Genomic DNA, 72,089 nt, shown 5'->3' with positions numbered 1-72,089 from the left:
GGTGCTCTGAACCCCCTGGTGTTTCAAGGTCTGGGTTCTGGGGTTCTCACTGGGACCTCCAAAAAATGTTGTAAAGTATACACCAGGGTAGTGCACCATGCCCGTCTGTGTTCTCTGCACTACCATACAATCCGTGAGCCGGGAAAAAGGCTGGAGATTGAGACACACAGCGACACAAATCATCCTTGAAACAGGAATGCCCCAAGAATGCCCCCTTATTGTGTACCAGAGCTGCTTATAGAGATCCTTAACTAATAGCCACGCCCCAGCCAAACCCACCAGAAACCACTCTCCTGCCATCAGGAACTTCTGAGAGTCTCGTGCTCAGAGCAGCTGTAGGCTGTCTCAGAGCAGAGGAAAACAAGTTGTTTACAAGAAATTCAGGATCTGGGGGTTCACTGCTCCCAACACACCAGAGAAATCTACTTGATGTTAAAGCCAATTTTTTATTTCTCAGCTGGAAACGATACTGGGGATTCAGGACTCAAGGGCAGTCCTGAGCCCTTCTTAGGGTGGGATTGGAATCATGAAGGCTATTTCCTGGTCTGTCAAACCTCAGTTATCAAGAGCTGTTCGCCAGACGCAGAACCACAGAATCCAAAAAGGCAAGGTTAGTATATTTAGCAACTTTCCAAAAGTTATAAACTGGAAGGTGAAGTATTTGTTCTGTTTGTGGCAGATGTTGGTGCCTAGTATTGGACTTCAAGGCTGAATGTACTATCATCCTCTTCTCAATTGTGCTAGGGTCTCGGGACTTACTAAGGACCCATGACAACAGCAAGTGTTGGTGTTTTTCTCCTGAGCTAGAACAACAGACACATGACTACTCTGGATAAGCAGATAGCCTTCAAGCCGGATAAGCAGATAGCCTTCAAACCAGACTCCCTTTTTCAGAGAATTTTCTAAACCCATCCTTTTCTTTCCCAAACTTTTAAAGGCTGAATTTGAAATGTTGACTCAACAGCATTTTTCCATGTTATCAGAAAGATACAGTTGAGTCCAAGGCTTTCTCTTCTAGTGAGAAAATGGCTGTGAGGTGTGTGAAAAGATTGTTTCTGATCAGGGACTGGTGATGAAAATAGGAACATAACACAGATTTGCTTCGGATGTCCTTGAAGTCATTTATCCGTCTCATGGATTTTGCTGTTATTGAGAAAAAGGCTCAAGAGTGGAGCCAGTATTGAGTCCCTGGGCATCTTGTCAGCCATGGGCCAGGGCTATATGTCTGTGGGCACCTGTTAGCAGTGGGCCCTGGGCTACATGTCTGTGGGCATCTGTCTTGAGTGGGCCCAGAGCTATGTGTCTGTGGGCACCTGTCAGGAGTGGGCCCAGGGCTATGTGTTTTTGGGCACCTGTCAGGAGTGGGCCCAGGGTTATATGTCTGTGGGCACCTGTCAGCAGTGGGCCCAGAGCTATGTGTCTGTGGGAACCAGCCTTGAGTGGCCCCAGGGCTATGTGTCTGTGGGCACCTGTCAGGAGTGAACCCAGAGCTATGTATCTGTAGGAACCTGTCAGGAGTGGGCCCAGAGCTATGTGTCTGTGGGCACCTGTCTGCAGTGGGCCCAGGGCTATGTGTCTGTGGGCACCTGTCTGCAGTGGGCCCAGGGCTATGTGTCTGTGAGCATCTGGGAGCAACTTTGAGCATGGTCTAAAACCTAAGTTGCCACTCTCCCTGTGGAGCCGACCCCCTACCAAACACCTTTACTAATTACAAAGAATGTGCCAAGTTCCAATATATGTCTGAGTCTTTGCTTTGTTTTCCTTGTAAACTGCAAAGTGAATAAAGAAGATAGTCATATATTCCTGTGGGAATCATGTGGAGCCCAACTCTATGCATCGCACTCTCCGGAAAAATACTGTTGTATGTATGATGTCTGATTTCTGCCTCTGAAAATGTAGAAGTGATAAACTGAGGTTTGTCTCATCCACCTCCTGCTGAGTGTGCTCTATCTTATCATCCCATTATCTGGTTAAAAAGAAACCTCTCTTTGTCACCAAAGGAATGAGGAAACCATGGAGAATGGAAGTAATACATTTGGATTTTCTGAAGACTGGAATGCGGAGTTTTATTTTGTTATGGCTTTGAAAGTTTTCCTTTAACAAAGAAAAACAGAGTGCCTCAGAGGGAGCTTGGTGGTCGAGCTAGGGCAACTCACTGACTTTCTAGTGATATGAAAAGATGACGCCTTTGCCTGTCTGTCTAAAGCTTTTGGTGTCTAGACTGCCCTCTTTGACTGAAGTGTATCATTTAAGAACTGTCATTTGCAGTGTGTGTTACGACACCAACCCGGGTCATCACTGGATGTAGCGCAGTACTCAGTGTGTTTATTTTCACTACTATATTTTTCTTGCTATTATTTTTATCTCAAATTGTCTTCCATGATATAATCTGTTATTTTCTCCTGCTTCTCCTTTTTTTTCTTTCTATTTCTCCTTTCTTGGATTTCCTCCTGTAATGAATACGGCAGCTCTCATTGTGGATTGTAGGCTGTTTACTGCTCCCTTTCACTGCAGTGGCTTCAATTTCTACTTTGGAAGAATTTCTCTTCAACATATCTCTGCCTCAGATCTCACTCTGAGTTCCAGACCTTACATCCCAGTGTGCACAGATAGTTCACAGGCACACCCAATTTAGTATTAGCATGCTTGCATATTCCCAGACGCCCTTCATAAGATGCCCCCAATTCTATTCCTGCAAACATTGCATAGCAGTTTGCTTTTCTGAATCTCCACCATCCCAGTACTTGCTTAAACTACAATATTCATCCCAAAATACTGTATTCACTAATTTCCCGAGTTCCCTGGATCAGTTCTCTCTTATCCTGTTTGTGTAGTTTTTACAGAGCACCAGAGTTACTTGTAGAATTGTATATGTTGTCATGCTTCTCCACAGCTAGAGCCCTGAATGGCTGCTGATGGCCTGAAACTGACTCCTTCGTTAGCATCATGTCTTCATAGTCTCTAACTTTGTCTCCCCCTCCTTACTGATTTCACATTTATCTTCTTCCCCTCCCCGCCCCAATCATTGAAGTTTCTGTTGATTTGTTGAGCACTCCATTTCTTCCTTTCCAGGCTTGGGGCTGTAATCTTCTGTCTTGGCCTTTATCACAAATTATGTGATTAATGTTGACTTCTCTGTCAGGACTCAGAACTGTGGACAGTGCTTAGGAAAGTCTGATGCATTGTTCTAAGTCAGCTTACTTGACTCAACACCACCAAGGCCTCTAGTCCCATTTCTGAGACATTTATTAGATTTCATATTATTTCTTTGGAGGTTATATTTTCATACCTTCCTATCGAGATTTAAAGTCAGAAATCAATAGACAAGCAACCACTCTTGTTCATCATTATACACCTAATCACTTGTTTAATAAATTTTCAGAATTTAGTACCTACTGAATGAATGTTTGAAAGAATGAATGACATACTATGAGTCGAAGGAAATGATATGACCAGTATTTAGGAGTTTAATTAGTGTGGCAGACCATAAAGGAAGAGCTGGTGATGGAACTTAAAGAACTGGCATTGGGTATCCCAGCATTTATAAACACAGCTTGGGACTGAGGACAAAACACACTTCTCGTTCTTCTCAGAAAATATGCAGCTTGCTTGATTGCATCCTTCTTTCCTCCCTCCCTCCCTCCCTCCCTCCCTCCCTCCCTCCCTCCCTCCCTTTCTTCCTTCCCTCCCTCCCTTTCTTCCTTCCCTCCTTCCCTTTCTTCCTTCCCTCCCTTCCTCCCTTTCTTCCTTCTTTCCTTCCTCCCTTTCTTCCTTCTTTCCTTCCTTTCTTTTTTAATTCTTTACATATATTACATCTGGACCATGGATTCCCCTCCCTCCAATAGTCCCATCCCTCCCCACCTACCCTCTCCCCCAGAGCCACTCCTTCTCTTTTTCCCTTAAAAGAAAGAGAGCAGGCTCCCAGGGTTATCAACCAGACACGGTGTGGCACAAACCCTCGTATCCAGGCTGGATGAGACAACTCAGTAGGAGAGGAAGCATCCCAAGAACAGGCAGAAGAGTCAGAAACACCTCTTACTCCCGCTGCTGGGAGTCCCACCAGAACATCAAGCTACGAAATCATGATCTATATGCAGAGGACCTAATGCAGACCCACACAACTCCCTAATTGTCGCTTCAGTCTTCATGAGCCCTGCTTAGCTGACTCGGTTGGTCAAATATTCGGGTTTCTAACCCATTTCTTTCCTACAATCTTACTTTTTTCCTGGCATTTTCAGTAACGACTCTTGCAGTAAGAAAGTTAGCAAAATTTCCCCATTAAAATGATTCTTAATAACAAACAACTTTTAAATATACTCCTTTTGTTTTTCCCTCCTCCCTACCCTAGCTCTGCAAACCTATTTAGCTGGCCTGCTATTCATCACTGTTTTCGATTTTTAATTGGTGACATTCATTAAGAAGTTATTGGAGTGTGTTAATCCTGGTCTATTCTTATGTAAATTATTATTTATTACCCACTTTATGTATAATTGGATAAAATATGTGTTCACACTGAAAATTAAAAATTAAGAAAAAGTTCAGTTACTTCTTTGCTAACTTTATAATATGTTTTAATCAACTTAGAGGAATGTTGCATATAACAATGCTTAATAATAAAGTTTTAATTGCTATTCATCATAGTTGTGGGAGCTATAGTTTATTAGATACATGGTTATATTTCTGCATATTTCTAATTAAATCTTTATGAAAACCACGTGAGAAAGACAGGGTAAGAGTTCCAAAAGCACAACAATGTTTTCTGAGTCCAGATGATATTATTTCCTTCAAAATATATCCAATCAGAAGTACTGTCATCACTCTTTAGCATAATTTCATCGAAGATTGTTTATATTCAAATAAGACAATAAACCTATTATGATATAAGTGAATGGGATGGAAAGATCTTAGAATATGGAAGTAAATGTATATTCTGGTGATCATTAATTTTATATTATGTTAGGTATAAAGTGTTTCTTCAAAGCTCTTGTCAGTACAAGGAAGAATGATTCACAAGTCTCATGTGAAAACACTCTGGATATAAGAGATTACTTCTGCAAAGAGAAAATGAGGAAATATCAAAATATTTCCTAATTTTCATTGTATTTCCCCCCTTTAGAAGCAAATGTGGGAGAAACATTAACTTAAGATGGGTACAGGACACTGGGAAAGAAACATTTTGAGTTCGCCTCATTTGCTTCCAGTTTACATTCTTAGAAAAACATCTTACAGAAATGAGAAAGAAACAATAAGAAACGATGATCGAATCCCGGAGCGGAGGCAGACTCCTGCGTCCCGAAATGACTGTGCCATTTAATTTTCAGATGGAAGAATCTGTGGCTTCTCTAAGGGCTGTTGTCTTTTCTCTTTCGCTCTTCTTTTTCTGCCCTTGCTATTTTGTCCTTCATCCTGGTTCATGTTCCTGCGTTGTGTAGCATCTGCCGTTTGCACGCCACCAGCCGTGTCTCATGAAATGATGCTCTCATGACATGCTGCAGCTCCCTCCTCACCCAGCACCCACCACACCTAGACCGTGAGAGGAGAGCTTCATCTCAGACTGGGTGGTACGATGGTCCTTCAGTCTTGAGGTTTCTGTGGAATTATATCATCATCTTATGATTCAGGGAGTTACGTGGCAAACTCTTTTAGGTGCTTTTCTTTCTTTTTCATATTGCTAATATTTAATCACCAGTCAAAAAACAAACAAACAAAAAAATCAGCAAAACGGGACTGCAGGGAAACAGATAGAACCATCCCACACCAGGTTCACGTCCATGGCTTTTTGTTGGAAACATGTTGGGTGAGTTGAACTTTAGAAGGGGTACTTCGTTGAGTCTTGTAAACAAAACCGAGCCAACCTATGATTAGAACAGTGTAGCAGTACTGGGTGTCTGTCATGGTTTTGTCTACCAGGGTGGTACTCTAGCTAGCACAGATACTCTTTGAAGTTGTCTGAAGAGCAGAAATCTCTGATATGGAACTGTAAAGATGATTTGACCTATAGAAATGTTGATGCTAAACCACAGAGTAGCATCTGATCTAAAGGACTCTGTGTAGTGATAGAGGGCAGCTGAGGAATTTTCAGTATCAAGTTTTATATTCCAGTTCAGAGTAAGATAGACAGACAAAAAAGAAAAATCAAAACAAATGAATTGAAAAACATGGAGTGGGGACAAAGATTAAAGTTGAAGGAGCTGTACTATGCTGTCCAGACTCAAGACAATTACTCCCTTAACATTCATCTGCTAAAATATTCTTAACTTTCACAGTCTCCTGAGTGTGGAAGCAATATATGTTTATAAGAATAAATATGTACAAATAAGTATATTTTTATATATTGCTATACATAGTTTCTTGTTTAGTTATTCTTCAAGGCAACGTTGCTTTGTGTGTAGCCTTGACGGTCTTGGAACTCACTCTATGGACCAGGCTGTCCTTGAATTTGCAGAGATCCCCAGCCTCAGCCTCCGGAGTGTTGGGATTAAAGGCGTGTGTCACCACAGCTCAGCCAAATTATGCATATTTAAAATTAAAACATTTATTTCTCTTTTTTTTAATATTTATTTATTATGTATACAATATTCTTTCTGTGTGTATGTCTGAAGGCCAGAAGAGAGCACCAGACCCTATTACAGATGGTTGTGAGCCACCATGTGGTTGCTGGGAATTGAACTCAGGACCTTTGGAAGAGCAGGCAATGCTCTTAACCGCTGAGCCATCTCTCCAGCCCCCCATTTATTTCTCTTTATGTGAATGTATTGCCCAACACTGTTCTTGGAAAAAATTTATATAAAAATACACACCCACATAATCTCATTTCAGTCTTTATAAGGTAGTGGTTAAAGTTCATGTATTTTTAGCAACAGGTTCCTAGAAATTAAGCTTAAATGAGGATTATAATGGTGCCTTTTGGGCACCAACTGGTTTGAACTGGTGAATAAGGCTATTCCTATATCCTATACTAACTGACGAGCTCGTACTAACACGTTCATTCAGTCAGTGTACATTGTACTCTGTAGTCATTTGTCACAGGAAACGCTTGATTTAGAAAACCCTATTCCTTTGTGGGGAAGAGGAAACGGAGGCCGAACAGATGAAAGAGGTCCTGGCTCGATGCCACTCTGCAGCAAGTGGCTGAGCCTGGCTTTCACCTAGATGCTGTACCGCCAGAAGATCGGAACGCGGTGAAGACGCAATTCTGCCGCGACCCTTTCGCTTCTTTCTCTCATGAATAAAATACTTTACAAACTAACTCAGCGGGAAGCCCCCGGATAATCTGATGAGAAGAGCATAGAGAACCTGTAAATCCCGGCAGCAGTCAGGAGGAGGGGAGAAAAAAAGTCTTGCTTTTCAAGCTGAGTATGAAGGGCAGAGGAGCTGGAGAAAGCCCAGCCGATGCACGCTGACGAGGGCTCTGCATTCAGCGGGCACCTAATTTAAGATCCCTGCGTCCCAGCGCTTGGAGACAGGCTAGTAAGGAAAAACTCTTCCAAGATTGGAAGGTGGGATAGTGAACTGAGGATCAAGCCCCCCAAAGTTCTGGTCTGTCTGTCCCCACATTTAGAGGACATTTACATAAAGCCGGTCTCTCCCAAGTCTATATAATATGACCTTTTCTCTATACTGTGTTCACTACTAGAGGCCCAGGTAAGTGAAGGCTTTCCAGTCTTTCTGCGCAAGCTGGCTTCTTATTGCTAATTTTCATCTTTCAGCACAGGGCTCATCCCCTGGCTGATTGGTTAGTGCCAAGTATGCCACACAAAGAGGAGACCCATAGATGCACTGTGTGTTTCACTGAATCTCGGAAGCTTAACTGTATGTTCGAGTTTGCAGGAAACTCGAGGATCAAGCTCCATTCTTTCTGAAAGAGCGGTAACTTGCTTGGATTTTCTTATGCTCTGTCTTTGGTAGACCGTGGTGGTCCTTCAATCCACTTGTATCTGAGTCCACTCAACCTCGCCGTTAACCACAAAGAAAATGGAGTGTGGTGTATCTTTTGTGTTCTCTTTAATTTTTACATTAAATTATAATCGGATATAAATACACTGAAACCTAATTGTCTTAAGTATAGGTAAATGGCTATGAGATTTAATTAAATTCTCATACTTTACTAATTTTTGTCTCTATTATAGATAGTAATTGGAGATTTTTTTTTAGGAATCTTAATGCTTTCACTTTATTTAATTCGTTTAGTTCATAACTTGTGTTTATGTATACCTCTTGCTTTTTTTGTCATAAAGAAAAATAAATATCGTAGTTTCTGACAGTTCACCTTTCTCACTAATAAATATGACAATTCCAAGGTTGTGCCCACAGAGATTTATCCTGACTCTACACTCACAGGTTTCTATGAAGGCTGATTTGTGAGGGTCTTTTTGTACATTCTCGCTCTCTTGTGTTCTTCCTTTGTCCCGCCCTTCTTTTCAGTGACTACCTGGCCAAGTACGATACAATTCACAAAAGGCCATTGCCTCTCTTGGGAGACAAACGCTGTCAGTGCCAGCCTGATGGCTGTGTCGATACTGATTGGTCCAGGAGAAGGGACCACGCAAAGGCCGCTCTATCAGAAGCTGCGGCTGAATGGGGCCTGTGTAATCGGTCAGCAGATGTTACGAGTAAATCATTGAGATGTCTGCTGTCGGCCACCTGAGCTTTTCTCAGTTGCCACCGAGTAACTATAAATTATCAGGAGTGCTGAAAAGTCTGTCAACCATGTCCCGTGCCTGCAGTGACCAGGCTTTCATCTTTCCTTAGATAAACAAAATAAAAATCTATCTTAATGGCTTAGTCGTTTGCAGGCCCTATGCTATTCTTCAGCTTATGAAGTAAATGGAGCCAATCTTGATAGGAAATGAAATTCTGTGCTTGCTAAAAATGTTGCTACCCTTATTCAAAATAATACTTAAATGATTGAAATATTTCTTAAAAAGTCAGATTACTGGCCTAAGATATATATATATATATATATATATATATATATATATACACACACACACACACACACACACACACACACACACACAATTAAAGCATTGCTTATACAAATAAAGTATAACCTATGTTTAGCAATTAAGAGGATACAATTCAGTTTGTTAATGTTGTTCCCTAAGTTTTACTCAACTGTCAAGGGTTTCTTAGGTGGATTTCTACTACACAGCATCAAGAGTGCCCTTCTCCCACATTCTTTAGACTGTCCTGAGTTTGTTTTGAACTTTTACTATCAAGACACAGCTGTGTTTTTACTCATATAAGTCAGCTTAATATATTACAGCCATAAAACACCTCTAATGGATGGAATCTGCTTTCTAAGACATTATCTGCGTGCTCAGCGTTGGACTTTGTTTACCAGGCGTTATGGCTGCCACTCACTCCGGCCCCTCCCCTACTCTCCACCCCCTCTCCTGTCTTAGACCTGTTCTGCTGATATTAGTCTTGAAAGCCCAATAACGATGCTCTGTTTTGGATGCAGGAGGAGAAAGCCGTTTCTGACATTGCATTTATCTAAGATTGGTCTGGTTTCTGTTTAGACTTAGATTTTTCTTGGCTGCCCTCATATTCCCTTCCTCTCTTTAACTTTTTGAAAGTATGAATTAAATATTTCTAACTTCCATTAAACTCTTGTTTTGGATAGTGAGGGCAATTCCAATTTCAATATTCATTACTTTTAGAGTTCCAACGGAATGGTTTCTGTTTTTCACTCAACACCTCCACCCCCTGATTATAGTGTGATCGTTTGCTTCCCTAATTTCTAATCTCAAGTTTGTATGTGTGTGATACACTAAGCAGGTCTGAACATAGAAGGGATCTCATATTACTCTGTGTTTTCTAAAGCGTATGCTAAGGTGTTTCACAAAGATTTTATAATTATCATGGCTATTGTGTTTTGGCACAAAGATTGTTGTGGGGCTGAGCAAAAATAGGCACTTAGAAGAGCCAGTGAGCTGCAAGTAGAAGCATTTTTGCTTTAGGAATTATTGAGAAGTAACTGGAGGTGATGGTCAGAGCTGAGAGCGTCTCAGGTTGTGACCTCAGTTCGTGTCTCAGGCAATGACCATCGAGACACATAGCTGAGATGGAATGGAGAGATCAAGGACAGGAAGAGTTTAAGGACAGGGAAGTCACATAAGCGGAAGGGTGATCCTTTGGGATATTCAGATTATACAGAAACAGAGCACAAGAGCCGTTAGGGCAGGAGTAAAACAGGGCATAGGTGAGCGTCTTTGTAGAATGATTCATGGTTACCAAGAGATACTTTGTTTCTCAGGTTCCAGAAAAGAAGGTTAAATGATTTGGGGTAAAATAAGGTTTGGGTTTTTTTTTTTTTCCCCTTCATTTTGTGTGATTCTAGAGAAATCAGGGAGTGGAGTTTGTGTAAGAAAGAAGAAACGGAAGAGAACAATGAATGTATTCTCACACTGGGTTCAAGAAAGGCAAGCTAATAGTCTGTTATCTGGGTCTGGCCACCAAGAGTCTGGGAAACATGACTCACAGAGCTAAGCTGCTGCGACCCACTGACCTTTGAAATCTGGGTGCAGTCCGTAATGGCCAGCTTTGAAATAAAATGCAGCAGATTTAAAAATGCTTAAATGCCCAGGTTAAAGCATAATAGAACTGGGTGGAATCTTTTAAAGTCACAGCCGATCATATTTTGGCTAGTACGGGATGACAGGAGTCGGAGGAGACCTGGAAAATGAAGGTTTCGGAAATGCAGAAGTTGGAGGAGAGTTTCGGAGACCCCAGAGGCGGAACAGTGGTGAACTCTGGGCGATGGATTGCCCTCGAGATGGGGAGCTGCTCTGTTCACATATCTTTTGGTCTCTCTCTCTCTGGGGACATGTTATTGTTTGCCTAAAACCAAGCTTCTTAATTTTTAAATATGCTTTTCCCCCATGAGAATAGTTTATGCATACGTGTTTCCCTAACTGCCTCCAAGCCCACAGAACTGATCGACTGATACACAATATCAATGTAGTCATAGCCTTGGAAGGCCTCAGGCCATTCTAGTATTTAAGCTTCCTTATTTGCTTTTTTTTGATTTATTATCATTTTTATTCGCATGTATATTTGTGAGTGTGAGTGTATGTGTGTGTGTCCATGAGTGAGTGTGTGTGAGTGTGTATGTGAGATTGTGTGTGTGTGTGTGTGCAGGTACTCATGGATGGCAGAAGGTGTCAGGAATGATCTTACAGGAAGCTGTCAATCATCTGAGAGAGTGCTGAGATCCTAATTCAGGTCCTCTAATAGGGGAGGAAGTTCCCTTAAGCACTGAACCACTTCTCCTATATGTAAATTTGTTTTTGTATGTTTTTTTTAAACTCCACTTTGGAACCAAGTCCACACAAGTACCAGGTATCTAATGACCTCCATTTCTATATGACACATTTCTCTGTCTGGAAATCATTTTATTTCAACTGTATTGCCTTACTCAGGGTAAGCTATTTTCTAACCATGTTTCTTTATACAGAGTGTTCTGGAAATACAGATCCTCATACAAATCCTTGCCTTCAATGTGAGTTTTTTTCTTCCTATATTTAGTAAAGATTTCCCGGCAGAATTTCCAGAGCAATTAATTCCTTATTAGTTGTGCTGATTCATGCCCATTTAAGCCAGCTTCCATTCTTCCTGGGGGGTCCAGGGACATGTTAAATGGTTTGGGATCATCCTGGTCTAATCCTTAGTAGTAAAACATGATCCAGCAACAGCTGGTTAAATGATTCGGCCTCCTGGTACACATTTCAGTTTTTTCTAGGATCATAAATCTGCATCAATTTATAGGAAATGTTCTCTTTTCACCCCAGATGTAGATGGGGGAATAGGATTAAAAAAAGAAACATAAAGGTAAATACAACGATTGCATGTTGTTGGTCCTTTTTTTTTTAATGTATGGACAAATTCCAGAAACAGTGCTATGTTATCCCCTGGTGTAATAAATTAAGGTAGAAACTTTTACCTGAACATTATAAGTGTATGTTTATTTTTATTAAATAAAATGATACTGCGTTACTCAATCTTACAGATTTCTTAGTGTTTGTGTAGGTACATAAATATATCTGGAATGTCCATCAAAGATGTCAAACAATTATTTGAAAATATTTATACAAAGTATTAGTATATGTTACACTTACTAAGTATAAATGCACCTATTTTTATATGTGTGAGAATTTCTAGGCATGTTATATAGGCACATGCATGTTACACACACACACACACACACACACACACACACACACACACGTACATATAGTTTGTATACAGGGGCTTCCATAACACATTACTATAGAATAGGTGGCTGATACAACAGACGTTTAGTATCTCACAATTGTTGTAAAGACGAAGGGGCAGCCAGGCTTGGTAAATAGGCTTAGAACAAATGCAGGCCTGTCATCGCATGAAAGAAAAATGTTTTCTCACTACGTCTTCACTTGGCTTTATCCTTGCATGTTCTCTGTTCTCATAAAGGCATGGCGGGTGACACTTCATATTAGTCGTCCAGACTCAGGGCTTTATCTGAGGAATTTTGAATGCAAAAGTCCCCATAGTGAGTGGTACCATTAGGTAGTGTGGCCTTGTTGGAGTAGCTATGGTGTTGTTGAAGGCACTGTGGCACTGGGGATGGACTTGAGGTCTCCGAAGCCTGAGTTAAGCCCAGTATCTCTTTCTCTTCCCGCTGCCTAAAAATCAAGATGTAGAACTCTTGGCTCCTTCTCCAGTAGCATGTCATTCTGTGGGTCACCATAATTCCTGGCAAGATAATGAACTACACCTCTAAACTGTAAGTCAGCCACAATTAAATGTTTTTTTTATAAGAATTATTGTGGTAATGGTGTCTCTTCACAGCAACAGAAACCCCAACTAAGACATTATCTAATTTTCATTATCTTCTTTAAGGTTATTTTCTTTAAATATCGTCATACTGGGAGTTAATGCTTCAGTGTAAACTCAGGGTAGAACACATGCAGTCCACAATGACTTGTTCATTCATTCACTTGCTCATTGAAAGCTTGGCTGCATAGTTATCTGACTTATTAAGCCTACAAATGGTAGGATGATAATATCATATATAAGACTCATAATATGTTTATTTCTTGGCTATTCATTAAATGTTCATTAGAAAAACTATCTGTTGGAAAGATGAAAGTGGTGATTATTTACTGGAAGTTATGTTATGATTACTCTAATCCTATAAAACACAGCTAATCTTTCCTACGATGCTCAAAGGTGGTAGGAATTAAAGGGGAGTCCAGGGCTAGTGGAACAAGTTCACCAGGAAGGTACACACTGCTTTACTTTGTTGCTGAACATTTGGTTAGAAACATTAGTGAAGACATGCATAATTGTATATTAGGATGCACCTTGAATCTGTTATGACTCTTTTGGTTCTTGGATGTCGTTTTCTTTAAAAAATAAAAATAAATAAAACCCCAAAACAGCACTCTAAAAGTAAATAACTTCTTCTGTCTCATTCTTAAAAAAATCACATAAATGAAACATTCATATGTCAAAATAAAGTGTTAAACGATCTATGCTGAGAATGTATACAGCTGATTCCACTTAAATTAAATCTGAAGTAGCATCAATCCCTCTTCACTCCCAGCTCGGAACACTATTATGTATTGCCTCCAGACTTGTTTATGCAAAATGTCGCCACACTGCACACATTAAATAGCAATTTTCTAGTTTTCCTCTCTCTGACACACTGTAATTCTGTGTTTTGAAGGTCAAGTTTGAGAAATCTTTCTAGTTTTTTAGTGCGATAGGGATATAGTATGGATATGACATGCCATATTGATTTAGTGCGATAGGGACATAGTATGGATATGACATGTCATATCCATTGATTTCTACAATTATTTCATAGTTTTGTCAATCTAAATAATGTCTCAGTAAGTACCGTAACTATTATTGCAGTATGTTTCAGTTCACTGTTGACATTACTGCTGATATGCGCAGGCTTAGGAGTAGAGCTACTACTGTGTTCTACTATGTCATCCTATGTTTAGAAAATTGCATTTTTTTGCCATTGCAGTGCTGGAAGATATATTTGCCAGTAATATATAGCAAACTTACCCATACTCACACCAGCGTTATAAAATAACCAGCATCTTCTCTCTCACTAATGCTGTAGCAGTATTGTTTCAATATTTGTCCTCTACTGCATTAAAAAGAGGTAGCCAGCAATCTGTAACTTCATTTCTATGATTGGCTATTTTCATAGACTTATTATCAATTTATTCTTGGATAGCAAAATTATATGTTAAAAAAACGACTTTCTAATTTAAGTTGTGGCACTTTCTGCATAATAAATGCAAACATTGTCTATGTATGTATCTTCTGTCATCTAGTTAAGCTGTCTATGTGCTATATGCTAGTCTGTCAACTTTTCTGTAGTCATGGATACGCAAGTGTGTGTCTGTCCAGTACTATTTTGATTACAAACACCCAATGGAACTTTAGAAGCTTCTTATTTAATATTCCATTATAAGACAGTTTTTATACTGCTATAATTATTTAGAAATAGTAATCATACCCGGATGATTTAATGAAATAAGCTCATGTGTGTGCTAGCCTCAATTCTCAAGGTAATTATTATAACGTTTCAAGTCTTCTATGGTGCTGATTTACTTAGGATATATAGAAAGTCATACCCTCCTGTATTTGCTATAATGACATTGTGCAAAATCGTGCTTTTTCAAAATAGTTTTGTAAATTGTAGTGTAAATAGTCTTTCTTAGACTAACTTTTTTTTTCCTATTTTGAAAGAAAAATTTCTGCCTAGAAATTTAACTAGATTGGTTTTAACCAAATATCTTCACAACAAATCAACTTTGGTGAGCAAAGACGCAGGATGCTTCTTTCACAGAGGGTAGCTGTCCCGCCAGAGACACACTGCTCTGGTGGGGAATTTGACGATGGCTTTAAAAGCCTTGAAGTTTCCAAAGAAATTTAAACATGATCTTTAATGACACTGAAGTAGATTAGCCCTTGACCTTTCTTTGCCAGTGGTATTTTACTCATCTAGCTTTGACATATGCAACAGAAAATTATGCTCTTCAGATTACTTTGAAACTTCCAATTATGTCAAGTGGCTTGATTTGATTTTTGATTGACTTGTAAGGGCAGAAGCTGATCGCTGGAGGGAGTCACAAAGGCAAATTAGCATTCTTGGGGCGTCTGTGTTATTAGCTGCATGCATACTAGTAGAAAAAAAGAGATATGTAAAAACTAAACATGTATGTAACAAAAATAAAGAAAAAGAGGCTATCAACTTGAGAATGCAGTCCACGGGAGATGTTGGAGGGTGAGTAGTTGTTAGGGACAAGAGATAGGAAATAAAAGGGAAAGTGATGTACTTCTATTAAGTGCATATTAAAGATAGATGTAGAACATATCACAATGGCAAGCAGAAAGAAATAAAACTACCACCACTGAAATACTGTATCTAAAAGCCCTTAGGTTCATATTCATTTATTCTAACATTGTTGAAGAAGGAAAAAGAATATTTTAGAGAAAATGTGCATAAATAGTTTCATATTTTATGCACATTGATATAGGAAAAGATTACAGTCTCTGAGAGTGACTAATTTATATTAAAATATATATTTTGAAGGCACTTACGTCTTGAGTGTAACTCTAAATCCTAACTTCTCAAGATCCTTGTTGTGTAACTGAACCTGGGACTGTGAAAGAATTTGACAGTAGTGAAAGATTTCTGAGCATGCAGTGACCAAAAATCATCTCAGAATCAAATCTGGGGTAATATCAGGTACTCCTGACAATTCATATTGGGTTGGGGACATAAACAAGAGAAAGGAAAGAGGAGAGAAGGAGGGGAAGAGGGAGATGGGGAAGGAGAAAAGGACACACACAGACATACACAGACACACACACACACACAACCAAACTCACTTTCTCACTTTTCCAATAACCTGCCATGATGATAATGTCATTGTTGCTACTGCCGTCGCAACGCTACCCCATGATCTGATTTGTCTTAAGAGCCCCTCAATATTGCTACCTTAGGGATTAAGTTTCTACACCTGAACACTGAGGGAAACATTCAAACCACAGCCAGGTCATAAAACACTAACCCAATAGGCATCTACTAACACTGCTTTCTGTGTTAAAACCAGGGACAGAAACGGTGATGAGTGGACTGCTAATCTCAGAAAACACAAAACATGAGTTCTAGTCTATTTCAAGATGAAAAATCATGTAGAATTTAAAATAATTTAAACAAATCAAATGAGTATCAATTCTGTTTGTAAAAATAGATTATTAAGTAACTACCCACACGATGTAAAGACCATATTCATAATCACAATCCCCTAGTTCTGGAGCTCATTACTCAATAACTTTATCATTTCTCAGTATTTTTTTCTTAGGCTCTGCAGTGCATCTATACTCTGCTTATTGTACTTTAGTTAGTAGTCTTTTCCCCCACTAGAAACACTAAATCTGCCACAGTTCGGTGAGGGTGCTACAGACATATTACTCAAATATTCTGAAAATAGACAGGACTTTATTGAAACCCTGAGAGAAAATAGTAAAATTTAACCATTGTTTCCCCAAACATCTTAGAAGTAGTTCACATAGAGCTACATTTGGAGATTTGGGGGGGGGGCGGGGATTTACTTGGTTGTATTCAATAACAAGATGTTGGTCCAAGCATTTGCTTTAATTTTCTTGGGATGAAGGAGGAAATGAAAAACCTGGAAAGTTAACACAGTTACTTTAGCTTGGATCATGGGGAGAACACAAATGATAACACACAAAACCCTTCTGCTCTAGGTCACTGACTGAATCATTGATCTGACTAATCTTTTTCTTTTCCTTCAGTCTCATATCCTCCCTTCTCACCCCCCCCCCGCCGCCACCACCCCTTTCAGAGTTAAACTACTGCTCTATCCGGTTCCAACACTTCCTCATTAGCCTCATTAGTCAGTTCCGTAGAATCCCTTGGAATCCCTTGTGCTCACTCTCCACTGGCCCCCTTAGAAATACTACATTAAAGTTGTTTGCTGTTTCAGTCATGGCCTTGGTCAATTGTGCAACCTCACACTTAAACAAAGTCATTAAAGCCAATGACACCTCCTAAGCATCTCATTCAACTGCTCCCTGCCTAGCGATGTTACTTCAAACCTAGGCAAGGTTTTGATGTAGTCATTGATATTATCATTGTTCGTCTCCCCAGGGTCTTCCTTAGTTGCTGTCTGGTCTAAGGTCTCCCTAAAGGAACAAGCCTTAAGTGCTGCTCTAACTACTTGATTCACTCACTGAATAAGAAAGGCAATGCTTCAATGGGGAAGCATCACTTTCCTGTTGCAATAAAGAACAAGTTCAAAACCAAGAAGGGTGACAATGTTTTTAGCAGTCAGTGGATTTCGGAAGGCGTGACATTCTTGAGCAATATCAGTAGCGCAACTCTCAATTGCTCCTGTTTTAATTACTTTCCTACTACTGTGTAGAAAGACTATGACCAAGGACACTTATAGAAGAAAGAGTTTACTGTGGGCTTGCTTACAGTTTAAGAGGGGTAGAGTTCGTGACAATCACAGTGGGGAGCAAGGCAGCAGGCAGGCAGTAAAGGCACTAGAGCCATAGCTGAGACTTTGCATCCCTATCCACAAGCGTGAGACAGAGAATAAGGGAGAAAGAGATGGAGAGAGGGAGGAAGAAAGAGAGACATACAGAAAAGGGGGGGAGAGCACTCATTTAGAATATATTGGCTTCTGAATTCTCAAATTTCACCACCAGTAACATACCTCCTTCAATAAACCCACACCTCCAAATACTTCCCAAACAGAAACACCAACTGAGAATCAATCACTCAATACATGAGAGTATGAGGTCATTCTCATTAAAGACACCACATTCTATTCCCAGGCCACAAAGCATTTAGTCCATTTTCAACACAGTATAAAAGTCCAAAGTCTTTTCTGAGACTTGAGGCACTTTCTTAATTGTAACCTCCTGTAACATCAAAAAGCAGATTACATACTTCAAACAATGACACGGAATATATGGGGTCATAGTGATGAAATACTGGACCAAAGCCGTTTCAAAAGCCCAGCAGGGCAAATTTCAAATCCTGTAGTTCTATATCCTATGTCTTAAAGGCTTTGATAGCTTTTTGTTTCAACTTTGCTGAATGTAACACACTCATCTCTCTTTGGCTGGTTTCACGCCCTGATTTTTTAGCTCTCCTCAGATGGTATCCCAGAGCTCTGACATCTCCAACAGCTCTGGGTCTCCAACACAACCATGTTTCATTTTCAAAGCGTTGTAAGATGGCCTCACAGGGACCCTCCTACCCCACACTTGCCTTGATTGCCTTTCCTTAATAATAAAGGAAAATTCTACAACCTCTTCACTTCTGTATCTTTCTTTACTCTAAGGCAAGAACCAAGTGGAGAGTGCTGCTAAGTTCTGCTGCCTGTTTGCGATGTCATCTGACCCCATCTTTTAATTTTCATAAGCTTTGATTTGTTGGTGGTGTTGAGAGCCGACAATGCCTTAGGTCTTTTCTTTCAGGGTTCAGGGTGACCTGGGTCGGTTGTCATTCTGAAGGCACCATCTCCACTTTTCCTTGCTCTTTCAGTGCAAACCATGGCTCCAACACTAAATTCCTCGTGACTCATTGTCTCCAACACAGTCACACTTCCTAATCCTTCCTAAATGGTTCCACCTACTGGGGACTAGTCATTTAAATACCTTATTGGGGTCATTCTCACTCAAACCTCCCCAACGTACTACCCTTGTAGAATACAGACAAACTATATTTACTGACAGTATGCTCCGGATTTCTCTCTATTTCAGAATACTAAGGGTTTAAACTTTTAGGCTGCAACATTGTCTTCAAGCAGTACTCTGCCTTCAAAAGCCTTGGAACCTGGCATTTACTTTGCCTCCTTATGGCTTAAAGTCTTCTCAGATGTCGGTTTTATGTACAAAAAAGTTTTATCCCTGTGGAGCAATTATACTGGCAAGTAATCTTCCTCTTAACAAACTTAAATAACATCAAAATATCATAAGAAACATGAGTGCATTTACATTTCTTCATGTGATATTTAAGATATATTCAGTATAATATAGATTTTATTTTAATGACTATACTTTTTTTTCTAAATCAGTCTTTCACAATTTCATTACATATATGTAATGTTCTTTGATCACAATCTTCCCATTGATCTTCTTGTCTATCTCTCTGGATCTCCCTTTCAGGATTGCTTTATTCAATTAGAATCTCTTATGAACATCAGGCTATGTATGCAGAGCACATTGACTTCAGCAAGTGATAGTCACCATTGGCTAACCAAAATGAGAAATGTGACTCCCTAGCGACCATTAACTACCTCTAGCTTCCCTGGGAGGCTTTCTTCCTCCATGATAGACCACTGATCAGCCGAGTGTTTGCTGTTGGTAAATGTTGCTAAACGCTGTTGGGTGTTCATGGATGCAACAGCCATGTCCTGTCTGGAAGAGAGCTTTTTATACAACTCCTTCTCATCCCATGGCTCTTATTTTTTTTTTCTGCCTTCTTTTTAAGGATGTTCCCTGAATCTTGAAGAGGATAATGCAGACATCCTGTCTAGATCAGAGCACTTAAAAGTCTTATATTACAAGCATTTTCAGTAGTTAGGCGTCTCTGCTATGACTTCACCTCCCACTTCTGGCAGAAGTTTCTTTGATCCAGGCTTAGAGCAGCACTAATCTAAAGATATAAATGTAAATATTAGAAAGCAACTTGATGTCATGTTCATATATATATAAAAAACTAACCAACCAACCCCCCCCCCAAAAAAAACCAGTGGTGACCTCCCATTAAGAGCTCTAACACCCCAGTTATGGACTTTTAACTAGTTTACCAAGCCTCAAACCCAATAAGAAAATAGTTGATTACACTCAAAATGGTGTTCCTTTTTTCTAATGGTATTTTTTCATTTCCTTCTTATTTATTTTTAAATAAATTTGTGAGGTTTAATAGGTGACTTAATTGTTAAATATTAAACAGTTAGTAGTATAATGTGGCATATGTACATGGTCTGGTACAGTGAGACTCATGAAGCTGTAATGAATATAATTATAGTTTGGTTAACATAAGAATAAAAATAAAGAGATTTCCTTTCTTTAAAACCATTTCTCTTCCACAGAAAACTCTCTGGTCCCAAACACACACTCTTTCTCTCTCTCTCTCTCTCTCTCTCTCTCTCTCTCTCTCTCTCTCTCTCTCTCTCTCTCTCTCTCACACACACACACACACAGAGTGTACAAACATATATATTTATAAATGTACAAAAATATACAAACATTTAATACTTATAAATAAAAGAAATAGATTCCTGCTTCTTATATTAAACTTGGAACAATGATTGACATTTAACACTGGTATTAGCTGTCAAGCAATAATCAATTGCTAAACCACTAACTCTTTGCTGTAAGATTAGCAATCTTGTTCCGGTTTGGTAATTAAGCTGCCTAGAGATCCAGGTGAATATGCAGAATAGAAGCAATTAATGATGTGAATAGGGCAGAAGTGTGCCTGGATGGTGTAAAGAGGGCAGAAGTGTGGCTTGATAGTATGAAGAAGGCAGAAGTGTGCCTGGATGGTGTAAAGAGGGCAGAAGTGTGCCTTGATGTGTGAAGAGGGCAGAAGTGTGCCTGGATGGTGTGAAGTGGGAAGAAGAGTGTCTTGATGGTGTGAAGTGGGAAGAAGATTGTCTTGATAGTGTGAAGAAGGCAGAAGCATGCCTGAATGGTGTAAAGAGGGCAGAAGTGTGCCTTGATGGAGCTGATGTTGAAGGTCAGAAAATGGTGAGAAAATGAGGAATGAGCAGGTAAAGAGGGCATGAGTAAATTGCCTTCCTATCAAGACATTTTGCCAGGATCTGTGGTATACGAAAATATAGAGATGGCTCAGCAGTTGGGAACACTGCCTGTTCTTCCAGAGGACTCAGGTTCAATCCCCAGCAACTACATGGCAGTTTACAACTGTCTGTGACTCCAGTTTCAGGGGATATGCTATCTTCACACTGATGGATATCAAATAAAGGCTAAATAAATTAAAAATATATAGTCCTACTTCCTTCAAGCTCAAGTTAGTCATATTAGTTTTCAATTTTATTATGTTGTTGAGGATAAATAGTTATTAAATATTATTTATGCACATTTGCCTAATTATAAACACCTGAGAAATAGTTTTCTTTGGATATACATATTTTTTCCTCAAAAAATGTTCCAACAGTAAACAAATAATCATGTAGTCTCTCTAATCTGTTAAATGAATTTGTATATATTCTGGGATATTTGACTAATTAATAAGAAATGAAAGGTCCAATTGCCTTATTAAAAACATGGTTGAAAAGAAAAAAAAACATGGTTGATAAAAACAGGTTTAACAAATATGTGTTTTATTTGTGTGGAGGCATAAATTATGTAGGTAGCAAAACCAAAGAGTTACAGTTAGTGCAAGAGGAAAACAGGCATCTGCAATGATCTTCCCATTCACAACCTCAGATGTATCTTCTCTAGTGATAGTATTATGATACGTATGTTGTATGGCAGCATTTTTTCTAAATTTTAAAATTTAAAACAAATAGTCTAACCAATTAAATATTTTTTTTTAAATTTAAACTATGACCCTTGAAATAATCACTGTGATATCACTGGGAATTTAGCAGATTAAATATTTATATTTTACATAAGTTACTTATGGTACAAAAACTGATACAATGATTGTCAGCAATGTATTGAGTTTGAAACATGTAAGATCTTATGTCTAAAACATGCTTTGGAAGGAAAGTATTTTTAATACTTTAATAGAGTTCTCATTATTGCTCTTTTCTATCCTGTTCTGAGATAATTTTGTATAAAACCAGAGCATTAGGCAGCAAAAGCTATATTTCAAGAATAATACAGAAAAAGCTTTCATGTCTATATTCATACACACACGTACATGTACACATCATATGTTTGCATGTATGTTCACGTGTGTGTGGTCATACATGTGTTTAAATGCATGTGCTCATGTGTGCATGTCTGTGGGCAGGCCCCAGGCTGACACTGGGAGTCTTCCTTGAATATTCTCCACTGTATTTTTTAAGGCAGGGTCACTTACTTGAGTCAGAGCTCACTGTCACTACTAGGATGGCGAGCCAGCTTGCCTCAGGATTGCCTTGCTTCCCTTGCTCTGGGATGGCGTTGTCATCATTTACATGAGTTCTGTGCCACAAGTACCTTAATTGCCCCACTCACTGCCTTTATATTTTTGTATTTATGACTGATTTGACCTAGATGTTATGGAATACACACTGTCTGCTTGACTTCTGGAAAGAGCTAAAACTGTATTGAAGGGTGCCTAGGGATATTAACCACAGAGCCCTGCAAATACCAGGCATGTATTTCACACTGATATTCCATTATTACAAGACAGTCCTGACATACATTGCTCCTACAATAATGTAAAAAGTGAATGAAAAAAAATACCTAAGAAAGACTTTATTGAGATTTCAGGATTAATGTTTATTATTCTGAAATAAATAATGCATATGGGTGTGTTTCTTAGACATGTAGTTTGAGTGGTTTAAATTTTAATATTGTTTGTGAAAAGATATATTAGGTTGAAAAGGTGGAAGCGTATCTATAGTGTTGTATTCTCCCAATCAAGTGTTCATCAGTACCTGTCACTGGAATTTCTCTTACCAAGAGAAGCAAGGATCTTCATATTTTGGAATATTATATTAATTTATAAGTTTATATTACTTTGCTGTCAGCAACAAATGAAATGTACTTTTTAAAATCGTCACACACTGAGGGAGGGTTGGACTCTGTGTTCTTTAGACTATTTCATGGAGTTTATTCTGTTTCTGGAAATAAATGTCAAGTTATAGGCATCTTGGGCTTCTTAATGCAGTCCTTCCTGAAGTCTGAAGACAGTGTGTGAGGATGTCTAATGTATTACAGATTGCTACATTGGAGATATCATTTGTATATGACTATGCAATGCAAATTGAATATTTTACTTAATGAAACTCTACATATTTTATTCAATTATTACTTTTGCTTTATTTGCCTCCGGATAAATTCAGACAGTGAATATTTCTCAATAAACCTAAGTGCTTAGTGTAAGCCATATACAGCAATGCTAAAGCCTCATTTCTAAATAAATCCATTGTATGATGATGCTATTTTACACTGCAGATGGACCACAGGAACTGTACTGATCAGCTGAATTGGGAAATTGGGTCAGGGTCCTTTAATGTCTGGACCAATATTACTTTTCTCACAGAATTGATGTTTTGGTATGTGGGAATGCTCTTTACATCTATAAGTGCTTGCATTTTGTTTCAGACAGTGTTTTATGTTTGTCTTCCTCAAGGACCTCTCTATGAATACAGTTGTTGCTAACGCATAGCGAGAAGTCAGGGAGCTGTGCAGTAAGCTACGTAGTGCTTCCAACTCGACAGTCCTGAGCTGGGCAGCTCTATACAAGCATCATGTCTTTAAATAATACATTAAACACCCAACATAAAAGTTAAAAGTAATAATGTCAAAACTAAGTATATTAAAAAACAAAAAAACTACTATATCTTAAAATAGGAACTTAAGTCTTATCTTGATGGGTGTGAATCAATGCTATCCTGATTTTTCCCAACCAAGTGAGGCCCAGCCATGGTCATATCATAGCATGTGATATCATTTCACAACAGGGTGACCAACATGCAGCTCGGTAATTTCTTAGGCATCATTTAAAATATAGTCTCACCCTAAACACTTTTTGATTCTGATTAAGATAACGTATTACTATGTGAAAATGAAACAATTTATTAAAGAGACAAACAATGAGGACTTCTGAATTTCTTTCTCTTTCATGTTTTACTTTTAAATAAAAATAATAGATTTTCTGAATTTATCGGTGGTGCTGTTTTAAAGAAGTTTTGCAAAACTTCTTCAGAGCGGTGAATAAACAGTGTGCTTATAGTTATTTCTGTCTCAAAACAAGAATTATAAATTTATTATTTATCTTTTAGCTCCTAGAATTAACTAATACCTTTTTTTCCCTCTGTTTTTTCAACACAGAGTATCTTTGTGTAGCCCTGGCTGTCCAGGAACTCACTCTGTGGACTGGCTTCAAACTTAAGGATCTACCTGCCTCTGTCTTCTGACTGCTGGGATTAAAGACCCATTCCGCACCACCTGGCATAAGACTGATTCTTTAGTTTAAGTTCTTTAAATATTTTGGGGATGTTAATGGGAACTAACAAGGATTTTATGTTTAATATTATCAAATTTCATTGATATATGTGGTTTTCTGGTGTAACTCAAGGAGAATTTAGAAATAACTCTATTGCACTCTTGCCAAAGGATGCTGTAGGCTAACCGCAGATGTTCACCTGTCCCTCCTCTCCTTCAAATCCGATTCCTAGTCCCAACTCCAGTTCTGTAGCAACAACTGCTGTGGCCTCCAGTTGCGCCGACTCCAGTGGGTCACATATCTTCACCTCCAAACTTCCCACCCACCCCACCCACTGCTTTATCCCAGTCTCTAACTCCAGCTGGCTAACCATGGGAACCTGCCTGACTAGCCAGTCAGAGAAGCAGGCAGCCCACCTAAGCAGGTGGAGCTTCAAATCTTCACTCTCCCGACCCCCATCCCCAGGTCTGTAGCCAACTACCTGTTGTTGCTTATTCTCTCTCCCTACTCTAATTTTTAGGGAACCACCAAACAACCCAGGCTGTGGCCAAGACAATAATTCCTCTCCACAATCTGACAGCAAGGTCCCATTGCTGAAGACAATATCTATAGAACTCATTGAACACGGAGATGTTAAACCCGTACCTACATAGAGACTTTATTCCACATTCTAAAATCTTTGTTGCAGGAATGTACTCTGTCCACTACCTAGAGAGAAACAATTCCAAGCCAGCCACAAATTCTTCAATCTTTAATGGTGTTCTGCCTGAAATGCACAGACTAGTGTAATATTGGCATAAAGGTTGTATGAGTAACCAACCAGACCTGACATTGCTTTGGTGACCAGTAATCTGGGATTAGATAACCAGGGATGTAGGGTAAAAATTACCTACACACACACACACACACACACACACACACACACACACACACACACACCAGAAACAGGCACACCCACACACCCACACATACTTAAAATGACTTCTAATAACATTCTTCTATACTCATAGATCAGTGCCTTGCTTAGACACCATCAGAAATGCTTCCTCCTGCAGCAGATGGTAACAAATACAGAGACCCACAGATATTGTTGTAGGAGGCTGTTTGTTTGCTTCCTGGCCACCCAGACTCTAGAAATAATCACACAGAAACTATATTATTTAAATCAATACTTGGCCCATTAGCTCTAGATTCTTATTGGCTAAGTTTTACATCTTAATTTAACCCATTTCTAGTAACCTATGAATTGCCACATGGCTGTGGCTTACCAGGTATGCCAGTATGGTCTGGCTCTAGCAGGGCTACATGGCTTCTCTCTGACTCCACCTCCTTTCCCACAGCATTCACTATAGTTTTTCCTGCCTACCTCTGTTCTGCCTTGCTATAGGTTCAAAGCAGTTTTTTTTTATTAATCAATCACAGCATACAGAGGGGGACCCCACATCACCTCCCCTTTTCTGTTTAAATAAAAGGAAGGTTTTAACTTTAACACCGAAAATTTGCATATAACAAAACATATATCAAGCAAGAATTACAGTTACAATATTTATATCTAGTTTATCTTTTATCATAACTAAGAAAACTATAATTATAACTATCTATTCGTCAACTCCATCAAAGACCTCAAGAGGATATAATATTATCTAAGTAAACAGGAAGTTCCTGTAAGCAACTTCCAAAACTCTAGAATTCGTAGAGGCATCTCACTGCCTGGACAGTAACCTAAAGTTCTGCAATGTTGGGTCATCCATCTTCAGCCTATTGCTCCATAATATCCAGAAGACTTTTTCATGAAGCAGGAAATTTCAAAGACTGTCCATATTGGCAATTTGTCAGTCACTTTCTTCTGTGTCCTGAAAAATGTCTTGCAGACTCTTTCAGGAAGCAGGAACCCTGAAGGACTGTCTCACCTTTGGGCAAGTTTAGCAATCATTTCTCTGTAGGTCCTGCATGTCCAGTTCATATAGCATAGCATCAAGCAGCCCAGGCAAGAGCAGTTTCTTGCCCAAATGGCTAACCAACTCCATAAGGAGCCTCTTTGATGCTCATCTTCCTCTTGAAGCAATTGGTGCTGCCAAGAGTAGATGTGACCAATCAGCTTCTTTATTAAACCAACCACAGTGACATATATTCACAGTGTAAAGGAATATTCCACATTTCTCCCTTTTTGCCTAAATAAAAAGAAAGGCTTTAACTTTGACATAGTAAAACTATATAAAACTATATATACAAAAACAGTTATCAAGTCAGAATTACTGGATATGGACAATATCCAGTCTATTTGTATTTGGCAAAATTAGAGAAAATATTCTATTATTTATATTATCTTTGTGAGTCTAAAGTTTTATATCTATATTTATCATAGCAAAAAAAACCTACAAATTTACCTATTTATTCTTTAAATACATCAAAGACTCCAGGAGGGTAAAATGTTACTTAACATCATGGACATCTGGCTGTCTGGGTAGTCATTCACAGTTCTTCTGTAACTTTGGGACATCTGTCTTTGGCCTATAAGCCTAGTATATCTGACAGTTTTCTGAATTGCATGAGATTTTGAAGGACTGTGGTACCTGGTCTTTGCAAAATTTGGCAGTTTCTTTTTTTTTTTTTTGTCTCCTGTTAATCCAGTTTGGACAGTATACTGTCAGCAATTGAAGCAGTTCTTTGCCCAAATATTAGTTTTGCCATAAAAAAAGCAAATTCCATACAGAGATTCTTCTATGCCCATCATCCTTTTTTGAAGTAAATGAGTGTTGTCAGGAGTAGACATGTTTCACTGTTATGAAAAGTCTTAGATTAATAAACATTTTAAATGCCATACTCTGTAGGTCTTTGAAGTGTTTGAAGACATCTATATATCTAAATATATCTGTATATGACCTTAAAACATACTTAACACAATTATAAGTTTGACTCTTATAGATGGCTATTAATTGTATTTCCTAATTATAATGTACATTTTAAATGAGTTGCATACACACAATACCCCAAACAAGAGAATAAACGTATAGCATACTAAAAATAACTTAAAATTTGTATCAATATATAAAAATTCATTCCAATGTAAAATATTTAAGACTAGTAGTTCATTTTTTGGTTTTAAAGTAGATTCAATTATCTGCTCCTTTATTTCATCATTTCTATATTCTTCTTTGTTCCTTTAGAGAGAGATTTTTGTATTTTACTGTTATGTTTACTCTTTTTTTAAACTAAGACCAGTTACAATCTGTAACTAACCCCCCCTTAAATGCTAATGAATATCTATAATCCGTCTTTGGGGATGTGGACATGATTCTCTATACTACTTCCTGTTTTCTGGAGGCACTTGTATCTTTGGGACAACCTTGAGTAAAACAGGGGTAATTGTTAGGTCTTGGCTTTAGTATACTGTGAAGTTGATCATCTCAGTCAGCAACTTTGAAGCTGTTTTGGATGCTGGAATACCAGGGCCATCTGTTTTTATTAATGTTTTTTCCTTGCACTAAAAACACATAAACTTTTAGAAGTCACATATATATCTGTATTAATACAAGTATAGACTGTGCATTGTACACAAGTCAGTCAAAGAATTTTCGTTTTGTGTTTGAGCAGGTAAAATATATGTTACATGTCTTGTAGTTTTTTCTAGGTTTGTTACATTTTCTTATAATTATAGAATTTCATGAAGTCTACCTTGATGAAGCCCCATCATCTTTAACCTTGAATGAATCCATTTGTGACTGTGTTCATGCTACTGAATATTTCAAAATATATTCCATGCTAAAAATCAGCATTTGTTTATAATTTATGATGTATTGTGTTCTTATTTACTTATAGATAAGGAAAAGCATCAATCTCATAAGTTCATTTTTGTTGATAGAATAAAATTCTATTGTCTATTGAAAGAAAAAGTTGCATGTGTAAGTGTTTATGGTACTGTGATTGGTGAGTTTATGTATCAACTTGATAAGACGCAAAATGAGCAAGATAGGCAGAAAAGAATATTTCTAAGGGACTTCAGAGGACCTCAGTCTATGCTTGACTGAAGTGAATGGTCAGCTTTCAGTGTGGGGGACACTGTCCAATGACTGGGCTGAGAATCCATATAAAACCAAAAGGAAGAAAATTGTCAACTATCTCTCTCTATCTCCTGTACTTTAGCTCTCTTCGCAGCCTTTGGAAGTGTCTTTGAATTCTGGAACTTTTAGCAATGGCCCTTTAGATTTTTGGGGTTTTAAGTAGCACACTCAAAATCACATCAAGGGTTTCCTTGGTTCTGAGGCACTGGGACTCAAGTAAGCCAGTATTAGTTCACTTCTCAGCTTCCATAATGACATTAAGCCAATGTTCCTAACAATATTCCACACCATTCCTTTCTCTCTCACATCCCTCTTCTTCCTTCTCTATTTAGATATATATGAATCTAAGTCACCTTTTATTTTGTTTTTATCTTTCTAAAAATCTTTAACCTTTAAAAGAAACTTGTGAATTTTAATAGAAAAACAAATAAGACTATTTTGTGTATTAGTTTTTCATATTGTTTTCTGAAAGTTTTTTTTTTAATGAATTATACTTACATAGTGGGTAAATCACAATACTAATGTTATTAATGGTTTGATAATATTCTAAGTTCTGGAATTCAGTTGACGAAGTGTCTGTTATGTAAACATCATATAAAATCATGGGCATGGAGGTATGTGCCTGTATTCCCAGTGCTGGAGAAGTGGGACAGGAGGATCTCTGCAGCTTGCTGACCAGATAGTCCTGCTGAATCTGAGAACTCAAAGTTCAGTGAGAGACTCTGTCTCTAAAAACAAAAGAAAACAAACAAATAAGTGGCGATGGAGAGTGGTAGAAGACAAGCTTGACATCAACCTCTGGCTCCCGCATTGCAAGTGGATTTATGTGCACCTAGACACACAGGAAGTATATGCGCACACATACACACACCACAAACAGCAGATTGTGACTATAAAATTACAGTATAAATAATAATTGTATTTATTATCTTGAATCACAGTTAAACAAATTAAATAGCATAAAAACAATTAGAAATTTTTGCTATGAATTGTAAAATCATTTTCAAATTAACTGCATTTTTAATTTCATTTAAAAACAATTACTTTTTATACAGTCTTAGAATTGCATGTGAGCCAAAGTGTTTTGCGTAATTCTCAAATATCGTGTAAAGAATTGTCTTAGAAGTAGAAGCCTTGAAAGATTCAGGTAACTATTGACATACCTCATTTTAAATAGAAAACATAAAATATGTTTGTTCAGACAGGTCTAATGCATGACTTTGGTCTCTGGTGAGAAGGAATGTCTGCATTGTTATAGACTTTGTACTGGCTTGTTAGAAAGCCAAGGGAGCATACGCAGATCTATAATTAACTAATCATTTGTCTCTGGAGTGAAAGCAAATCTGTGTCACTAAACCAGTCAGTGGGAATAAAGGAAGATATGGCAGTTCATTTTATGTTAAAGTAGCTGGGTTTTGCTGCACAGTTGCTTGTTTAAACACTGGGCTTGATATCGAGATTTTCAAAAATGTGATTAACATTGAAATCAACAGATCTTGGGAAAATAAGTCATTCTGTGTAATGTATAACCCTCATGCAATCAGTATAATGCAGTAAGGAATGAGATGGACACCTCTGAGAAAGAGGAAATTCTGAGTGTAGATTGCCTCCAAAACTGCAGTGCTAACCTTTGGGATTTCAACCTTGAAGCCTATTGGAACCAGGAAGGTCAAGTTCTTAACTGTTCTCTCTCTTTTTTAAATATACATAGGTCTTAGATTCTACATTGTTAATGCACAAATTTTAAAAATTTACTTTGGTCTCTTATTTGTGACTCAAGGCATTCCTAATATTTTTGACAAATCCTGTTTTCATCTCCATTTTTATCAAAACAAATACTCTACCAATAATACATTTTAAGTAATTTTAAAAATTATTTCCCCATTACTCCTTGTAGCCACAACTCTACTTTAGACTTCCACATAGGTGACAGTAATTGTCATATTTTTTCTCTGTTTTTATTATGGGATATTGTGTATTCAGACAGAGCAGTGTTCTTTCTCTCATTATTCAGATGACTGTTTTTTTCCATTACTATCATTATTCTATTTCTATATTCTAAGAAGTAGAAATTTTTAGTACATAATTTGCTGAATTATATACTAAATTAAAAACTGAATTAGAATTAGAAACTAATTTTTTCCAATTGTGTTGTATTGAGCAGCCTCACTGCATATGACTTTGGATTGGAAATAAGGGAGATATATCCATGCTCACTGTCACTGTGTTTCCTAACCTGAGGTAAGACTGAGTTTGCCTCTAAGTCCTAGATTCCTCACGTACAGACAGCAGATGATAAAAATCTCTATTTCCTGCTACTATAGAGAGGACCTTGTCCCATAGAGGCCTAAGAAATATAAGATGCACAATAACAGCTCCTGCCACCACAGCAGACTAGCACAGAGTGATTAAATTGGATTTATTGGTTAATTAAGAGCATCTAAAGAAATTTAGTCTTACAGATTTTACTTAGGCAAATTTACAAATGTTTGGTTTTGATTTTTAAATTAAGTATGGACCTTCAGGTTTCTTTTTATGAATCCCTAAAGCATTTGCCCTAGAAACGTATTTTAAAAATGAAAAAGCCAAAGAATGAGGGCACAGGCTTTTATCTCTACATTCAGTGACCAAAGGTAGGTGGATCACTGTGAGTTCAAGACCAGGCTGGTATACATAGAAATTCTGGTCAGTAGGACTACATTGTAAACCCTGTCTTTAATTAAATGAATACATAAATGAATAAATATTTCCTTTCATTAGTAAACTCTGGCTAGTAACAATTCACCTTAAAAATGAAAATACAAGAAAAATCACCTCTCCCTACTGACTATTCTTTTTTAAATATTTTTTATTTTTATTGAGCTCTATATTTTTCTCTGATCCCCTCCCTGCCTCTTCTCTCCCTCCTTCAACCCTCCCCCAAGGTTCCCATGCTCCCAATTTACTCAGTAGATTTTGTCTTTTTCTACTTCCCATGTAGATTAGATCTATGTCTCTCTTAGTGTCATCATTGTTGTCTAACTTCTCTGGGATTGTGATTTGTAGGCTGGCTTTCTTTGCTTTATGTTTAAAAACCACCTATGAGGGAGTGCATGTGATAATTGTCTTTCCGTGCCTGGGTTACCTCACTCAAAATAATGTTTTCTAGCTCCATCAATTTTCCTGCAGAATTCAAGATGTTGTTTTTTTTTTTTGGCTGTGTAGTGCTCCATTGTGTAGATGTACCACATTTTTCTATAGTATTCCTATAGTATATTTGCCTATAGTATGTTTTATGTTATAATAAGCAAAAAAAAGTTTCATTTTCTAAAAGATATATGTTGGAGTGTTGTTTGTTTTAATTTGTGCAGGTATTCCCATGATGGACATAACTTCTACTGAATCAGCCTTTTCTGAACTCAAAGCAGTTGCCCATTGAAAACCTGAATAGGTATCAGTGGTGTGGTATACATACTTTAGTTTTCCAAATTCTACCATATGTAACACATTCATCTGCCAGATGTACCCTTTGGGTTGCTTCTTTCAGGTAGTAGTTCTTGTTTATATAAAGAATAGTAGGGATATTCCCTTATAATTTTCTTGGCTATTGCTATTTGATGGAAAAGTCTTTTTTGAACCTTTGCAATGATTTTTTTAAATGAAATTCTGAGCCCTCAGTACATTTTCAATCAATAACTGATAGATTTCTGCATTGCATTGTGCTAGAGTATCTGACAGACATGTATGGTATTGGATGTTTGTTATGTATATGGAATGATGTCTATTCCTAATTATATCTTGTACCTGAATAAATAATAAAGTCAATTCTGTATCATCTGTATCCATTGATTTCTATATCGAGAACAACTCTTTCTGCATGTAAATCAGTAAATATGTTGAGAGATTTTTTTTTTTAAATCCCTTAGTACCATTAGAAAAGTATATAAGTATAACTTTTGAGCAGAATCATAGGGCTTTGTTGCACTTTACTTAAATTTTCTGATTTGTAACCTCTTTTCCTGATTGATTTGTATCAGTGTAGAATGTAGAAGCTCCAGATACTGATGTGTCCTCAAAATGTAAGGAAGGATCCAATTAATTCTCTTTATAAGCCAACTTCTCTTGCTTTTGGGATAGTTGTTGTTAACCTCTCCCAAAAAATTACTACAAGCTCTTCACCAGGGTTCACTTTCTTTCCATAATTGGTCAACTTCATCATTACTTAAAGGCACTATAATTTCTGCTGGGTCTATTCCTGTTAATTGACAAATTCTCAAATTTCTATTTAGAATTAACTCAGAGATCTTTTCCAAAAAAGTTTTTCATTTATTACTTGGTTCATGTGACAAAAAGATCCATTAAAAGACAATATCTTCCCTCTGCATTAGAATTCCTGTAGGGGAATGTTTGGAAGGTAATACAACCAGAATGCAGTTATGATTTGGATACACTTGATCTACTACTTGTGTACCCATGATTTCTATCCAATAAAAGTCAATTTTCTCTTAACTTCAGATGATAATTCCCTGAAGCTATTTAACTCCTTGTCACCATCTAAGGTTTTGTTTATAGGAATCAGGTCAACAGGACCAATCCCAATAGTGGGCTGTACATAGGAAATGTCTCCCAATAATCTTTGGAAGTCATTAAGAGCCAGCAATCAATTTCTCCTAATTTGCCCTTTTTGGATCTGATTTTCTGTAAACCTATTTTATAACCTAATAGACTATTCTTTTTGCATTTTTCAGAAGCAATTTGTAATCCCCAACAAGGCAGACTTTTCTTTAATTCTTCAAACTTTCTAAAGTATCTACATTTTAATCAGATAGCAAAATGTCATCCATATAAATTCTATGCTAAGGTTATACAAGGCCCAAAAGAATACTTTAATTCTTTTTCCTGGTACTTGAACCTTGTCCCAAGCATTCAAGACTCCTGCATGGCATAGGTACAAGAATTGTGCGGTGGGCATACGGAGCCGAGGGAGGCTTCCTTGTAGGGATGGGTGGATGGGGGTGGGGTGGTCAGGGCGTGCAGTTTCAGGGAGTAGCTGAGGCATGCCAAGGAAGGAGCTGAGTCGCTACGGATATGGGTCGTGGTGGCAGGGCAGCCAGGCGTAAGAGGGCAGCCGTAAGGACCAGCTGCAGGGTTCGGGAAGAAACTAATCCAAGGTAGATGTTGGGTGCCAGAATGTATGTGTAATTAAGGAAGTCCACAAAAAGCCTGGAATAAAGGATAACAAATATTTATATTTTTTGGAGAAAATACTCACAATAAAGACAGAGAACAGTGGTTCTCTATGGGAGCCGGAAGCGAGGAACCTAATTCCGAGCACCAACCATTCCTTCCTGGCTGCCCTTACAGTACCTCAGACCATGTCCTAATGGGCCAGTATCCAAAAGTCTATTAGCTGAATGAATTCTCACAACATGATTTAATACTCACAAAGCAATTCATAGATACACTTATTTATTGAGTATGAAGTTCAAGTAGCAATTTGAAGATGTAAATTATACTTAAAAATATTTCTGAGGTTTTTCTCATATATAATATGTGAGGCTATGTGGTTATAAAAATTCAGTATGAAGCCACATGATAAGAAATCATAGCAATATTTCCTTCTGTTTGCTCATTCAGGTACATTGGAGTTATATAACATCAAGTATTTTTGATGTGTTCATTGTGAATTTCATACATTTACACAATGCCCTTTGATCATTTCCGTTGTCCAACTCCGCTGTGACCCTTGTTCCACAATATCTTCCTCCTACCTTCATGTCCTTTTAAAAATATATATATTCTGCTGAGTCCACTTATTGCTACCAATATATGTTTGAGTCTAGGCCATCCACTGAAGCAATGACATCTTACCAGTGGCTGTATCTCAAAAGGAAAATGGCTTTCCCTTTTTCAGTTAAGAAGAGGAAGAGGGACTTAGGGAGACAAAGAAAGTAACAACAGGCTCCCTGAGGTGATGGTTTCTTATTCCCAGAAGGCACTTCAAGGAGAAAGAGCAGAAGGGTACTGGATCAGTATCTAAATAGAACAGGCCTTTAATCCAGGCACTAAGACAGAGACAGGTGGATATCTGAGTTTGATGCCAGTCTGGTCAACAGAGTGAGTTCCAGGACAGCCAGGGCTACACAGAGAATAGGCCTCTAAAAACCAGCAAAACAAAACAAAAAATAAAGAGGACAAATAAGCAAAAAGAGAGGACAACCAAAGCAACTCCTCCCACCCCAAAAAAGCACCCCTCCCCCATGAAATACTCAAAGCAGTGTCTGGATTAGTGCACTCCCGGCCTTAGGCCATTTCCATTCTGACCAGACACAGCTGTTTCATTCATTTTCTCTTGGTCTTGGTCTTCTGTCTTCCCCATTGGTTCTATTATTTGTTCATGCCAAGGAACAAACTGAGTAATTCCAGAGATGACCACCAGCACCCCGTTATACTCAATGGCCTTCAGTTACCAACACCTATGTTGGAATTTTGACTGTTTTGATATTGTAAAGGTATTTAAACTGACTGTGTTGACCATGAGTTCCTGATTGCCACAGCCGTCTGGTGTCCCAAAGACAATGTTTTATGGTGTTTTCCCCCCATTCACTATTCTTTCAGTAAGTGCCCCTTCCTCCATGTTTCCCAGCCTTGAGAGGCAGAGCTGACAAAGAGGCCCCATTTCTGCTGAGCGCTCATCTTGGGCATTTCACTAGTTAGTCTCCGCATTGACGACGCTCACTGATACAGATACTTTATTAAAATTGAAAGCCCCACAATTGCGTAGCAATGAATGTGAATATATAGAAGTTAGTTTGACAAGACACCATTTAACAACATAACAGTTGTAGGTTTCCATCATAAATTAAAGAAATAGTCGGTTATTGGGTACCAATAAATAAGATATATTCTGATAAGGATGTCACCTATAATCTCAGAATACATATTTGGTTCACAAATACAAAGGGCATCTTTTTTGGCAATGTTAAGAAGCCAGTGCCCATTCTTGATCAGACATGATTGCTCTTTTTTTTTTACATGCCTCTCCCTGATGATGTTCATAAATGATAATAAAAAACCTGTATGCCTGGTCTACAGAGTAAGTTCCCGGAGAGAAAAGGCTACAAAGAGAAATCCTGTCTTGAAAAACCAAACCCAAAACAAACTGAACCTAAACAAAAAAAAAATCCTTTATGCAACTTTTTGCTTAAAAAAATGAAAATTTTGATTTTGAAGAAAAGATCCTCTCAGTTGAGTTGTCTCAATATTTTTTGAGGTGTACAGCTTCCTAGAACGTGCTCAATCACCCTTGAGTCATAGAATCCTGAAAGAGCCGAAGGAAAAGCTCTGGAAAACACATATAAGACATATAGACTCACATATTTGCACCCATGCAAATTTTTAAGAACTGAGACTTAATGATTGCTTACTTTGTTCAGTAAATCAAGACTTATAATCCCATTTGTTTAGGACTACACCTTCTTGTTTTGTTATTAATTATTCAGAAAGCTTGAAAAATTAAATAGTTGTTGCCTTTTCTAAAAGTAGAGTGGATACTCTCATGAATAGGACAGCAGATGTCTAATTGGAAGTATGACTAAGTTGCCACAGTCCTTGCCTAGCTCATATAGTTCCCTGGGTTCTAGCCTCAGCACATCATAACCTGGGGGTAGTGGAACAACCCTGTAAGCCTGCACTTGGAAAGTACAGGCAGGAGAGTTAGGTTCTCAGAGGTAGCCTCAGTTACATAGTGACTACGTGCTGCGTGACACTATGTCAGGAGAGGGAGAGAAAGAGAAAAAGAGAGGGGGGGGAGGGAGAGAGAGAGAGAGAGTAGTCACCATATACCACTATTTTCAAGCTTTATATAAACATAGTGACTTTCCTTTTTCCTAACAATGTATGGAAAGGCTTTGGGATTTTCCAGCTCTTAATGTGATAACACATAAAAATATTTCTGGAATCCACACTCTATTTTTGCTTACATTTTCTGAGGAGTTTGAGTTTGTAGAAAGATCACAAAGCAGGAATCACTCAATACGGCATGAATCAGAAAGTAGCATATTTTATCTGAAATCCAGGTTTCTGTGACTAATAATCCCAGCATATACCTATACAGAATTATTGGGATATAATAAATGATAAACAATCATGTACAGAGATGGTAAATGTCATAGATTCACAATCCTGACATTCAAAATATTTTGAAAATAACAAACCATTAGATTGTGAATTAAATGGTATACAATATTTGTCTATGTTGGCTTTTTGATGTGCTTAGTTATTAATTATATCTTCATACAAAAAGTGTATGTAACAAAAAGTATAACTAACATTTAATGCTTTCACAAGTTAAAATCCTTAGTTTAAAATTATATAGTCACAACCTTTCAAAAACTGTATAATAATATAATATGATATTAAGTATAATTAAATCTGTATTCAAGCACCTATATAAAACAAAATACTCCTCTGGGTAATGATAGTATTTATTAAATTTTATACTGAGCTCTCGAGAACTATAGTAAAGGACCATTGGCTTAACATGAAAAACAATCTTTATAAGTAGCAATTGACAAAATTAATATGACCTTTTAAAAACGGAAGCAACTGAATTACATAAAAATATGTGTAATGTAGGTGAAATTAAGTTAACAATTAAGATCACAGTTGGGACTAAGAGTGCTTAATTTGCTTGCTTTGTGTTTAGTTCCTTGATTGCACACGTCACCCCGCAGCTCAAGTACTTCAGGAAATGAGCAGTTCTGCAAAAGCTTCTCCAAGCTAACGATAAAAAAGAAGATAGGATAAAACCTGCTTTTCCCATGTGCTCTTTTTGAAATCAAGACACTTTAATTTCTGGGTAGAAAAGGCAATGGCTGCACATGACCATTACAGTTGCAATTTATTCCTGTGAGTTATCCGAAAGAAAGCAGAAAGAAATGAGAAATTCAATGGTTTATAGCAACATAGGACTGCAAGTTATAATGTACACAGTTATGCTGCACAGCCACTTGGGGACCTTAAGGAACTCATTATTGTGCATGGACGGGAAAATGGAGCTGACAGTATCCTGGACCTTGGGTTATTAGACTCTCAGAAAAAAAAAAAAACCGAGAGCGCCATGGCTCTAGTCAAAATGTGGCAGATATGGATTTAGATGACACAGATGTTCCTTTGTTTTACCAACCTGGGAAGAAAGGATTTTATACTCCGAGACATAACAAACCACAGAAGCAAGGCTGAGTTGTTTCAGAAACATTAGCAGGATTCTTAGACTATGTTACAAAATGAGCTATGTCCTATCACATTGGATAGGCATGTAGTTGAAGTGTTGCTTGGTAGAAAAGTCAATTGGCATGACTTTGCTTCTTTGGATCCGGTAATGCATGAGAGTTGGCCACAGCTGATCCTGGCATCTCAAAGTTCAGATGCTGATGCTGTGTAAAGAAGAGGGTGGAGGACAGATTGAACTCATTCCAAGTGGTGTAAACTCATTCCAAATGGTAAGCCACTCCTCATAATGTCTACGAATACGTGAGGAAACATGCAGAGCACAGAATGTTGGTAAGTGGAGAGCAGCCATTGCACGCCACAAGGAAGGGTCTATTAGATGGGCTGCCATAAAATTTCCTAGAAGACCTAACAGCAGAAGACTTTTGGCTTTTGGTGAACGGCTGTGGTGAAGTCAATGTGCAGATGTTAATCAGCTTCCCCTCTTTCAACGAAGAGTCAAGAGAGAATGCTGAGAAGCTTCTACAGTTCAAGCATTGGTTCTGGTCAATAGTGGAGAAAATGAACATGCCAGAACGACAGGGTCTTCTTTTCTTTTGGATATCAAGCCCATAATTGCCAACCAGGGAAGAAAGTTTCCAGCCTATGCCCTCCATCACAATAATGCCATGAGATGACCAGCATCTTCCTACTGCAAACACCTGTATTTCTCGGCTGTGGGTCCCACTCTATTCCTCTAAACAGATTCTCAAACAAAAGTTACTGCTCGCCATTAAGACCAAGAATTTTGGTTTTGTGTAGAGTATAAAAAGTGTGTATTGCTGTGTAATATTACTAGCTAATTTTGTAGAATTTTTTTCCCATTTGTCTATGAAAGTTTATGGAAGTTAATGCTGTCATACCCCCTCGTGGTACCTTAAAGAGATTAAATGCAAACATTCCTTGCTGGCTTTGGAGCTTAAAGGCCCCAGAAGCACTGGCACCTTTTGTCTATGACGGTTTCTTAGTTGTCAACTTTCAGGTTCCACCCCAGCCAAAGATGTCAGCAGAACTACATAATCTACACTGTGACTTATCTTTTCTGTGAAGGGGAAAATGTAAGATGTTCAGTGCTGCCTTGGTGGGAAGCATTTTGGCAAAGGTTCTTGTATTGATGGAATAGGGGATTTCAAAATAAAAATTAAGCATGTTCTGTGTTTTCCTTTTTAAAAATAGGTTCACGGCAAATGTAGAAATTACTGTGTTATTTTAGCTGATACTGTGGGATATTTGTTTCTTAAATCGCAGTATTTTTAACATTTATACACAATAACACACATACATTTTAAAAGTCAAATTTTGCTTAGTAAACCTTCCTTTCTGACTTTTATGAATTATGCTCTCATTTTACACATGACATTCCACGGAAAAAGTAACGTTTGAAGTACCTGTCACTCTAATTTATTTTACTCTGTATGGTCATTTATATCTGTCATAGAGAAAATTTGAGTCTTTTTATCTTGTGTGGGAAGATTTGTCTTTCTTGCCAAAATATTCAGTAAAACAGAAGAGCCAGAGTTCATGATGGGGCCATAAGGCTATGGTGGGATCATGAGGCTGTGATGGGGTCATCATGCAGAAGCGAGTTTTACAACTTATATATTCTACCCACATCACACTTCTAGTTATAAAAAAGACATTCTCACCATTATTCAAGAGTATACTATTGATTATACAGCTATACATACACTGTTGCTTCAAAATTATGTTAAAATGTCAAATATATATGCAAGTTATCTGGAGTCCTTGGTCTATTGCTGAGTTGTGCTTACCTAGGTAAGACTGATAAAGTCATCTTTCCTTATTTTATGGTTTATTAGGTTTTTGGATCAGCAGATGTATGTATGCATTTTTTATGAAATGACAGGTATATTTGGTTAAAGATGGAAGAAGATAGAACTACCATGAAATTCATTAAACATCTTTACATTTTCCTATTGTATTTACAGTTTTGGGGGAACTGTATTTAGTATGTCTGTGAAAATGACAAAAGTTTATTAAATCATTTCTTTGATATAAATTCATCTATTTATAAAATTAATTATTTCTAAGTTTAATGAGCCAGACTAAATATTGTGGTAAAACATTAGCATGTAGAGTGGAAAGTTGTAAGTTTTAATTTATTTCTAAGGCACTGTCTTTGGAAATTGCTGGTAACTATATTTTATTGGGCATCTGCTGTCACACTACTGTTGCCAACTCTGGACATTACTGAGCATTCTTAGCTTAAAATGCAGTGCTCACTTGGGAAATTCTTAGAGAACTTAAATTTAAAAGTATTTTGTAGAAAGTGGTAGTAGCAATTCAGACTAAGATTCCACTGAAAAACCAGTATAATTATTCCATTTTCCCGCTAATTGCTACTTGTGTATCATTTGTTTCATTATCAACCTCAAACATTGTTCTTCCTATACAGGGATCCTAAACCATGGCTTTTGTAAACGGAAATTGTGCCTTTGCTTCCCAGCTGCCAAGATCCGAATAATCACATAGAAACTGTATTAATTACAACACTGTTTGGCTTTTTAGCTCAGGTTTCTTATTTACTAACTTTTACATCTTAAATTAACTCATTTCTATTCATCTATGTATTACCACAGGGCTGTGGTCTACTGCTAAAGATCCAGCATCTGTGTCCTTCGGCAGCTACATGGTATCTCTTTGATTGTGTCTACTCTTTCTCTATATATCTGTTCTGATTTCCCACCTGACTTTGCTCTGCTAAGCCATTGGCCAAAACAGCTTTCTTCATTAACCAATAAAAGCATCACATATACAGAAGGACACTCCATATCACTCTAAGTGATACTCTTATGAAGTAAGACAGTTCTTAGTGGTGGCTTAAAAGAGAATAATGCCGTAGGCTAATATGTTCTAACACGTGATCCCCAGTTAGTGGAATTATTTGGGAAGGTGTGGAAGGCATGATCTTGTTGGAGGAGATGTGTCAATGAGGGTGGGCTTTGAGGTTTTGAAAGACTTGCACCCTTTCCAGTGCCAACCCCGACACCTCCATAGTGGCTGTGGATGAAAATTCAAACTCTAAGCTGTTCCTGCCTCATGACTTCACTCTGCAAACATGGACTCCACCCACATGAACCCGTAAGCCCAAATTTAATGCATTATTTTATAAGTTGCCTTGGTCATAGTTTTTTTATGGCAATATAAAAGTAAATAAGACAGGGTACCAGTCAGGGATCTCTAGAGGAACAGAACAGGTAGCGTGAATATATATTAAAGGGAATTTACTGGATTAACACCATTTGGTTTGGGTAGTTCAGCAATGATTATTGCAAATGGGAGAACCGAGTCCAGAAGTTGCTCAATCTGCAAAGTTGCCTGACTCTGCAGTCACATTCTGGGGCTGGAGTTCCTAGAGAGTCACTGGACTCGGTCTACCTAGGGAAGCATTGGGTGCATTGTCCCACCTCGAATAATCTCATCAAGAAGATGCCCCACAGTAGAGCACAGCTTGCAGTTTTCTCCCACTAATGCACGGCTTATATACTTTTCTCAACCGTAGAACATCAAGATGACAGAACTAGTCACCAGAAGAGGCAACAGCATGCAACAGTAGCTTCATTCACTTTAGCATTGCAGATGCACAGCAAGTGCTCCGTTTTTTCTACTTTTCTGACTTTACGTTAACTCTTCTATCATATGCAGTAAGTTTGCAGGCAGTAGAATTTTCAGACATGACTCGTAAGTCCTGTGTAGAAAGAGATTTAAGTAATTTAGATAGAAAAATCTGCAATAGAGGCTTTACAAGGGCTTCCACCCTTTAATGTGAAGGCTGTGTTTTTCTTTTAAGAAATTTAATGTTTCCAGTTTTTTGTCTAATACTCTATAGTAGAAACATTTCTATTGATTATAATTTTGTACCACAAAGGAAAATGATCTTTGGCATTTTTTTTCTAGGATGATATGGGCTTTCTATTTTGTTTCTTCGTCTCTCATATGTTACATCCCGACCCCAGTTTCCCCTTCATCTGTCCCTTCTGCCCCTCTATTCACCTTCAGCGAACAGTGATGTGTACTTTAGATGGAAGCCGAAAACTGTATCACTGTTACTCGATGAACAGACAGATTGGTGTCAGGAGTAAAATGAAAGCCTTTTCTTTAAGAACGTGCTTACTTATGCATGTGTATATATGCACCTGTATGAGCCTATGTTCGCCTCCTGCACACAAGTGGCCTAGGAGGACAGTGGTCACCAATTGCCGGGAACTAGAACTACAGGCAATTGTGAGGTACTTGATGTGTTTGCTGGGAACTGATCTCACATAAGCTGCAAGCACACTAAGTGCTTTAACTGCTGAGCCATCTCTCCAGCCTATAACACAGACTTCATTTAATGCCATAGTGGATACAATTTATATTTTAAGTTTCATAAAGATTTTAGTTTTTATATCTCAATTTAAATTAGTTTTAAATACATAACACTTTTAAAAGCTGGAAGCCCTGTAATTTTTTTTTATAGATTTTCCTACTTAAATCACTTAAATCTTTTTTACACAGAATTTGCCAGTCATTCCTTGAGCTTCTACTGCCTGTGAGCTTATTGTATAAATTAGATATTTGTGCTCAAGATTCATGACATTCAATGTAATATTCAAATAGAATTATATTTTAGGCGTTAGAAAACATGTATATAGGCAATAGACTTAAAAACAATGTCCCCCATCGGACAGGGCAGAGTTCAATAAGCCATATCTTTGCAGATGACCAATAAAGTTCAGGGACCAACTGTGATAAAGATAGAAGCTTTAAGGTGACGCCCTTAGAAGGGATTTTCTGCCTCTGCCGGTATGTGAGGCCCCTATCTATTTATGGGAGAAGGAAAGAAGAAAGAAAGAGAACTTCCAGATTTTACAGCAAAAGAAAAATCAATGTCTATCCCTTCGAAACAAATTGGAATAACTTTGAACACAATTCCCCAATTATAGCCAGCTGATATTGTTGGTGCCATACTGATAGGCAGAAGGCAGAGTTACAAGGTGTCCGGGCTATGAGCTCCCACTGAGCTCATTAGCCCACTTCCGTGCCTCAACCACGGCTGCGCTTTCCGCAGAAGGGTGAATCCAGGTCTGTACCATTTGATTGCTCAGAGTTCAAAGACTGCAGTGCAAAGCTCGGCTCTGAACTGCATGGAACTGACAGCAATTATTACACATTTCTCATATCCTCTTCCTTCAAAGACAATAATCCCATAAACTCCGAACACAAGAGTGACAGCTGGTAACAGACTGTCAGTGCTATCATTTGGGCATTAAAATAATCAACTGATTTATCAACTCTAATTAGCTGATTTTCCTACTGTAACAGCAGCTGAAATTTGGAGTTCAAGAAAAAAGGATGAGAAAGAAATAATTCTGCTGGTATCCGTCTGTTTCTCTCCTTGGTGAACTGAGCTGTTGAAAGCAACTTTACGACCACCGTGCATTTCTAGACAAGAATAGGATCTCAAAGTGCACTGTTAGGCATTTTCTTGTGCAAACAATATAAAGTATACCTATCCAAACACAGATAGGACGTTCTACTATACATAGACTGTAGAATATAGATGCGTGTGCATATAACAATTTATACATGGTTATTATTAGTAGAGTTAAATGTATGAGATAGAGGAATAGCGTATTTATTAGGTATGCTTCTTTTCAATAAATTATATATATATGTGTGTGTGTGTGTTGGGCATACTACATACTAAGTACATTAGTGTTCCAAACAAACAGTAAATTGTGGAACTGCAAATGTCCTGGCCTTGCATCCAGAGGACATGGGATGTCTGAGATACAAAGTAAAGATGAGACATGATTTGGAACATAATATTTTCTTCTTTTTTCTAAATTATTAAAATTAAAATATAGTTATGTGTTTTCCACTTCTTTTCCTTCCCCCAGCCTCCCCCATATATCATAATATCGTACTTTATAGCTTCCTCTGAAATTCATGTCGTTTTCGTCGTTTATTATGGATAGACACAGACACACACATATGTGTATATGTCAGATGTAAATAGAACCTACTGAGTCCTTTCAGTGTTACTTATCTGTGTATAATTCAAGGCTGACTACTTGGCATTGGATAAGCAAGTTGTGGTTTAATCCATGGGAAGATGATTTTTCCCACTTTCAGCATTTCTTAGTTGTCTGTAGTTATTTTGTATCTGGTGGGGCCCCTAGACAATCCCCTTCTAGATCAGCATGCCACCTGGTGGTGTCCTTTGGGCCTTACTTATGCAGCCATCTGGTTGAGGTATCATGGGAGAAGTCTCCTTGTCATTTGTAGGTGATACAATCTCACAACGGGTCTCCTGGCTCTCTGGTGCCCACAGACTTCTCCTCCCCTTCCTCTCAGCATTCCCAAGCCTTAGGTGCATGAGTTGCATTGTAGGCATATTCCTTGGGCCTTGAAACTCTCCTCAGTTGTTTCTGCATTTTGACCGTGGCTTTCTGCAGTGGTCTGCCTCTTGCAAAGAGAAAATTTGTTGATGCAGGTGGGAGAAACATTTCTTTTTGAAGATGAAATTAACGTAAGTACACAGGCCTCCACAAGCCCGGACTTGACATAAAAATAGCAATTTTCTCTGAGTATTTCGATGGAAATTGTGAAGTTAGCACCTTGGGAGAACTGGGGCAAGAAGATACAGATTGAATGAGGATGGAGGTTCCCTGAGGAAATTTCTGTTTCTGTTCTGTGAAGCAGGAATTTCCCTTTTTGATCTGTTCTTTCATTCATCTTGTTTATGGGAAACGTTGCTTTGAAATATATATATATATGTATATATATGACAGGATTTCTTTGTGTAGTCACGGCCATCCTGGAACTCACTCTGTAGTCTAGGTCGACCTTGAACCTGGAGTTTTGCCTGCCTCTGCCTCTTGACCACTGGGATAAAAGGCCAGTTTGTAATATCAATTTTACTATTTTATCTTGTTTTCTGAACTCATACACTAAACCAGTCAGCATCCTTTCAATAGCTGTTGCATCTTAAACACAAAGCACAGTAATCAACACAGTAGGACTGTATTATTGGCAGATTTCAGGGTATATTGTTCTGTTCTTTAAAAAGGGGTCATGGATTTTAAGAGGGGTTGGGAAAAATATGCAAGAGGGTGTGGAAAGAGGAAAGTGACAAATATAATAAATTATAATATCAAAAATGAACAATGAAAAAATCTTGTGTAGTATCAAAAACCTTGATATTTGAAATAATTATCTGAAAATTATGGCAATTATATACAGAAGAAAATGAAGTGTTCTAATTAGAATTCCTTTCCAGTAAATACAAAGCCGTTTTCTCAAGTAGCCATTCTTACAAACTGAAGTGGAAAATAGTTATCCACTGTTCTGTCCTGTTGCTCATTGCTTATTCCTCCACACAGCCCCCCATCAAAAGATAATTTGTTCTATAAGCACAGTATCTTACATATCTTAACAGTCTGAGTAAACGGTTTAAAGTGCCCTTCCAAGACACTGTTACATTTGAAAAAGTTTCACCTGCACTTGGGTTTAGTAACAAGGTAAAATAATGGCAGTGGAAGTCATGTTAGCTACAATATTACAGAGTACAGGGTAATTTAGAACCTAAAATTTGCTTTAGGGAAAAGCTATTGGATGATCACAGAAAGTTAAGACTGTCTGAGTGGGCAGGAGATCAGGCCGAGGAAAAATTTCATATGACTGCTAAGGTCTGATATGACATTTATGGTTAGTATTTTGTCCAGCATGCCTTCAGCAACATACAGTCTTTTTCCACATGGAAGCTGATCAGAATAGAGCTGACAAATTAGATCAGGAAGCACATATTTCCAGCAAGCATAAGAGATGTATTGTGTATGTCACGGATTCTACTAGTTTTTGATGTTTGCTCCTCAGTAAGCAAACTACTTTGTCTCATTTATAATCTACTGAGTTGATCTTGTAAAATTTCAGTCTACCTTGGTCCTCAAACACATCAAAGCTGTTGCTTATTAAGGAACAAAGCTTTTCAAATGGGTGGCATCATAAAACTAAAATATATAGTAATATGAACTATACGTACGGATAATATTAAAGTTATAATTTAGTTATTTTTCATTTAATCCAGGGCAGGTAGAAACATTTTACATAAAAAGTGGATTTAATCCCTCTTATTTAGCAAACACCACAGCTCAACAAGATTGCTCACTGACAGATATATTTTGTTAAGACTCATAACAGGTAAAAGAAGCCTAATAAGAATACAGACATCTCTATTATTGTCCTTACAAACAACACTTCCTACATATAATTGTGTGTGTGTGTGTGTGTGTGTGTGTATGTGCACGTGCTGACGCACATGTGTGCATGTGCCATGGCCACACCGTGCTGATCAGAGGTCAACTCTTGGGTGTTAATTCTCTCCTTTTATCATGTGGGTCCAGGAAACAAACTTATATGAGCCAGAAATGGAAGCAAGTACTCCATAAACTGATACATTTCACCAGATATGGTGCTCTTTTTCAATAATAGTAAGTTAGTTTTATAAAATAAAATCAAGGCATACTGCAATTTTGAAAGTTATGATATTTATATTATAAAAAAAGAATTGACAATCTTCATGGATTTTAGGTCTCGAGGACGTGCAAGTCTGTTAAAATGTTTCCATCCTAGTCTGGACTGTGATGTGGTTCTGGGTTTTATTATCCTAAATGTGAATGAGGTAAAGCATGTTTCATTGATGGGGGACAAATAGGATCATAACTTGAGACTATTATGCCCAAAACCTTCTAATTTGACCTCGATTACAAGATAATTGTGATCTCATTGTCCCACATAAAATGTCTGATTTAGAAGTAACTTGTCGCTAATCTATCAACATGAAAATTTTAATCTGGTTGCCAAGGCAAATGACAGAAATCATATCCTCAAGATTTGATGCTATGAGTGCTACTTATTTATGACTCAGGAAAGTTCCAAACACAAGGGAAAACTTAAATAAACCAAATTACTCATAGGTAATATAATAAAAAATGAGATCTACACTTGTATCAATCAATAAAAATTTTTTTATTCTTTTTACATAGTGATAAAGTTGCTCACTATTATAACAAAACAAAATATTATTCCAAAATCAGAGAGCTTGTTCTCGTTTACTTTTTACCAGAGTAACTTCAGATATATGGGTTAGTACCAAATGCATATTTGACAAGTGAAACTATAAGCAATTGTTAATCAAGCTATATGTTATAGAAGATACTCAACAAAGATAGTGTCCTGATACAAAAAAAGAAAATGCATCATTTGATTTAATAACCGGAAGAACTTCACATGAAATAATTGGATATCTTCAGTAACTACAGATATGTACATAATAACACATAACAGTGTTTAGTTGTAAATAAATATCACAGCTCAAACATTCAAATAAAATATGACATCTATTAAATTTGCTTTTAAAGCTCGTTGAAGAACAAGCATGCCTTACTATGCCCTGCAGAACCGTTAGCTGATAAGAGTCATTTTGATTATCTGACAGATGGGGGGAAAAAGGCACTGAGAAAAAGAAATAAATCACTTTTGACATTACACAGAGACACTGTAAATACAGGGCCTAGTATGACAGCTCTTTCAGCAGACACAAATCTCTCCTGGAAACTAGAGCAAATATTAGAAGAAAATAAGTAGTGACATTGAGGTATTTTTTTATTTATGAACTTCACTGACTTTGACTTTCAAAAGTATTTGTCTTTACTATGTGTTTTTGTTTTTGTTTTTAGTTTTTCCCCCTTTCTCTTATACATTAGATCCCCACTGCAGTTTCTGCTGCCTCCACTCCCTTCCATCTCCCTCCCCCTATTTTCTCCTCCAGATCCACTCTTCCTCTGTTTCCCTTCCAAAAAAGGAGGCCTCCCAAGGACATCAGCCAAACATGGCATAACAAATTACTCTAAGACGAGGCACCAACCCTCAAATCAAGGCTGGATAAAGCATCCAGTAGGAGAAAAATGATCCCAAGAGCAGGCAAAAAAGTAGGAGATACTTCACTCTCTCATTTTTAGGAGTCCCACAAGATCACCAAGCTACACAAATATAACATATACGCAGAGGACCTAGTTCAGACTCATGCAGGCTCCGAGGTTGCAACTTCAGTTTCTGTGAGCCCCTATGAGGCCTGCTCAGTGGAGTCTGTGGGCCATGATCTCCTGGTGTCCTCGACCCTTCTGCATCCCACAATCCTTAGTCCCCCTCTTCTACAGGGTTCACTGAGCTTACCTAATGTTTGGCTGTGTGCATTTCCGCATCTGCTCCCTTCAGATGATTCTTCTCTGGCTGTGGACGACACTTCTCTGATGACAAATGGGTTAGGCACCAATCTATCAACATAGCAGAATATGACTATGAATCATTTCATTGTTTTGTTTTTCAGCCTAGTTTGTTCTATCCAGGCAGTTTCAGGCATGTGCTCCCTCTCATAGTGGGCTTCAGGTTAGACCAGTCCTTGGTTATCCTGCCCATATTTCTAGAAACAGCCCTCTTCTATAACCAGAGAAGACTCTTGGCAGTGGGCTGGGCCAATAACCCAGCCACAAAACCTTTGGCCTACCATCTGTCCTGCCTGAAAGATGTGCTGGGGTAATGGTGTCTGTACTATTAGCACAAAGTTTTTCTTCATAGCAAACTTTTAGATGCATTAAAAATTATTTAAAGCTTATTTCTTTTAATATTTCTCACTTATTGTGCTTCTCCTGTCTCCAATTCTTCTCCTTCTCTGGTCGGGAATAACTTTACAGGATACATATGATTTATCTAAAACAGAAGTGGAAATAGATAACATGTTATCTTTATGGCAAATAAGACATCTGCTTTTTTCTTAGTTCATCAAACATTTTCCTCAAAAGCAACTAAAGATGCTTAACTATGTTTTTTTTTTCCGGTAGGTTATTCAGCCTGTTGAAAGGATGTATACATTTTATTCTTAATTCAATTGTTTTATAAGCAAAACACAATTCATAATTTATCCTCCTGTGTAGTGATAAGGACTTGATAAAGTTAATATATATTCCCTCTTGTCATGATAAAAAGGCTAACTTTTGCTTTGAAAGCATTCATCTGTACCCTCAAAAAATAAGTCTATTCATTTCTAATGTCACATAATACCCTGGTCGTATTTATAATTATCTTCACCAGGGAAATAGCCAACAACGCTTTTGACTTACACTCGCTAATTTAAATTCAGTAAAGTGACACCCTTTCTTAGAAACAGTTTTTAGTAATCGACAAACTTGGAAAAGCAAGGTTCAAAATATGTAGATCCTTTACTAAGCTACATCTATTAATTATTAATGTAATATTTACTTCATTGGTAAATTTTTCTTGGCTTATATTGCAAACACTTTTTGTTTGATTTTTGTATATAAGAATTTCATGACAGTTCACTTTAGCTACCTGTTAAAGAACAACCTTTTATTCAAATAACAACTTAAAAAAATTAACAGTCTTAAGTGAGATTATGGGGTCTATGGAATGATCTTTGATGTCAGAACACTTGGGTTTTTATCTGCCCAAATGGTGAGTCACATTGCATAACACACTTTTTAGTATAAGTTGGCCTTTCTCCTCATCTGGAAGATAAAGACAGAACTCTTCTCAGGAATGACTCATTGAATGTAAAGGAATCAACCTAGAATATATTAATTACTAGTTAAGTATTAGTCTTGATGTATTAATTCTAGATGATTTCAATATACAACATTCACAGATAACTATGACCTCTAACTTGGCTGACTTATTCTCTAGTTTTCTTGCATTCTAACCTGCTTCAAACACAAAGGCTCATAGTGACACTACTCTTTCCAATATGGTAGACTTACGTGCCATTTATCTTTTATTTAAATTCAAAGAATTAAGTAAAAGTAGAATTCTGTTCTTCAATAATGCTAGCTACTTTTCTAGTGCTCAGTAGACATGCATGGCAGGGACTAATTTATTGGCTGGCACCAATATAAAGAGTTTGCATTTTCTTAGGAAATTATCTCAGATGATACAGCTGTGCGTATTCCATTAAATAACTTTAACCCTTCCCTGAGCTCAATTCTATAAATGAGATGTTTCAAGTAACTGTTGAATGGACATATAGAATGTACCTCTTATAAATTAATGAAAAGATAGATTTAAAAGATAGATTGATTTTCTGTGTGAATTCTTTTTTTCATGTTTCTCAAATTAATGTCTTGTTTATGACTTCTGAAGACACCATCATTTAAAAAATATTTTATAAGGTTTTGTATTCACACCATTTTCCTCTCTGTTCTCGTTCCAATTTCTCCAGTGTCTTACTAATATTTCCCAAATTCATGGCCTTTTATTCTTTAATTGTAATTGCCATGCACACATGTCATGAACATTTGTATGGAGCATACTGAAATTATTTAGTTTCATTTATATATGTCTAGAGCTAAACTCTTGAGATCCACTAGCCTATCAGAAGGATTATTTCTAGAAAAGACTAATTTTCCTCTCTCAGAAACCATCAATTATGTGTAGCTTTTCTTCTAGAAGTTTTATGAGAATTTTATACTAATGTGGCTCAAATAATCCTCAGTATCATATTTCTTCATGTATACTTTGAAAATTACTTAGTTACTTTTGTATTGCCATGATAAGACCTCATGCCCAAGCAACTTATAGAAGAACGGTTTTCTGAGTGCTTGCTTATAGTTTCAGAGGGTTAGAGTCCATGATTATCATGATGGGGAAAAAGGCAGTAAGCAGGCAGGCATGACCCTAGAGCAGTAGTTGAGAGGTCTCATCTGATCCACAAACACTATGCAGAGAAGGCGAGCTAACAACTTACAGGAGAAACTTTTGAAACCTCCACACCCACCTCCAGGGACACTCCTGCTACAAAAGGACCACACCTGCAAATCCTTGCCAACAGTTCCACCAACTGGAGAAGAAGCATCCAGGCATTTGAGTCTATGGAGGCAATTTTCATTTAAACCACTATAATGTCATATCATGATTTTAAAGTAGTGTGCACAAAAATTGAATTTTAGGTGTTGGAAAGTCTCACATGTCTTGTTCTCTTAACTATTAACCTGTTGCTCACATGGGAAGTGCTTTGCTATCATTGGTTTTAGGACTGCTGCTCTGCAGGAGAATGCCTTCTCAATACATGGAGAGAAGCTTTGTTCACACTTTATTTTAAGAAAATGACTGAGCAGAGATAAAACATAAAACTGAAAGACGTTATACACACAATATTTTGCTCATGGACCTTTCTCAGACAAAAACATTAAAGTTCAAAGAATTTATACTTTCTGTCATTTTACAAGTAATCTTTCTCTCACTTAGAAGAAACTGTTCCTTAAATGGCTTGAGTGTGATCAATTTTATTTTGTTTTAAGGGATTTATGCCAAGATAAAAGCTATATTATCAAAAACAGTTCTGCTTACTTTAAAACTTAAATCTGGTGACCATGTAAGACAGAATAAAAAAACTTAATAAGACTATAGGGTTTTATTCATTGATATACAAACTTCAGTAAAATATCCTTTTCTCTTGTATGGCAACATTCAAATTGACTTTTATTGACAAAATGTCAGAAACATTGTGTGTTGTAGTACACACCAAAATTAAAACTTTTTAATAAGAACCTGTAATGATTTAATTTTTATAGTAATGTATATACAAATGTATACCTTGTTATCCTATAAATGTTCTTCCTTTGGCACCCTAAATAAACCTTCTTAATGCTTCCTGACTCTTCTTAATATCTGAATAGTAAATATTAGCATTTTATGAAGAATATCTTAAAATCAATTTCTAAAATTCAACGAATATTAAGGAAATAGAATTACATTTTATTTTATCCAGACTTGCTTTCTTGTTTACTAAAACACTTCCAAAACAATATGGCTCTTGATTTCTTTTATTTATAAATGTATGATATTCATTTCTCTCTCTCTCTTTTTTCTCTCTCTGTGTATGTGTATACATGTAATATATATAGTTTTGTATGTACATTTATCTACCTTCTTCTATCATCTACTTATCTGTCTATTACTATCTATCTCTAAAATAAATAAAATCAATCTATCCAAAATATACTCTTTAACTTCATTCAACATCAGATCCAGATTTACTGAAAGAAATTGTGGATTCTTCTGTTAGAGAACAGATATAATAGATTTAATTTCTCTTTAATATATATATATATATATATAGTTTAGGAGTTGTAAATGTAAATATCTTCAAAATATTTACATCTTCTGTGGTGTAAATTATTCTTAATGAAATAAAATTAAGTTTTACTGAAATAAAACCAGGGTTTACTTTATAACCCACTTATTCATCTGACACAATTAAGAGTGATTCTCTTCTTGTTTTTTTATGGCAACTGCAGAATTGTTTTTATAGTCACAATGCATACAAGCACAAAGAGAATGTCCTTTCTAACACTATCATGCTCAATTCTTCTTTAACATTAAAAAAAAATTTCTTGGTACCTTATCACAATCCATGTGAATTCCCCTTATCATATTTCTTGCAAATTTTACCAAGCATAATGTATACCTCTATCGTGAATATTATGGATTCTTGAATGGACTTTAACATGATGATACTGTTAGGCTGACCACCACTATAAAACAGTCCTTGCTGGCTTTGGGACAGAAATTTTGCAGATATGACTCATTCATATTCACGCCTGTCCTTCTGATCTCTTTGGAAATGTGATTTCTTTAACCTCACTTACAGCTTATTTTAAAAGAAACTTAGAGCTCCAGTTTAAGTTTATTGCTTGTAGAAACAAATGAATAAGCTTTAAAATAAGTTTTCATTGAAACACAGATGCTTGAAGCCTAAATAGAAATTTGTCAAATGGATCAACATACAGGTTAAAATTCATTAGGATCTTTTCTTTTAGCACATTTATAAAGCTCAGAAGAAAAATGCATTTTTATGTCTTAATAAAAAGTAGATCAAATCAAGTGAGAAATAGTCCAGGTCATGGTTCAGAGAATATATGTTAGGTCATAATCTGTTTTAGGTATCATTTCTAATATCATGTTTACAAAGTAGAAACATAGATGATATGATACCAGATGACACTAATTCATGCTTTTATTTATGTCAAGATCTTTTCTCTGTTTATCTTGAAGACACTGGAACATATATGTGCTAAAGTTAAAAGTAGGCTAATGATTTGAAGGAAGAATGTGGAGGATGTCTTGTTGTTGAAGAGTACTGGGTGTTTTCTCAGAGGAACTAGGTTCAATACCCAGTACCAATGTGGTAACTCATGATCATCTGCCACCTTAGTTTCGCAGACACCTATTCTCCTGTCTAACTTATGTGTCACTAAACACACACATGTGCACAAATATACACACAGTCAAAACACCCACACACAGCCAAGTAGAAAATTATAGTTTTAAAAATGGAATCAAAGCAGGAAGAGACTGTGAACACATGATGAGTTTGTTTTGGTGCAAGTTTAATGTCTCTGTGTGGAAGTATGGATGCACGATTTTGAGACCTTCAGAGCTGCTAGACATCACGTGGGAAATATGGTTATTAATCTGACTCACGCTATCTCAAAATATAAATGAAATACATGGACAACACTCTGATTTTTCCTGGAATGAAGCCTGAAAGGAGTAAGTCACATGATTCTCAATGCTGGAAACACTGAGTAATGTAGAAAACATTCTCAACAGAGTCTCTCCAGTAAATACAATGATGGGTTCCATATGCTGCCCATGGTGTTTTCTACTGTATAAGACCTGGAAGAAAAACTCCATTATGAAAATGACTTCAGGAGCCTAGTTCATGTTCTATGACTACAGCGTTTCTCTACTTTTAGCTGGATTCAGGAATTAGGAAAATGGGGTACTTGAAAATAAATCACTAAGACACAGACAGTCTTTGTAGGTGGAACTGTTGGGGAGATTTTGGTGCTGGAACTGTCAGTGAGACATTTGGTGGTGAGACTGTAAGGGCACTCATGAGAGCTTCATCACCAAAAAATCAACTGAGCCAGTTTGTGGAAGGTGGCTTACTCAAGTCCCTCTCTGACACTACACACTGTCTAGCTTGAGGAAATGGTCCAAGCCCTCTGTGCCTGCTCATTTCTTTCATGGTATTTCTTTTTTATAATCTGTTCTGTGGAACACATGAGTAAATGCCTATAAAATCTTAAAGAGATATGATATCTTTCAAATTTATAGTAAATATTAGTTATGCTTTTTATCTTCAAATAAGAAGGAAAGTCTAACACAAAAGAGGATACAGGTTTAGTCTAGGTGTTCCTGCTAACTGCAAAATGTAAGGAAGTTATTTTGCAGTAATATTGATGATTGCAGGTGCACAGTTGAGAAAGAGAGTCATAGAAGGCTCCTGACACAGCTTGTACCTTCCCAGGTCCCCACCCCACAAAGGAGCAGCCTAGAAAGGAAACCATTGAAGAGAACACTTCATAAGTGTGATGAGGATGCTGAAGTGAGATCTCTACAATTGGGGACTTCTGGCTGGGGTGCGGGTGGAATGAAACTTTGCATTTCCCCCATTGATTTGTTAAGAATACTACTGAGTTTTCTTGTGTTTATGTTGGTCATTGTATCAGGGCAAGTGGATTTTGGGAGACTTTACACACAATATGACAATTTTTTTAAAAAAAATTGTATTTATTTATTTATTTATTAAAGATTTCTGTCTCTTCCCCGCCACCGCCTCCCATTTCCCTCCCCCTCCCCCAATCAAGTTCCCCTCCCTCATCAGCCCAAAGAGCAATCAGGGTTCCTTGCCCTGTGGGAAGTCCAAGGACCACCCACCACCATCCAAACATTGTTTGTAATAGCCAGAACCTGGAAACAACCTAGATGCCCTTCAATGGAAGAATGGATGAAGTATGGAATATATACATATTAGAGTACTACTCAGCCATAAAAAACAAGGACTTTTTGAATTTTGCATGCAAATATGACAAATTTTAACTTAACAACGTCTTCATCCGTGTTTATTTTGTTTAACCAAACTTGATATACTTACTGAAGTCATGAAGTCAATTTCAGTTTCCTGAGCTGCTGACAACTATTTGCTGATGGGGACAGAACTGGTTTTGTTGAGAAGGAAGAATTATTAAAGTGTAGTAACTCGTGCTATACATGTGGCTCTAGACTTTGTTATTAGTCTGCAGTTTACGCATGCATAAGCTTGGGTCATTCTTTGTGGGGGCTTCCTCAATATCCCTGAAATACTTAAAGAAACTGCTCATGTGTTTTTATAACTTACAGTCTCTGTGTGCTCTTAAGACTGTTTCTCTAGCCTGCCAGAATCCCTTCTTCTGGAAGGGATTTTAACAAGCACTAGGGAGTCTGCGGGAGTGCCATCGACTCCCTTGGTTAGAAACATATTTCTGATAGCTCAAAGGAACATGGGATCATTGCTTACATCTATTTTTTCTCTCTATTGGTTCTATAAAAGTGTTATTGCAGATAATTTAGGGGAAACCAGTTCAGTTCAGCTTTGAATCAAGTCCAGTTGCTTTTCAAAAACACGGAACCTTTACAGACGTGGGAGACAGAACAGTACAGTCTGCAGTACCAGCTTTGCAGCTAGAAGGGTGCTAACTCCTAAGGCCCCAGCATCATCTTCACGAGCCTCCGGATACCATTTTGTTCTCTCACCTTCGGACTTGGGGCTATCATCTCCTTTTCCCAGCCCCTTTAATTTTTTACTTGTTTAAAAGTTTTTATAAACAGATGTGTAGAAATAATCTATGTGTTGTTAATTTTATTTTCTTTGAGGTCATTAACTATCTGATTGCTTCTTATTAGCCACACCTCAAACACATTTCTGATAGTATTCTGTGGTATGGGTAGCAATAGTTCATTTATTTTTGTTGAAAGATTTCCATAATGTCTGCGGAAGTTGATCCTTACACACCACAATTTATCCAAGAAGATACATGAGCAGTTCTCTGCTTTTGCAATTATGATCTAGGACCCTAGTATATCGGTTCATATAATGAATTGTGCAAATGGACATATTTGTCTCTCAGAGGCAATGTTAACCTTTAGAGTAACTGTACATTTCGTATTCCTATAAGCTATATAAGAGTTCTAATGATCCATGAGCACACTCAGAATCAGATTCATCAGGGATCTTAGTGTTTGCTCATTCGCCGTTACAGTGGAATGTGCCCACCTCACCATCAGCTTTCTGTCTCTTCATGCGTCTCAGGAACTTCAATGCGGCTTGGTTCCCGTGCTTTCTAGACTGTCATGCATGCCTTACTTCCCAACTGGCCTAGTCACAGTTATTTAAAGGTATTTTGAGTTGTAGAAGTCTAATTAATCAGTACTTTCATTTTTAGTTCTCTTTCTGCTTTAGTTATAAACTTAATTTTACCCTAAAGATGATGCAAATATCTCCCAAAACATTCTTACTCAAGGTTTTTTGTTTTGTTTTCTTTCCACATAATGAATTTCTAATCCACCTAGAACTGGATATCACACATTGTTAAGCTCTGCTAAATTATTTTTCATACTATTGATTTAAGTTCAATTTAACTACTTGACCTAATCCCTCTCACTCAGAACAGAAAGACATTTGTTAAATTGTGATTACTGTTTCCTTATATAAATCCAATATTGTCCCCCATTATGTCTATATTTAGTACCTCTAAAAATTAGGTATGTTAGATGTTTAATTTAGTTTTATTTAGAAATGCATTTGTAAATGTGTTTGCAGCAGGCAGGTGGGACAGAATGGTGTGTGTGTACGCACACACTCACTCTCATATGTGCGTGCATCTTAGCTTAGAATTGGAACTCTATGGAAGTTCAGTTTTGTAATACTTCCTGATAATCTAATCTCTTCTATTTTCTTCCATTTGCCTATGAGTCACCTTACTACAGAAAGTCTGTTTTTCAAACTTACGTAATCCATATTTACACTAGAAATACATTTTTTTGTCTGCATCTCCATTCAGCGCAGCTGATAGTTTGCCCTAGTAATTAAAGTAATATGAAATATCAGCCCCAAGGATATGGTGCAAAATTTATTCACATCATAAAATTCCTAAATATTTAGGTAACCCAAAAATCAAAGGCTATGTATCATGTCTTTATCAAAAATTATTCAAGCCGTATTTTTCTAGTTAACAGAAACATAAATAGAAAAATACATTTTGAATACAGAATTGTCAACACAATGACAAGAGATATATGAAGCATATGAAATAATAAATTACTATTCTACCCAGATAAGACAAAAAGAATGTTTCTGCTTCAGATGTTTATGCTAATATAAAGCTCATGATATTTTTGATGAACATTATTCTTCACTTTCTTATAACCTAGTATATGAAGGTGATCAAACAGATAATTTTTATATTTATTTGATTTATTTTTTATGTTTTTCAAAAAAAGAAAACAAACTATCTTTTTCCATTACACATACCAATCTAAGTTCCCACTCCTTCCCTCCTCCCATTCTTTCCACATACCTCGCACTCCATTTCCATCCGCTCCTCAGAGAGGGTAAGGCACATTGCTTTGGGAAGGTTCAAGCCTCTCCCCCCCCCCCCCATATCTAGGCTGAGCAAGGTATCCATCCAAAGAAAATTGGTTCCCAAGAAGATAGTACAAGTAGTAGGGATAAATCCTGGTGCCACTGCCTCAGTCTACCCCAGCCATCAACTGTCACCCACATTCAGAGGCTCCAGTATGCTGGTTCCTTCTCTGTCTGACTAAAGTTGGTGAACTTCCATTAGCTCAGGTAAACTGTTTCAGTGGGTGTCCCCATCATGGTCTTGACCTCTTTGCTCATATTCTCACTCCTCGCACTCTTCAACTGGACTTTGGGAGCTCAGTTCAGTGCTCTGATGCAGGTCTCTGCCTCTGTTTCCATCAGTTGCCGGATGAAGGTTTTATGGTGATATTTAAGATATCTATCAGGCTGACTACAGAGCAAGGTCAGTTGAGTGACCCTATCCACTATTCCTTAGGGTCTTAGCTGGGGTCATCCTTGCGGATTCCTGGGAATTTTTCTAGAGCCAGGTTTCTTGCTAAACTCATAATGACTCCCTCAATCAAGATATCCCTTTTCTTACTCTCATCTCTGTCTTTCTTCCATCTCAACTATCCCGCTTCCTCAAATTCTCTTCTTTCCTCTTCTTCCTCTTCCACCCTCCCTTCTCCCCCTACTGCCATGCTCCCAATTTTGTCAGGTGATTTTGTCTATTTTGACTTTCCACGTGGATCACTATATGTTTTTCTTAGGGTTCACCTTCTTACTTAGCTTCTCTAGGATAATAAACTATAGGCTCAATATCCTTTGTTTATAGCTAGTATCCACTGAGTACATACCATATTCATCTTTTGGGGTCTGGGTTACCTCACTCAGGATAGTGTTTTCAAGTTCCATCCATTTGCATGCAAAATTCAAGATGTCATTGTGTTTTATTTTATTTTATTACCACTGAGTAGTACTCTAATGTGTAAATGTGCCACATTTTCTTTATTCATTATTTACTTGAGGGGCATCTATGTTGGTTCCAGGTTCTGGCTATTACAAATAATGCTACTATGAACATAGTTGAATAAATGTCTCTGTACTATGATTGAGCATCTTTTAGGTATATGCCCAAGAGCTAAAAGTCAATGATGGTGATGCCTCTGGAATTTTCTTTATTGTACAGGATTGTTTTGGCTGTTCTGGGTTGATTGTTTTTCTATATGATGTTGATTATTGTTCTTGTAAGGTCTATGAAGAATTGTCTTGGGATTTTAATGGGGATTGCATTGAATCTATAGAATGCTTTTGGTAGGATTGCTATTTTTATTATGATGATTATATGTATCCAAGAGCATGGGAGATCTTTTCATTTTCTGGTATCATCTTCAATTTCTTTTTTCAAAGACTAAAAGTTCTTGACGAATAGTTGTTTTACTTCTTTGGTTGGTGTTACACCAAGATATTTTATGCTATTTGTGGCTATTGTAAAAGGAGATTTTTTAAAAAAATTTCTTTCTCAGCTTTTTTATCATTTGTATATAGGAGGGCTACTGATGTTTTTTTAGTTGATGTTGTATCCTGCCACATTACTGAAGGTATTTATCAGTGGTAGGAGTTCCCTAGTTGAGTTTTTGGGATCACTTATATATACTATCATATCATCTGCAAATAATGAAAGTTTGACTTCTTCCTTTCCAATTTGAATCCCCTTGATCTCCTTTTGTTGTATTATTGCTATTGCCAGAACTTCAAGAACTATGTTGAAGAGATATGGAGAGAGTGAACAGCCTTGTCTTGTTCCTGATCTTAGTGGAATGGCTTTGAGTTTCTTCCATTTAATTTGATGTTGACCATTGGCTTTTTATCCTTCTTCTATTCCTATTATTCTTAGGTTTGGTCTTTTCACAGTGTCCCAGATTTCCTGGATGTTTTGTGTTAAGAATTTGTTGGATTTAATGTTCTCTTTGACCAATGAATCTATTTCCTCTATAGTATCTTCAACACCTGGAATTGCTTTTTTTTTTGTTTGTTTTTTTGCTTCTTCTTGGTTAGGATAATCAAGTCTTCCTGTTGTGTGGCCACTGGATTCTGGTGTTCCCATGTTGTTTTTTAGGTGGTTGGATGAATTCTTGCATTGACATCTACCCATCTCTTCCTTCAAATGGGGCTGGCAATGCCTTTGCATCTTGGTCCAGTCCTTGCAGTGGCTGTCTGGGTCTTTGGGAATTGTTGTTTGTCTGCTCTGTACTGTCAATGTCTGTGTCTCAGGGAGCCACTGAAGTCCCTCTTAGCCTGTTCTCTTGGTCTTCTCTCCTGGTTCACTCTCTTGGTCTATTCTTCAGTCACAGCTTGTGCCTTAGAGTTCCTCTCTCTTCATCTTCTCAGCATGAAACTCTCCTGCTGGCTGGCTAGATAAGCTGAGGGAGGTGGGAAAGGGGTCTAGGGTTTTGCCCCACTATGGAGGGCCTAGAGAGTGGGGTGTTCCACCATGTGTCTGGTCACTCACCTCTTGGTCTTTTCAGTATTGTAGCGATCTGTGTTACAGATTTCCACTGAGGTTGTCGGATGATAGGAGAGTTTGGAGGCTGGATGGGGCTTGTAGCTTGCGAGGTCTAGTGGATGGGGGTGGGTATTGGGGCAGCCTACCTGCAGCAAGCTCTAGTGCTTGCTGGCTAGTGAAGCCAAGGCAGTTGGAGGAGAGGCCCTGGGCTTTGCCCCACCATGAAAGTCCTAGAGCTTGGGGTGTCCTGCTGTGTGGCTGGTCACTCATCTCTTGGTCCCTTCAATATTGTATAAAGCTGTGTTTCAGAGTTCCACCAAGGTTTTAGGAAGATAGGTGAATTTTGGGGCGGGATGAGGCTTATAGCTTGTAGGGTTTGGTGGATGGGGGTGTGTATTAGAGCAGATAACATTTTTTTTTCAATTCTGTAGCTTTTCCTTTTATTGTCAATCCATTCCCCCATATTTCTGCCCTCAGGTGCCTCACTCAAAGCTAAATAATTTCTGTCCCTGACAGTGGCATAGCTTACAATTTGACTCTTGGTTCGCCATTGCCTATTTTGTGCTTTTCAGCAAAATTACTATTTTGGTTTTTCTTAGATTTTCTTGTTGAGTCCTGTGCACCGTGGCCCCAGTTTGTGCTCTATGCGCTAGACCCTAGTTCCCGACCTTTGGGCAAGGGGCTGGAGGTTGAGAACACAGACACAGAGACAGACCGACAGGCAGACCTTTTAACACTGATACCAAAGCTCCTCTTTATTAGCACCATGTAGGCTTAAACACACTGCAGTCACTGGCCAACAGGTGAAAATCCCATCCTCTGATCCTCTAAGGTAGGCACAGCTTTTAGTAACTTTAATTAGAAGGTTCTAGGAGGGAAAAGCAGCTGAAGGCCAGGACTCATTAGTCCCAACAGTTGAGGGGGAAAAAAAAAGATTTGTTTCTGAGGATTTCGGTCTATCCTGGTGAGAAGGCAAGGATGTGGCTTTGAGGCAGGGATGTGTCCTTGTAGCTTGTCCACACTGTAGCTAACTGAAGGTAGAATTTAGCTAATTAATATATGCATCTCTTCTAATAATATTGGGAGAGATTATTGTAAAATCTATAAGCTCATTTTGAAAAGCATAATGATGCACTTCTAAAAACAAACCCGATATTGCAGAATTATCAGTTGTTTCACCTTTAGGAAAAACAGGAAGCCATTTCCTAGGGTTATTACAAAACTATGGGGGAGGTGGCAATAAATCCACAGGGCAGAAAGAATTCCCTGGGGGCAAAACTCGCAAAGTTAATAAAGAGCAAATGAACTCATGTATAAAATTAGAAAGAAAAACTGGAAAGAATAAAGGCCACATCATAAATGTGACTCGGGGGTCTAGAAAGATGACTCAGAGGTTAAGAGCACTGACTGCTCTTCCAAATGTCCTGAGTTCAATTCCCAGCAACCACATGGTGGCTCACAACTATCTGTAATGAGATCTGCTACTCGTTTCTGGCTTGCAGGGATACATGCAGACATAACACTGTCTAAATAAATAAATAAACAAATAAACAAACAAATAAATAAATGTGGCTCAGTTGTGGAAGTAAAAGAATTAATATATAGAATTGGTAATGCAACCATGGAACTGTTAGAAGAGAAGAAATCAGGGTCCCAAATCTTACTTATGATAAAGAAAACATTTTGCTCATGAGAAGAACTGTACACACTTCTTGGCCGACAGCTAGGCTGTTTTTCCAGCATTCTACTTTTTGTTGGGCATTTTCATCCCAGGACTCTATTCTGTCAGAACTTTCGATATGTGCTAAATCATAGCTTATGAATTTCAAATGCTCTGCACAGTAGAGGTGCTAGACAAATATTTATTTACTTAGACATATCTAAAGGCATACCCTCTAAAATGTATCTAAATAAGAAATATGTGTTCTTGACCGACAGATTTGAAGCTAAGAAAATGGAAAGGAAAGAAAAAGAAAAATGTAGTAGATAAGGAGGGGAGAAAGCGAAAGAAAGAATGAAAAATATTTTATGTTCAAAATCTTATGGTACATGCAACGCATTTGAGTTCAAGACAAATAAGCAGAGATTTTTTTTTTTTTGGTAAGATAGAGTAGCTAGAAGGATCTCATAGCAAAGTGATTTCCAAATACGTGTGTGTGTGTGTGTGTGTGTGTGTGTGTGTGTGTCTGCATTGTCTTGGTTACTTTTCTTTTGCTATGATAAGACACCATGGCTAATGGAACTCCTAGAAGGGAGGGTTTATTTGGGACTTACCACTCTCGAGGAATTGGAATCTGTCATCTTCTCAGGGCATGGCAGCATGCAGGCGTGCACAGTGCTGGAGCAGCAGCTGGGAGCTCACATTGCAGTTCACAAACAATAAGTTGAGGGCACAGTGGAAATGGCAGGAGGGTTTGAACCCTCAAGCTAGCTGCTAATGACATGTGTTTTCTAAGAGTGCCACACCTCCTAATCCTTTCCAAACAGTTCCACCAACTGGGCACCAAATTTTCAAACATATGATCATGGACCCATTCTCATTCAAACTACTATATTCTACCGAGTGATTTCCTTTGCCACATTTGTTTGTTTTGTGTGAGTGTTGTCTATATTATTTTTGTGTTTGTATGTGTGTGTATGCCGTGTCTTAGCAAAATACACCATAACAAGCCAAAATAGTAGTTTAAATAATTTATTATGTACCACAGTGTTTGCAAATACTAGATATTTGTAATATGTATCACAAAAAATGTATCTCACATATAATTACATCTTAAAATCAATAAAGATATACAGTAAAATAATAGGTAAAAACTAAGTATCATAGTATTTTTTTTAAATATGTCATTATAATCCCAACATTTGGAAACATATTTTATTGATGGCACTGTTTAAACATAAATATCCTAAGATGTTACTGGATGTGAAATGGGTATTTATCAACTCTGGAAAGTGAGACCAAATGTAATATAATTGCAACTTTCTTTTCATCTTATGTGAACCTTTTAAAATATAAAGAATATACATTTATTTTAAGGCAGGTAATGGTTATAATATCAAACAACTGCAAGAATTTCCATTCAATAATGAATGACTGATAACATAAATGATAAATCCGGACTAGCTGAACATAGCGGACAATGAGGAATGCTGAGAACTCAGATTCGATTTTTGTGTGTAACAAATACGAATAAGATTTACTGAATCCACGTGCAACCCCAGAAAGTAGCTTTTCAGTGAACAGTGATAATGCTGAGGGCGCTGTCATTATATCTTGGCTGATTTTTATCTATTTCAGATGTCAACACTGTTTTGTCATTTGTTTCCTACAAAACAGGAATTGCTCAAAGACAGTTTCATGTTACTGGTCTCTCAAGCCCAGCAGCGGTTAGCAATTGCCTTATAAAACCGTATCTATCCATCCATGATTGTACACGACCTCTGCAAAATTGCTGATCCTTTATTGAACTTAGAAATTTACCTTGCATGCCAATCTTCTCTTTAGGTTCTCAAGCCTATGTTGTAGAGTGATTGCAACAATTATTTTTTCAAAGCAAGTCACATGAACAACTGATCGATCATAAAGGTATTTTTATGAAATACAGACATCAATAGATTCTAAAGCAGTGGTTCTCAACCTTCCTAATGCTGTGACTCTTTTATACAGTTTTTCATGCTGTGGTGATCTCCCAATCATAAAGTTATTTTCATTGCTATGTAACTGTATGTTATGAATCATAATGTAAATATCCAATATGCAGTTCTGAAAAGGTTTAAAACCCACAGGTTGAGAATCACTGTTTTGAAAGATAAATTGAAGTATTTCTATCAGCAGTGGCTGAGTAATCAATTCTGTACCGCTGAATGAATTACCCATTTAGTAGGTCATAAATGGCCTCTCTAGTGACATTTCTGTAGCAAAATTGCTCATTTTCAGTGAAGGTATAACTATGCTTTCAACTTAGCAATTACACCTACCATAATCTAAAATCTACACAGAAAATTCTTAAATTCACAGAGAAATAAAGACATTGATTTCTTTCCCCATTACATCTATGATAAAATTACTTTTTAATATAAATAAATTGGTTTTCTTGCTGGATACAGTGCAATGCAGTTTAAATTAGATTTTTCTAAACCTTATAAAATTGAGACTGAATATCAACCATTCCATCTGCAGCAGAAATAACACCCTGGAAAGCACAAAACTTAATACATTGTTAAGATTGTCTTTCTCATGGCTGCTTAACATAGTGTTTAGCAGTTAAATGAATTTGCTGTTAACTTTAAACTCTATGTTGTCCATTCAAAATAGTTCCCTCTCAGTCCTGGCATAAAATTAACTCATTGTGAAACACTTGCCCAGCTCTTCCGAAGATGGGTGGGGGGAGGGGTATTTAATCTATTGTTTGTAAAGTTCTATTTCCTTTTCTCTATAGTTGTAAGTTTTAATTAGTGTGAGTTATGTCTCATATCCTTGAGAGTAGCAGATGTTATTATGCACTGTATTGCAAACATGGTTGTTTTCCTGTCTTAAGGGAACTCACAGAGCATGTGTTCCTAAGGAAGCGTCTGTGGATTAAAGACATATAGGAAGGTGAGAGAAAGCAGTATGCAGGAGATTTTATGGTCAGTCCCAGACTGTAACTGAAGGGTGGATACATACAAACAAACAAACAAAAAACCAAATGAAACAAAACAACACAGCAACGACAAAGCCATGACCATAAGATTATTGTAGATTTTTCTGGATGGTTCTTGGAATTGAGTGATAGCAGCTCTTACATTGCATCAAATCATGAGCAACATTTTCTTACAACTTTCTTGAGTAGATCCCACCCACGACAATGGCTGTAGCTGAAAGCAAGCAATACCTATCTGTTATATTTCCTTTCTTCCCTCCAAGTGTTTAAGTCTTCCTTTTCCAAATTCCTTTCTTTCCTCATTTCCTTGTTTCTGCTTTCTCTGTCCTTTAAAACAAAACATGGCTGTGCCACAACCCCAATCTTTCCCTGTAGCAAGAGTCTTGGAAAAGTGTTCGTGAATGGTCAAGAGAAATTTTTGATGATTTTTTTCTATACAGTATCTTATGCCTCTGTATTATGATATACAAGACTTGTGATATATTTCACAGGTTTTTGTATATGTCTATTGTACCTCTGATGGATTGCACCATTAAGCATTTAAGTAATAGAGAGCCCAGAAATAGCTATACACACTTTCACACAAACATGAACACATGACCACTTCCCTATTGACTTTCTAGGATGTTTTAAGGATATATTTTACGTATTGGCTGTGTGGTTCAATTCCTTTAGATCACTATTTTGATAAGCTGTAAGAGCAATTTTGTTCATATTCCGCCGGACCACACCTTCAGATGTACAATTATTCCTGACTTCTATTGGGCCTCCCTTCATTCTGCTTTTGGACATTATTATGGTCATGTGGAGAAGAGCCCCCATGTGTTGTATGGAGAAAGATAGCATTGTAGAAGGGATGTGTTTACTCTTATTCACAGTTAATTTTACTCTCTACAGCCGCCCTTCATCTTTCATGCTGAGCAATGGTATGACCCATCCCATTTTGACTTAGCTACTGTCATGTTCTGGCAGCGGCATTCAGTGTAATAGTCTACGAAGGAAGATCTGTACCACTTTCATCGTCTCCATTGGGGAGAAGAGTCTAACTTGCTTTTACTAAGCTCTTACTATTCTTTTATCTGTCAACTATATATTTTATTATATGTATGATGCAAATCATGATCATCTATAAAACCAAAAAAAATTTATATATCTGTAAAGTGATTAGAGTGAGTTAATTAACATGCTCAAGCTTTTGTGGTAGAGGGGCACTTTCCAGTCATGAGTCTAGGTGAAGACTGAGAACTTGAAAATAAATGAAATAAGACAGTCAGTGAAAGACAGTGCCTCATGATGACTACGTGGGACATGTAAAAAATTGGAACTGAAGAGCAGAAAATCCAGGAAGAAAATGGAAGTGATCAAGGCATCCATAAATGAATTGATGTTGGGTAGATATTTGACAAGGGATATGAGATTTCTACCAAAGAGTAGAAATAAATTCTAAAAATCCATTTAAAAGTTTGGTGACTGTAGTCAATAAGATTCATTTGAGTGTTTATGTACTTTTTGCGGATTTCCCCAAAATTCTTCTTACTAAAATAAAGATTACCTGCTCGTATTTTACTCTCTTCCTTTCAACTAAAAAATTGTACAGAGATTTTCTGTTATATTTGATTACATTTAAAATTAGTCCTCAAATTTTAAGAGGACATTTTTAGCTAAGATAAGATTAACTATATTTTAGATATTAATACCATAAGATTTTCCAGTTTACCCTGACTTTAAACAGCTAATGCTATTCATACATGTCCAACCATGTGTTTTCTCTTTCTGAGATATTCCTTTCTCTCAGACATCTTTAGAGAGTGCACCTTCACAGACTGTTTTATCCACTTTCAGTACAAAAACCTTGCTGTGCTCATGATAAGCAGAGCAGCCAAACAATAGGGTTCTTCCATATAACCGACCCTACCCCCCACTGTCTCTCAACTCCTCCAATTAGAAGTATTAGGAACCTGTGATACACACCATTTAGGTGCTTTAAACATCTTTCTAAGTGAGACCTTAAGCTTCAAGTAGCTCATGGAATACACAGAAAGAAAGCTTTTTATCTACAACTTAGTAAAAATAGTTGGTGAAGAAGAATTTTTAAGTAATGTTGACTAGAGACCCATCTAATTATGGTGTTTGTGTCATAACTGGCAATGCGGCTGATGATCCTAAGTATTTTTAGCCCTTCACATCGTTAGCACTAATCACTTAAATGCCATACCCATCTTGGTGGGGAAAACGGAGCAAATGACTATCATCTAAGTGAAAATCACTTAGAGAAAGTCGGTTTCCTATCCCAAATAACATTGTTTCGATGCAAAGGAGGAAAAAAAAATCTCATTAGTAGTCATAGAACATTCATTGCCAAGCCATTCTCATTCCCTGGAGGTGGAAAAAGACTTTTTAAAAATCATTAGGAGTAATGATAGCCAAACAACCATTGAATGGACTCACAGCCTGCAGGAGCATGGGAGCAATGTGCATCAAAATAACGGGAATTATTTGAATTACTTTTAGCAGTATGTTTGTTTGTGATATGTGTACATATTAATCAAGAATGACACTACAGATCTAGGTTTGGTGTTTTTGTGGTTTAACTATTTTGTTTCCCAGTAAGAAATAGTCAAAATTCAATCATTCTATTGTATTGCTCAACTATAAACATTTTATTTCTTATATTTCAACCACTTTCCATTTCCTTCTCTACTCATGTTTTGATTATTTAGGCCTCAAATTTTCATACCCTTTAGGCTATTTTATTCTTAGACTTTCTCCTTTTAGCTATATTTAACTTTTTTTTCCACTCTGAAATTTAGGTAACTACATAACCTCCCAAATTTTACATTCAAAAGTTAACATCATATAACTTTAAACAAATGAATATGTATGTATTCATATGTATTTGCACACCAAATATATTAATAAATTAATACCTCTATAGTAGATTTTCCCCTATTATTCCTTAATGGTATAGATGACTATCCATGTTCCCCTGAAATTAATAAGCTGAAATCCAAACATACTAATGCTATTAGTGAACTCATAACAGGAGAAATGAGAAAATTTCGGTTCCTTCAGTCATGTGAATACGTAACTTGGAGGCCTACACAGTATAAAGATGATCTTCATCTGAACCACAAAAAGCTGACACTGTTGCTGTACAGCTCATCTGAACCCCAAGCAGCTGGCATCCTTATTGTATAGATCATCTGAACCCCCAAACAGTTGGCATCCTTTTTGTACAGATCATTTAAATTCTAAGCAGCGGGCTTCCTTACTGTATATATCACCTGAACCCTAAACAGCTGGCAACCTTCCTGTATAGATTATCTAAACCCCAAACAACTGGTTTCCTTACCTTATTGATCATACGTTTTGGAAAGGTAAGAAATGAGTGACTTCGCTTTAACCACTAAGTCTACAGCAGTTGCTATAGTAGCTTAAGATGATTAAGACTCTTTTAAAATGTTTTTTGTTGTTGTGAGGTTTGTGGTTTACTTAATCATTTTACATCTCTATGAAGAAAAATAACATGTTGCTGAGTTTTAATTCTGTTGTCTCTTTAGCAGGGAATGTACAAGGCTCTATTTTAAGCTCCCTACCTCCTCAGCCATGCCTACTTGGAGCTGAGCAGTCATTTGGGGGCTGTTACTTCCTCTATATTTTTAGTTAAAAGATCTGCTATGGTTTGAAGATTGCTGGTTTGACGGTGAAGTAAGGGGCTGCTTTTCTCAGTGGAGTTGGCCAATGAACTAGATTAGTAGCAAAGCATCCACTTAAGGAAATCGAAGTGCCCGGTTCCACCCACAGGTCACTCTGGAGAGAGGAATGCAAACAGCACATAATAGCAAATAAAGAGGAATAGGAAATTTAGCAGCAAGTGAAACAGTAACAACCATGGCACGAACAACACTAGAGGAAAATAATAAACATATTATTGTGTGTGCTAGATCGTGGTGAAAAATAAAATATTGTCCTTAGTTATTTTTTTATTTTCTAAAGGACACCATGATCTTACCTAAGGCAGAGTTGACTAGAGGCTTGCTTATAGCTTCAGATGGTAGAGTCCATGGCCACCATGGCAGGAACAAAGCAGCAGGCAAGCAGGCCAGGTACTAGAACAGTAGCCGAGAGCTCACATCTTGAGACACAACAAGAAGACAGAGAGCGTTAACTTGGGATGGTGTAGAAACCATTTGAGATCTGAAAGCCCTGCCACCAGGAGCAGGCCTAACAAGAATACATCTTCTAACTCTTCCCAGTTAAATGGATGGGCACCAGGGATTCAAATTAATGTTCACTTAGGGACCATTCTCATCCAAGCCAACCACAATCCTGTTAAGAAGTTGGGGCTCATTAGGTACCTGTAAACTATCATTTTCTCCCTCCTTGAGTTTGAGCTTTTGATTATGCATGTTGAAGTTGTAGAAGCATGGAACAACTTCAAGAATATTGTTGAACATGTATAGGCATCTAGAGATAAGCCAATGTATCAAATATAATAAATACTGCTATTTACTTTGCAAACACATATACACATATACACGTACGTAATGTAATGACCACATCATTACATTAAAAAAATAACCAACATAGATACCATCATTTAAGCATGAGTATCTCTACTAAACTTGTGCTGTACATATGGGACATATTTTTTGCTATTTTAAAACCTTCTCAATATTTTTTATGTTGTTTTTCCATTTCAATAGCCTAAAATGAGCTGAGTCAAGAAAATGCAATTAATTCTTGATTTCTTTCCAAGATCCCATGCTTTATAAGAGGTCTCGTAAAAATGGCATTCTTGGTGTCTAGTATCCTAAGGAATATTTTCTAGTGGCATACTACAATATCTAAGATTCAAAAACATGCACCGAGTTGATTTGATTGACAGTGCCAGGTATGTGAAATGTTTTGTAGAACTCTAGCTTGCCAAACCACTGTCTTCTCATCATTTGAAAATTAATTCTCAGATGTTTTGACTTCACTTCCAGATGTGGCCAAAAGTAGTTCATAATCTTCCTGCCATTTCTTTTTTTTGCATCACTCTTAGCAATGAGGCCTTCTTCAGCTACAGGCCTGAAGTAAGTAATGCGTTCTTTGGTAAATTATAAGGCCTGTAAATATTCTAGTGCCTTCGATGTTTCATGACTTTTTTAGGGTTGTTAATTAAAACAATCTAGTCATTTTGGTGAATTACTGTAAGTTTTCTGATAGTAAGGGCAGTGCTTAGCTTAGCATCATGTTTTAGTATAGTTTCATAAACAGTCAGAAAACCAACCAATAATTTGGGGTGACACTGGGATTCTTTTTGTGTGTGTGTGTGTATGGGTGTTTTGCTTCCATGTAAGTCTGTTCACCACGTGCATGCCTGGTGCCTGCCTTTGGATTGCAGAATAGGGTGTTGGATCTTCTGGCGCTGGAGTTACAGATGATTGTGATTTCCCAAAGGGTGCTAGGAATCTAACTCCAGTCCTCTGAAAGAGCAGCCAAAGATCTTAATAGCTGAGCTTTCTCTCCATCCCCAGTGGAAAATACACTTCGCACTATTAGTGTAAAGTGAGTTCGTAATCTCTTATCTTTTATTGCTTGTGGTTTTTTTTTTTGGTTTCATACACATTTAAGTATTAAAGTCAGTAAATACATGTTATGGTCTTATTGAAAGCTACTGGGGGGGTTAAATAAAAGTCTGACATTCACTTTTAATGTCTATTTTCTTAATTTCTAACTGTGTGTACAATTTGAAGACTTTTGATCCACATGGTTTCATTCATTCCTATTTAAAATGTGAGAATGTTCACTGTAAGAGCTCTTTGAAGTTCAGGGAGATTTTAAGAGCCCATTTAAGCCTTTTTATCTTTAAACTAGCATTACATTTTGCCAAGAATAAACAAAGATAAACACCTACAGGTCAGGGGTGAAATTTCCACATGTTCATATTTTCCCATTTTCTAAACTTTACATTAAAGGAAAGCCCCTTTTCTCTAGCTCCAAGCAGAGTATGAACAAGTGGAATATGGTAAGGGATGGGCATCCACATCTCCATTCATTGACTTTGGCTTCTTAACGATTTGGCTATTTTATTTGTCGATAGAATTTTTCATACAAGATATGACCATTGTGTAGACATGCCACATTTTCTTTGGTTGAAGGGCATCTAGGTTGTTTCCAGGTTCTGGCTATAAACCAAGCACATGACAGAGCTCGGGGAGTTCAGTTGAAGAGATGGTGGAGGGATTATAGGCGCAAGGCAAAGGGGCCTAGGTCAAGATCCTGATGGGGAAAATCCAGAGACAGCTAACCTGATCTTGTGGGAGCTCATGGTATCTGGATGGGCAGCTATGGTGTTGCCATGGAACCAACCTATGCCCTCTGCATCTGGGTGACAGTTGTAAACCTTGGTATTTTGTGGGGCCCCTAGCACTGGGACCAGGACCTTCCCTGATACATGACCAGGCTCTTTGGAACCTATTCCCTATGGTGGTATGGATGCCTTGTTCAGGCTCGATACAGTGGTGAGGAGCTTTGTCCTGCCTCAACTTGGTATGTCATGCTTTGTTGATTCCCAAAGAAGACCTTACCCCATCTGAATGGAGACAGAGGAGAGTGAATGGGGTAGGTAGAAGGGAGGTGGGGGGAGGGAATGAAGGGGAGGAAGGAAAGGAAACTGTGGTGGGCACACCAAATAAAATAAAGAAAATATGGAAGACAGAAGTTTGACTTTGCATGTTTTCATTTGCTCTTGTTCGCAAGGTCTTACAATGTGGACTGAGGACCAGCGACTTTCCAGGTGTTCTTCATACCTTAGCATCCAATGACATGGCTAAGGCATCCAGCCTTTTGGAATGAGCATCCGCTGAGTACTCAGCTGCACAGCAAATGGTGCCGCTCTCAGATTTTATCTTGTAAGCCAATCTAGTAAATGCCCCTCTAATAAACATTCATTCTACTGGTTGTTTCTCCAGAGAACACTGACTACTATACCACATTCATGCAAGTGATTACGAGCTTTACCGGAGAAGCCATTTTTCCATATTTTCCTATCTACATGTTACCTAATGAAGAAGCTCGTAAGGACAAAGATGTTGCTCTCTGAGCAAACCAGCAATTATAACGTCTCACTAAGCAGAGAAAAAGATACGACCCCTTTGTGAACACTAGTATAATATACCTTGGTAGGATGATTCTCTGCCAGAAATGGAAAATATATGGTCTATTTCAATAATCACAAGAAACAAAATATTAAATTAAGAATTTTCTAAACTCAGTATACCTGAGACATATTTTGCTTCCAAAGTATGGCAAACATGTAGGACTTTAACATTTGCCTTTAAATTTAAAATTTGAAGGTAATCTTTAAAAATATTATGAGGCAACTCTTAAATTTCATACTTCCAGAAAGCCTCTAAAATATAGACTTGACGATGAAAACAAAGTGAAGTACCAAAATGGTTTACAAAGAAAGCTATTGCCAGGTTGTAAGCCACAGTACCCACTCCTCCGTAGTATTCAAAGGGCTAGTGATAGTGGCTCCAATGGAACCTCTCAGGGAGCATGATATGCATTCACCTCTGCTAGAGCTATGGAGGGCACTTTGACCTGGTATCAGGCAAAGGTATTTAAATTGTGAGATACACCTTCCTTACACGCCACTGAGGCAGATGGAAGATGCATCAGCCATACGGACGATTCTGCCCCAGGAGTCTCTGAAGACTGTCAGGATGGAGTCTTGATCTGATCATGGTGAAGTGCGGTGAGAGTGTAGACAGTAAGAAGGAGCAAAATCTCTCAGAGATCTCTTTTGAAGTGTTCCAGAAAAATGGACAGAGGATATGACCTTATAGTGAATGGTCTTTTATTTTTAGTTTTTCAGTTTGTATTAATTGTTACTTTTACTGATATTGTGTAATTAATGTGTAAAATATGAGATCTACATAAAGCAGATATTTTTGTCTTGTGCAGGAAT

The sequence above is a fragment of the Microtus pennsylvanicus genome, chromosome 22 (assembly GCF_037038515.1).
Source record: "Microtus pennsylvanicus isolate mMicPen1 chromosome 22, mMicPen1.hap1, whole genome shotgun sequence".
NCBI classification, from domain to species: Eukaryota; Metazoa; Chordata; class Mammalia; order Rodentia; family Cricetidae; genus Microtus; species Microtus pennsylvanicus.
The sequence above is the reverse complement of the archived record's forward strand: the minus strand, read 5'-3'. Positions refer to the sequence as shown.